Genomic DNA, 72,089 nt, shown 5'->3' with positions numbered 1-72,089 from the left:
AGACAGTGTGGTGAAGAAGGTGTAATAGCACCTCTTCAACGTCAGGAGGCTGAAGAAATTCAGCTTGGCCACTAAGACCCTCACAAACATTTACAGATGCAGAATTGAGAGCATCCTGTCGGAATGTATCACCACCTGGTATGGGAACTGCATTGGTTTCCAAGCCTAAGATCACCATGGGCAATGCCAAGCATCGGCAGGAATGGTGTAAAGCTCACCGCCATTGGACACTGGAGTGGAAACACGTTCTCTGGAGTGAGGAATCATGCTTCACAATCTGGCAGTCTGACGAACAAATCTGGGTTTGGCGGATGCTAGGAGAATGCTACCTGCCAACATTCTTTCTGATAGTCTTTAATAAATAAATGTTTTGGCTATACTGACCCGACCGGTCACGTTGTACAGCGCCATTATTCGCGGGACAATAGATTCTTGCCAAGAGGGAGGGTAGGGGGAGAATTGTATGGTCAAATATATATTTTTAGTTAGGTTGGCCGTATCACATCCGGCAGTGATTGGGAGTCCCATAGGGCAGCGCACAATTGACCCAGCGTCATCCAGTTTTGGCCGGTGTAGGCCATCATTGTAAATAATAATTTGTTCTTAACTGACTTGCCTAGTTAAATAAAGGTTACGTTGAACAGCACCATATTTCCCTGAGGGTTTCGCTTTTCATTTTTCTTGGAATAGAAACACAATAATATTAATCAAATGAATTAAGCTACATTTCTAAAAATCAATCCCATGTACTATATTCTTACAAAAAAAGGTTTTGAATTCTCTAGTACAGCCAATAACTTTCGGTTATTTGAAAACGAAATAATCTCCAAAATTTCATTATTTTCATTAAATACAAACACAGAATATCTAAGGAGCTTCTATATAACTTTAATGCAGGGTTAATAATAATAATATTACCTTTCCACATCTACCTACACACATGGTTAATGTTCTGAAGAAATACAATTATATATATATATATAATATATATATATATATTGGTCCTATTGTGTGTTGGAGCGGTCTAAGGCACTGCATTTCAATGCAAGAGGCATCACTACAGTCCCTGGTTCGAATCCAGGCTGTATCACATCCAGCAGTGATTTGGAGTCCCATAGGGCGGCGCACAATTGGCCCAGAGTCATCTGGGTTTTGCCGGGGTAGGGCGTCATTGTAAATAAGACTTTGTTCTTAACTGACTTGCCTTGTTAAATAAAGGGGGATTTTTTTTTTTTATTGTTGCAATTTTGTGATGTGTTTTGTAAATATTAATTCACATTTGTGGTGCCATTAAATAAATCAATTATTTAAATCAATATTGTCAATATTGTTATTGACAATAATATAATAATATAATAATATTGTTATTATTATTATTGAAATGTTTTTTTTGTAATGGAGGGAGGGTGGACAGGGAGTTTAAAAAATGAATCCCAAAAGGTTCTTCGAGGAACCATTATAAGGGGCGCTTTGAATAACCTTTTTCAATGGTTCCACGTAGAACTTATAGAGGTTCCCCCAGAGTTTCAATTTGAAGAACCTCTAAAGGATACTCCAGGAACCTTTTCTTTTTAGAGTGTAGTTGTACATTTCAGTTGGCTTTTCGTAACCAAGCATTCAGAGGTCAAGACAGCAAGTGTGTGAGAGACAGAATATCGAAACACATGGCGGGAGTATCTATGCCTCTCTGAGGACTGGGTGAGGTAGGGGGCCCACGCCCTCCGCTTCTCCCTTCCCACGGTGCGGGGTTCTGGGCCGGGAGGGTCTGGAGGGTGGCTTCGGCTCTCGCTCGAGCTCGGATCCCCGGATCTCCATGTCGCCTGGGCTGCGCCCGACATGCTCCATCCCCCCTTTCCCCATTATGCACGGCCACATGGCACACCCCCTTTCGCCGTTAGGCACGGCCACATGGCACGGCCGCATGGCACACCCCCAATATCAAGGTGCACATGGGCCTATTTACATAATGAATATGAATTTGGAGGGAAGAAATTATTAAATGTTAAAGCATTAGAGTTAATCATTGTGTGTGTTCAGTTATTTGTGACATTGTGGCATTTAAAGCATATTGAAGTTAGAAGCAATAGCCTACCTGCATGTGGTCAACTATTTCAATACTGTTTCGCGCTGCTCTGAGACAAGCATGGGGACTGGTCTTGATAAATCAATGAGATTTTTATTTCACTGAATCTCCGTTTGGGTATTGGTTAGACTATAATTAGGGTGTAGAAATGTTATGCTCTTTGTACTGTAGCCTACTACTGACCGGTCACGTTGTACAGCGCCATATTTTCCTAACGGAAACCATGAGGGTTTCATTTTTCTTGGAATAGAAACACCATAATATTAATCAAATTAATTAAATTACATTTCTTAAAATCAATTCCATATCTGCAATCCTCATGCCTCCTTGCAGCATGCCTAAGGCACGTTCACGTAGACGAGCAGGGACCCTGGGAATCTTTCTTTTGGTGTTTTTCAGAGTCAGTAGAAAGGCCTCTTTAGTGTCCTAAGTTTTCATGACTGTGACCTTAATTGCCTACCGTCTGTAAGCTGTTAGTGCCTTAATGACCGTTCCACAGGTGCATGTCCATTAATTTTTTATGGTTCATTGAACAAGCATGGGAAACAGTGTTTAAACCCTTTACAATGAAGAGCTGTGAAGTTATTTAGATTTTTACGAATTATCGTTGAAAGACAGGGTCCTGAAAAAGGGACGTTTCTTTGTTTTCTGAGTTTATCACTCGAGATGGAAAAACTTCAATTTATTTGGAGTGAATGTCATCCATTACCAACATCTTTTTTTTCCTTTTACAGGCAGGCATGTGAAGAAAATCTATTTGCATATTTACCAAAGTGACTGGTAATTCCCCCTTTGGACACAAGACTCACATCGTGATTCATGCATCCAAAAAAAACAACAACAATGCCTGTTACATTTAAAATAAACAAATTAGGATTACAAATTGAAATATCTCTTGATAATTCCATAAGGAAATAATTATATCCCATAAGGTAATGGTTAAATAGACTAGAGACAGCTCTCTCTGTCCTTCTTGTGGTCCGAATCACACATAGGACTATTGATAAATTATAAACTTCTTCTTAATTATTTGTTTTTACATAGCCCATAAAAAAAAACAATGTCTGCTGTCTTTCTAGTGAGAGTGACCATGCCTCACCAGGAAGTCAGAACAGATGTCAGAGGTCAGTCAGCCCTATTAAGTGAGTGTTTGTTTTCCTGTACCTCAGACATTATTTAAAGATATTTCAAACATTTTGTGTATCAGGTTTATATTGGGTTTTTCAGTACATTTCTTCTAATCAAGAGAATTTACATGTGTGCAATCAAAACTCTGACAATAGAAACGTTCATTTTTGTACAGCATCCTTTCTAACTCGTGAAGAACCCACTAAAACCAAATTAAAAGACCCCACACTTCTAAATCAAACAGAGTATTAACCACTAACAAATATTCATTAATCGGTGGGTTGTGTGTGGGTGCTGGCATGTGCGTACCAAAACTCGTAGGGTAAACACAAACATAATGGCCAGGCCTTGCTTAATTGGCCTTGGTTACTGGCCCAAAAGGTTGGGCCTTGCCACCCAGAGTTCACTGCACCTTGGGCAGGAAGTCTCAATAAACCCATGTGTATACAGAATTATACTTCAGACACATTTATACTTCAGACACATCAGATGATACGGTGTCCCGTAAAGCTGAATCAGGCACCTTCTAAAGTACACAATTCTCTAGTAATCTTAATCTTTTTGACCTGTTGCATTGACATACAATTCTGTACAAACTGTCCCAAATTTCCCCACTGTGTTTCTCACAGCCTGTTTGAGTTCTGTGTGTACTTGCGGCTATCTAATGTTTCACAGGAAGGTTATCTCTAACCCAAACAACAGATGACTTAAACATGAGAGCAGTGGACCAGGCCTTGAAGAGTGAGCAGCCTCTGATTTAATATCAGTCCCAATGCTCAATCCCTCTGTTTTACTCCTTCAAATTACTAAAGTACTGCATTATTGGATGCCATCTGAAAGCCAATTACCATTCACTTTCTTACTTTGTTACTTTCACTAGTCTCAATCTGTTTCCTTCAACTAGTACTCCTATCTTCCCAATAGGAAGACCTCAATCTACTACTTATACAAATGGATCACTCTCAAACAGCATTCTGCTTTTCCCCCTATTGCAAGGTTTAAAACAAAACAAAACAACTTTTTCCATATTGGAAGGCATTGTTTTCATTTTAGTATACCTTCAAAAAGTTACTCTATATTCGTATTATCAATCTCCGTTGGATATTCACTTTCTGCTTCAATATTTATTAAATGTCTATTATTTTAAGATTCATATGTAAAGCTTTGGAGGGATCAATATACATTAACCTGTCTAGGACTGGGGTTCCGCTAGCGGAACGTTTCACAAAAATTGGCGAAATTACATTATTATAAATATTTAACTTCAATTAAATCAGAAGTGTTATACACCAAATCAAAGCTATACCTCTTGTTAATCTAGCCACCATGTCCGATTTCGAAAAGCTTCACTGCAAAAGCGATTATCGATCAGTAAACAACACATTAGGTACAGTTACAGCAAAGTAGATTAGTCACGAAAGTCAGAAATTGCAATAAAATTCATCAATTACCTTAGAAAATTTTCTTCTTTTGGCAATCCTAAAGGTCACGACGAAACAATGAAGTGGCGTTTTGTTCGATATAATCCATTTTTATAGCCTAACACGAAACATTTTGTAAACGGCTTGTGTGGAAAATTCAGCGTCCTTCAACTTTGGACGTAACATTCAATGTAATTACTCACTCTAAACGGACGTTTATCCAGTCATGTTCGGTTTCATTGCAATCCTCTGTTTGTTAGTAAAACAACCAAACTTCATGGTTCTTTTCCCGGGACATATTGACCGAAAGGAACTGATTTGAACACACCAAACAACGACCTCATTACGCACCAATGACATGACCTGTTCTTCGTTGATTGACTGTATTTCGGACCAATGACCACTGATCTTCTTGAAATCTAGCTGGGTAGATAGCCAATGAACTGAGGTAAATGGGAACATGTAATGGTTCGACCCGGGAAGAATAGCCTTTGTTGGAAACTCATGCGTACACACAGCTATTCTCCATTGAAAATTCTACAAGAAGCACCCACGCAGGTTACGCGCAGCATTTCAGTTTTTTTAGAGCATTTTCAGAGCGGAATAATGGCAAATAAATCAGTCAAATCGAAGACGAAGACCAAATACACGGACCTACACGATATAATTGACGAAATAGATAGAGATAGTGAAAGTGAACACCAAAATGAATCGGAAAGTGAGAATAAATCCTTTGATTCTGAATTTGAGGAAATGTTCCTCTACGGGGAAGACGCTGTTTTGGATCGGTGAGTAACGTTGTTTGAAATTAATAATATCAAATATTATTCATTTGAGTTGTTTGAGATATTTGTATTTTATTTGCCTTATATAAAAATATGACTAGGACATGAAATATAAAGTACACATAAGTATATTGAAATGTAGAAAGTACATATTGCTCTTGTGGGTGTATGTCTGTGTCTGTGTGTCTGTATAATTATTACCTAATTGTTTACATGTATTTTATATCTAAAATGGAATGGACAACACCTCACCATAGTCACTTACTGTATATATATATAATCTGTGTCTGTGTGTCTGTATAATTATTACCTAATTGTTTACATGTCCATTCCATTTTAGATATAAAATACAACACCTCACCATAGTCACTTACTGTATATATATAATCTGTGTCTGTGTGTCTGTATAATTATTACCTAATTGTTTACATGTCCATTCCATTTTAGATATAAAATACAACACCTCACCATAGTCACTTACTGTATATATATAATCTGTGTCTGTGTGTCTGTTTAATTATTACCTAATTGTTTACATGTCCATTCCATTTTAGATATAAAATACAACACTTCACCATAGTCACTTACTGTATATATAATCTGTGTCTGTGTGTCTGTGTCTTTATTTCACAGTCCCAGCGATTCTGATTGGGAGCCAAGGTGCAAATCCCCCACTGAAGCTGGTCCATCCAGCTGGACCCCTGCTGTTTCCGACACCACACCTACCCCCGCCCAGCCATCAAGGGGTGGTAAGCCGGCGGCAAAGAAGCGGAGGAAGGGCAGCGTGGAACCGTCCAGAGCGTCCAGCGTGGAACCTGCCAGAGCGGAGGAGGACCGTTGGCACTCTGTTCTGGAGGAGGATGTGGCCCCACCACCTCCAGTTTTCCGACCAAAATGCCCAGTAGGCCCTCAATTGGACCTAACTTCCAAGTACAGCCCCATGCAACTTTTCCAGTTGTTTTTCACCTCGGCAGTTGTTGATACCCTGGTGATGAATGCGAATAGGTACGGCGCTAAGAAGCAGGAAGGCAAGACAGAGACATGGAAGGCCATTTCCATGTCAGATCTGTTTTGCTACCTTTCTATGGTCATCTACATGGGGCTGGTGAAGTTGAAAACCCTGAAAGACTACTGGAAAACTGCACCCCTCTATCAACTGCCTTTCCCCTCAACGGTCATGTCTTGCAAAAGGTTTCTGACAATTTCACGGGCGCTTCACATCAGTGACCCAGAAGTTGATAAGGACAACGAGACGAAACGAGGCACGGCAGGGTTTGATAAGCTCTGCAAAATTAAACCTCTCTACCACGATATCATTGAGGCATGCAAGACTTATTTTCAGCCCGCCCAGAACCTTTCCATAGATGAGAGAATGGTAGCCTCAAAGGCCAGAATTGGCCTAAAACAGTACATGCGTAACAAACCGACAAAATGGGGTTACAAACTGTTTGTTTTGGCCGATTCTGCTTGTGCATACACGTGCAATTTTTTTGTCTATGAGGGGAAGAACAGTTGCGCGAGCAGTAAGGGACTTAGCTATGACTCTGTGATGCAGTTATTAGATTTTCAGCTGCCAGGGAAGGGCTACAAACTATTTGTAGACAACTTCTACACAAACCCTACCCTGTTCACAGACCTGAGGAAGCTGGAGATGTGGGCCTGTGGCACCATTTGGACCAACAGAGTGGGCTTTCCAAAAACCAGGGTGAACGACATGCCTAAGCGGGCTGAGCGGGGTACCATGAGATGGATCCGTGAAGATGGCCTGCTCTTTGTGAAGTGGATGGACACCAGAGAGGTAGTCATGTGCTCCACTATTCACAAGTCCTTCGGTGGGGATCACGTTGTTCGACGTTTGAAAGGTCCTACAGGCGCTTGGACCACCAAAAATTTCCCCATTCCAGCTGCTGTGAAGGATTACAACAAGAGCATGGGAGGTGTAGACCTATCGGATGCGCTGATAGGCTACTATAATGTTCTTCACAAGACCATGAAATGGTACAAGACTTTGTTTTATCATTTTATTGACATTGCTGTGGTGAATTCCTTCATCCTCCAGAAGGAAATGGCCAAGAACTGTGGACAGCCCCCCATCTCACAGCTAGCCTTCAGGGAGCTGCTTATCCAGGAGCTTGCTAACTACAGCAAGAACACTGTAGCACCTTCTGTCCCCTCTACCTCTGTCCCTTCTGCTCCAACCAGTGGTACGCACATGCTGAAATTCATCATTGCAGGCAGGAATGTGCCTCAGGGAAAAAAGGGCTCAGTAGGGCAGCTTCGTTGTGCCCTGTGCCATAAGAAGTCCCCTGTCACCTGCACCACCTGTTCTGTGACCCTCTGTTTCCCACCAGAGAGAGACTGCTATGGGCTATGGCATCAGGAGCGCAACATTGTGTAGAGGATTGAGAGTCTTCACATGATTGAACATTGAAGTGTAAATAGTTACCCTTGTTATTTTTTTTGTTGTTGAAATATTCATTTTTTTTCTTCTTGAATTTTCCAAATATATATGTTTTGGGGTATGTTAGAATAATTGTTTTGTATTTTGTATATAGTTATTTGTATCAATGTACCAATTCGGCCACTTGGGTACATTTGGGAAACTTGTGAGGGACACCTGGGTGACTTCATGCTCAATGGCATGTACCTCACTCATTCCTGAAGGTATCTATCTGAAACTTTGGTCAAATACTGTTGCCTACTTATGTTCTGATTTGAAATGATCCCCAGTATCATAACTGAATGTTTGGCCTTTCTGTTGATTTTAAAGATGCAACAACAGTAAAAGAACACATGCACATTTGTGGCCTGCTGGAGGTCATTTTGCAGGGCTCTGGCAGTGCTCCTCCTGCTCAAAGGCGGAGGTAGCGGTACTGCTGTTGGGTTGTTGCCCTCCTACGGCCTCCTCCACGTCTCCTGATGTACTGGCCTGTCTCCTGGTAGCGCCTCCATGCTCTGGTTACTACGCTGACAGACACAGCAAACCTTCTTGCCACAGCTCGCATTGATGTGCCATCCTGGATGAGCTGCACTACCTGAGCCACTTGTGTGGGTTGTAGACTCCGTCTCATGCTACCACTAGAGTGAGAGCACCGCCAGCATTCAAAAGTGACCAAAACATCGCCAGGAAGCATAGGAACTGAGAAGTGGTCTGTGGTCACCACCTGCAGAATCACTCCTTTATTGGGGGTTTCTTGCTAATTGCCTATAATTTCCACCTTTTGTCTATTCCATTTGCACAACAGCATGTGAAATTTATTGTCAATCAGTGTTGCTTCCTAAGTGGACCGTTTGATTTCACAGAAGTGTGATTGACTTGGAGTTACATTGTGTTGTTTAAGTGTTCCCTTTATTTTTTTGAGCAGTGTATTCTCCTACATTCAATTCACATTTACACAAACTTCAGAGTGTTTCCTTTCAAATGATACCAAGCATATGCATATCCTTCCTTCTAGGCCTGAGCTACAAGCAGTTAGATTAGGGTATGTCTTCAGGCGGAAATTGAGAAAATGGGGAGGGCTATCCCTAATTAACTGGGTTGGCACCGTCTCAGTCCCCAGTAGATGTCATGCTCTGTTTGTGATAAGTCTCTACCTAACACTTTAAACGGTTGGGTAGGTGAATACAGAAAATCATTGCTTCTATTTAACAGGGTATAGAATTATTTCAAAATGTATTTCCAGGTTGGAGGAAATCTCATAAGCATGTATAGTTTTATTGGTTAGTGGTAAATCAAGTCCCGTACAATGCTTTAACCTCATCTTTATCAAATGATCCATAAAGGGACCATTCTGAACATAATTATTTTTACTCCACTTACATATGTCTACATGTGGGTATGCAGGTTGTATATTATTACTATTTTTCTATTCTTACTTCATCAGATCATCATAATAACCCATTACACAAATGTTATGTTACTTTATATCTAGTAGGCCATTATGCATTTGTGCTTCATCACAAATTCCTCCTCTACACCAGTGTTCTATTCATACAGGGGTTTACATTTTCACAGGTGTTCTATTTAATAGCATATTCATAAATAGTACTTATCATATCTCCATACAGAATCCATTTATAACGTTATAAATCTTTAGGTTTTCACTTCCACACCGCAGCAACAATCACAGCGCAGCAGCCCGAGAGGTACACATATCTTTCAATGGCTTCTCCTGTCAGTGCTCACTACCTGTAGATCGATGGGCAGTGGTGTACAGAACCCCTAGATAATATTATAGATCTAAAAATTCAGCTCACACAGAAGTGGTTGGGGTATCCATTCTTTCACACACTCAGCAATCCTCTTTCACACTGGAGTTAGTCCCTTGACAGCTTTCATTCACTTTGTACACCTTTCCACACTCACACAGCCATATACAACTTTCACATCCATATTCACTTAGTACTATTCCCAAACACACTCTGTAATCTCCCTTATTACCGCATGTGCATCTTCAACAATTCTCTGTCGTTACCTCCTATGCACCATATGTATCTTCACTATACATATAAAATAGCACAGAGAGCACCTTATTCTATTCTCTACCAGTGGCTGCAGACCACGTAGACATTTCTCTTATAAATGCCTACAGACAACTGTCAGCGGGGCATGGTACCTTTACTTGCCCTCACTCTAGTCTTCTCTCTAAGTCTAGCTCTAGCCTTTTTCCACTTCATATGTATCTTCATCGGTTCCTCTAATCTTTACAGTATCCATGGTCCTTGAGTATCTGTAGTCCCTGAGCATCCATTGTCTCTATAGTTATAGCATCTATGGTCCCTACAGCATCTATAGTCCCTCAGCATCTGTAGTCCCTCAGTATCCATAGTATCAATAGTTTATATAGTCATAAATGCTATGGTCTATGTAGGCTCTATGGTCTTGCCGCTTCCCATACATGTATAACACCCAGTATTCAAAAATGCCTAGTGTTATTTTCTAGGCTAGTGGTACTCTCCTTCTACGTCTTTATGTTTATTTTTATTGGTTTTATAATTTTTATTTAAAAAAATTACAAATTCATTTAAATTGACTTACTGAAATCAGTTGCCGTCCCTCAATTGTTCGCAGATGATGTGTCTCCTCCTGGGCAGCTCACAGTAAGGGTCTGGTCTGGGCGGGGCCTCGTCCTCTTTTGGTCAGATGAGAATTTCCCTCACGCTTCATAAAATGCGCCACCGGTTTTCCTTGCAGACCCCCACTGGAAAGCTCCGCAGGCAGAATCAATCATGCTGTTTGTTGATGCCAAATTGTTGTGTAAATTCTTACAAGGGGCACTTTTATCTTCTCTGGGATATGTGGGACGCTAACGTCCCACTTGGCCAAAAGCCAGTAAAAATGCAGAGCGCCAAATTCAAATAAATTACTATAAAAATCAAACGTTCATGAAATCACACATGAAAGACACCAAATTAAAGCTACACTTGTTGTGAATCCAGCCAACATGTCTGATTTCAAAATGGATTTACGGCAAAAGCACACCAAACGATTATGTTAGGTCAGTACATAGCCACAGAAAACACAGCCATTTTCCAGCCAAAGAGAGGAGTAACAAAAAGCAGAAATAGAGATAACATTAATCACTAATCTTTGATGATCTTCATCAGATGACACTCATAGGACTTCATGTTACACAATACATGTATGTTTTGTTCGGTAAAGTTCATATTTATATCCAAAAATCGGAGTTTAGGCGGGACGTTACTGTCTCACTTGGCCAAAAGCCAGAGAAAATGCAAAGCGCCAAATTCAAATAAATTACTCTAAAAATCAAACTTTCATTAACTTCTCTAGGATAGGGGGCAGCAAATTCACTATTGGATAAATAGCGTGTCCAATTTCAACTTCCTTCTACTCATCCCCAGAATATAAGATATGCATAGTATTAGTAGATTTGGATAGAAAACACTCTAAAGTTTCTAAATCATGTCTGTAAGTATAACAGAACTTATGTAGCAGGCAAAACCCCGAGAACTAACCATTTTTTAAAAGTTTTTTTTTAAGTCACTGTCTGTTCAATGAGTTTTCATTGGAATACTTGATTTCTAATCACCCTGTTTTCAGTCCCTACCGCTTCCACTGGATGTCACCACTCTTTGGAAATAGGTTGAGGTTATTCCTTTGTGCAATGAAGAAGTGAAGCCACCTGGAAACAGTGTAACGTCATGTATACTGTTTGAGAGTTGCGCAAGACTAGAAAAGTAGCGTTAGTTTGTTGATCTCCTGTATTGAAAACAGATAGACCCGTCTTCAATTTGATCGATTATTAATGTTTACAAATACCTTAAGTTGTATTACAAAAGTAGTTTGAAATGTTTTGGCAAAGTTTAGAGGTAATTTTTGAGATATTTTGTAGTGACTTTGCGCAAATTGGAAGCTGTTTTTTTCTGGATCAACCGCACCAAATATATGGACGGAATTAATCGAACAAAAGGACCATTTGTGTAATGGTTTTCTTCATGGGATGAAGGAGAGGACCAAAACGCAGCGCGGCTAGTGTTCAACATAATTTAATAAAGAATATGAGAACACTACAAACAACAAAACAGTAAATGTGAAAACCGAAAACAGTCCTATCTGGTGCAGAACACAAAGACAGAAGACAACCACCCACAATCCCCAACACAAAACAAGCCACCTATATATGATTCTCAATCAGGGACAACGATTGACAGCTGCCTCTGATTGAGAACCATCAGGCTGAACACAGAAACAGACAAACTAGACACATAACATAGAATGCCCACCCAGCTCACGTCCTGACCAACTCTAAAACAAGCAACACACATAAGAACTATGGTCAGGACGTGACAATTTGTGATGTTTATGGGACATATTGGAGTGCCAACAAAAGAATCTCGTCAAAGGTAAGGCATGATTTATATTTTATTTCTGCGTTTTGTGTCGTGCCTGCAGTGTTGAAATATGCTACACTCTCTTTGTTTACTGTTGTGCTATCATCAGATAATAGCATCTTATGCTTTCGCCGAAAAGCCTTTTTGAAAACTGACATGGTGGCTGGATTCACAACGAGTGTAGCTTTAATTTGGTATCTTACATCTTACAATTTGGTATCTAGACCTGCACCAGGCTGGGAAGACTGAATCTGCAATAGGTAAGCAGCTTGGTTTGAAGAAATCAACTGTGGGAGCAATTATTAGGAAATGGAAGACATACAAGACCACTGATAATCTCCCTCGATCTGGGGCTCCACGCAAGATCTCGCCCCGTGGGGTCAAAATGATCACAAGAACGGTGAGCAAAAATCCCAGAACCACACGGGGGGACCTAGTGAATGACCTGCAGAGAGCTGGGACCAAAGTAACAAAGCCTACCATCAGTAACACACTACGCCGCCAGGGACTCAAATCCTGCAGTGCCAGACGTGTCCCCCTGCTTAACTTTTTATGGCTGCAGGGGCAGTATTGAGTAGCTCTGATTAAAGGTGCCCATTTCAAACGGCCTCGTACTCAATTCTTGCTCGTACAATATGCATATTATTATTACTATTGGATAGAAAACACTCTCTAGTTTCTAAAACCGTTTGAATTATATCTGTGAGTCAAACAGAACTCATTTGGCACAAACTTCCTGACCAGGAAGTGGAAAGTCTGAAATCGAGGCTCTGTTCTTCTTCCTGCCTATACATGGGCATGATACGTAAGAGTCTACGTGCACTTCATAGACCTTCCCCTGGATGTCAAGAGGCTGTGAGAGAAGAAATTTAGTGTTTATCTTGGTCTGAATTGGAATACAAGCTCTTTGTATGACGTGTCCCTCATTTCCGGTACTCTTGGGAGCGCGAGGTGGACAGTGGGATTGCCTTCTGTTTAGCTGCCGTTATGGATGACTACTATCTCCGGCTCTGATTTTATTTGATACATGTGACCATATCATCGTAAAGTATGTTTTTTCAATATAGTTTAATCAGATTATTGAAATTTTTTCGGGAGTTTTGCCATGTTCCGTTCTCTGACTTTGTTGACGATGGAGAGATCCGTGCCACTTGGCTAGTGCGCGTGCTAAATGAAGAGGGAAAGTTGCCGTTCTAAATCCAAACAACGACTGTTCTGGACAAAGGACACCTTGTCCAACATTCTGATGGAAGATCAGCAAAAGTAAGAAACATTTTATGATGCTATTTCATATATCTGTCGTAGATGTGAACTAGTCGTCGGCGCCCAAGTGTTTCTGGCTATTGTGCTAAGCTAATATAACGCTACATTTTGTTTTCGCTGTAAAACACTTAATAAATCGGAAATATTGGCTGGAATCACAAGATGCCTGTCTTTCATTTGCTGTACACTATGTATTTTTCAGAAATGTTTTATGATGAGTAATTAGGTATTTGACGTTGGTGTCTGTAAGTTTTATGGCTGCTTTCGGTGCAATTTCTCATTGTAGCTGCAATGTAAACTATGATTTATACCTGAAATATGCACATTTTTCTAACAAAACATATGCTATACAATAAATATGTTATCAGACTGTCATCTGATGAAGTTGTTTCTTGGTTAGTGGCTATTTATATCTTTATTTGGTCGAATTTGTGATAGCTACTGATGGAGTAAAAAACTGGTGGAGTAAAAAAAGTGGTGTCTTTTGCTAACGTGGTTAGCTAATAGATTTACATATTGTGTCTTCCCTGTAAAACATTTAAAAAATCGGACATGTTGGCTGGATTCACAAGATGTGTACCTTTCATATGCTGTATTGGACTTGTTAATGTGTGAAAGTTAAATATTTAAAAAATATATATTTTGAATTTCGCGCCCTGCACTTGAGCTGGCTGTTGTCATAAGTGTACCGACTCCGGGCTGCAGCCATAAGAAGTTAAGCCAGTACATGTCCAGGCCCGTCTGAAGTTTGCTAGAGAGCATTTGGATGATCCAGAAGAAGATTGGGAGAATGTCATATGGTCAGATGAAACCAAAATAGAACTTTTTGGTAAAAACTCAACTCGTCGTGTTTGGAGGACAAAGAATGCTGAGTTGCATCCAAAGAACACCATACCTACTGTGAAGCATGGGGGTGGAAACATCATGCTTTGGGGCTGTTTTTCTGCAAAGGGACCAGGACGACTGATCCGTGTAAAGGAAAGAATGAATGGGGCCATGTATCGTGAGATTTTGAGTGAAAACCTCCTTCCATCAGCAAGGGCATTGAAGATGAAACGTGGCTGGGTCTTTCAGCATGACAATGATCCCAAACACACCGCCCGGGCAACGAAGGAGTGCCTTCGTAAGAAGAATTTCAAGGTCCTGGAGTGGCCTAGCCAGTCTCCAGATCTCAACCCCATAGAAAATCTTTGGAGGGAGTTGAAAGTCCGTGTTGCCCAGCAACAGCCCCAAAACATCACTGCTCTAGAGGAGATCTGCATGGAGGAATGGGCCAAAATACCAGCAACAGTGTGTGAAAACCTTGTGAAGACTTACAGAAAACGTTTGACCTCTGTCATTGCCAACAAAGGGTATATAACAAAGTATTGAGATAAACTTTTGTTATTGACCAAATACTTATTTTCCACCATAATTTGCAAATAAATTCATAAATAATCCTACAATGTGATTTTCTGGATTTTTTTTTCTCATTTTGTCTGTCATAGTTGAAGTGTACCTATGATGAAAATTACAGGCCTCTCTCATCTTTTTAAGTGGGAGAACTTGCACAATTGGTGGCTGACTAAATACTTTTTTGCCCCACTGTACCTCATTGCATTACTGTGTAAAAATAATAGGAGGGATTTATGAAAGAAGGATGCTGAGGAAATACTGTTCTTGCTTAAATAACAGCCTTTGTCAGTTTGGTCTGAATGTGAATGTGTTTGATAAGAAATTTAAATTTGCCATGATAAACTGGCATCTCTATTTGCTGAGCCTTGCTGTGTGTTTAGATTGTGGTAACTTTTAGGGGAAGTTAACCTGTCTGGCACCGGGGTTCCGCTAGCGGAACTCCTCCCACATTCCACTGAAAAGGCAGAGCGCGAAATTCAAAAAATATTTTTGAGAAATATTTAACTTTCACACATTAACAAGTCCAATACAGCAAATGAAAGACACACATCTTGTGAATCCAGTCAACATGTCCGATCTTTAAAATGTTTTACAGCGAAAACACCACATATATTTATGTTAGCTCACCACCAAATACAAAAAAGGACAGACATTTTTCACAGCACAGGTAACATGCACAAAGCCAACCTAACTAACCAAGAACCAACCAAACTAACCAAGAAACAACTTCATCAGATGACAGTCTTATAACATGTTATACAATAAATCTATGTTTTGTTCGAAAAATGTGCATATTTGAGGTATAAATCAGTTTTACATTGCAGCTACCATCACAGCTACCGTCAGAAATAGCACCGAAGCAGCCAGAGTAATTACAGACACCTAAATCAAAATACCTAAATACTCATCATAAAACATTTCTGAAAAATCGATGGTGTACAGCAAATTAAAGACAAACATCTTGTGAATCCAGCCAATATTTCCGATTTTTTAAGTGTTTTACAGCGAAAACACAATATAGCATTATATTAGCTTACTACAATAGCCTACCACACTACCGCATTCATTCATCAAGGCACGTTAGCGATAGCAATAGGCACGTTAGCGATAGCGAATAAACCAGCAAAATATATTAATTTTCACTAACCTTCATAAACCTTCATCAGATGACAGTCCTATAACATCAGGTTATACATACACTTATGTTTTGTTCGAAAATGTGCATATTTAGAGCTGAAATCAGTGGTTATACATTGTGCTAACGTAGCATATTTTTCCCAGAATGTGCGGATATTTTTATGACACTCAACTATTCTGACCAAATAACTATTCATAAACATTACTAGAAAATACATGTTGTATAGGAAATGATAGATACACTAGTTCTTAATGCAATCGCCGTGTTAGAATTCTAAAAATAACTTCATTACGACATCCAGCTTAGTTATAGCGAGAGCGTGCCCAAAATCTGGGCGCAAACTACTATTTCACATGTTCGACAGATATATGAAATAGCATCATAAAATGGGTCCTACTTTTGATGATCTTCCATCAGAATGTTGTACAAGGGGTCCTTTGTCCAGAACAATCGTTGTTTGGTTTTAGAATGTCCTCTTCTCCAGTCAATTAGCACGGAAAGCTAGCAAAGTAGCGCAAAGCTCTCCTTCCTGAACAAAGGCACACAACGCAATGCCTAACGTCCCGAATAAATTTCAATAATCTAATAAAACTATATTGAAAGAACATACTTTACGATGATATTGTCACATTTATCAAATAAAATCAAAGCCGGAGATATTAGTCGTCTATAACGACAGCTTTTCAGAAGGCAATACCAGGTCCCTTCTCGCGCTCTCCAGAAAACAGGAAACTGGTGACACGTCATGCCGAGAGCTTTTATTCGACCCCAGATCAAGTTATACACTCCATTTCTTCTCTCACTGCCTGTCGACATCTAGTGGAAGACGTATGAAGTGCATGTATACTAATAAATATCAAGGACATTTATAGGCAGGCCCTAGAACAGAGCATCGATTTCAGATTTTCCACTTCCTGTCAGGAAGTTTGCTGCAAAATGAGTTCTGTTTTACTCACAGATATAATTCAAACGGTTTTAGAAACTAGAGAGTGTTTTCTATCCAATAGTAATAATAATATGCATATTGTACGAGCAAGAATTGAGTACGAGGCCGTTTAAATTGGGCACGATTTTCCCCCAAAGTGAAAACAGCGCCCTCTGTCCTCAACAGGTTAAGCAGCTTTAGAGGATGTTCTTGATGGGCAGGGTATGGTGAGAGGAAATAACAGTGAACTATAGGCTACCAACTTAATTCAAAACTGTTTTGAGAACACCAATGAAAATATTCTGACCCACTTTATTTACTGGAACCACTAATATGGATGAATGTTCATTGTTGTAGTTTTGTGAAATATACAAGCAACATAATGTGTGGTATGAGTGTCGTGACTTTACTTTCATTAATCTGAAGACTGTTATTTATCTAATCAACTAACTGTTTAATTGTTACCCGATTAAATTAATACACTACCAGTCAAAAGTTTTAGAACACCTCATTCAAGGGTTTTTCTTTATTTTTACTATTTCTACATTGGAAAATAATAGTGAAGACATCTACACTATGAAATAACACATATGGAATCATGTAGTAACCAAAAAATTGTTAAACATATCAAAATACATTTTATATTTGAGATTCTTCAAATAGCCACCCTTTGCCTTGACAGCTTTGCACACTCTTGGCATTCTCTCAACCAGCTTCATGAGGTAATCACCTGGAATGCATTTAAATTAAAAACTTATTCGGGATTGGTGTCCCGTCCACAGGATGGTTCAGCTAACATAGGCTAATGCGATTAGCATGAGGTTGCAAGTAACAAGAAAATGTCCAAGGACATAGACATATCTGATATTGGCAGAAAGATTAAATTATTGTTAATCTAACTGCACTGTCCCATTTCCAGTAGCTATTACAGTGAAAGAATACCATGCTATTGTTTGAGGAGAGTTTTGAACATGAAAAGTTATTAACATTTGGACAGTCTTGATACAACATTTTGAACAGAAATGCAATGGTTCATTGGATCAGTCTAAAACTTTGCACATACACTGCTGCCATCTAGTGTCCAAAATTTAAATTGCACCTGGGCCGGAATAATACATTATGGCCTTTCTCTTGCATTTCAAAGATGATGGTACAAAAAAAATACGGTTGGGTTTTTCTTCGTATTATCTTTTACTAGATCTATTATGTGTTATATTCTCCTACATTCCTTTCACATTTCAACAGACTTCAAAGTGTTTCATTTCATATGATACCAAGAATATGCATATCCTAGCTTCAGGGCCTGAGCTACAGGCAGTTAGATTTGCGTATGTCATTTTAGGCAAACAAAATTTGAATAGGGTCGGATCCTTAAGTTATCCGCCCCCTTGAGTAAGGTCAGAGAGCGTGTCAGCCTGACAGAAACACCCCTTTTTAACGAACTGTATAAATTGATGGGTTAACTTCTTGACGCTAGGGGTCAGATTTTTATTTATTTTTTAAAATAACGTTCCCAAGGTAAACGGACTATTTCTCAGGTCCAGATCGTAGAATATGCATATAATTTACAGATTAGGATAGAAAACACTCCAAAATTTCCAAAACTGTCGGAATATTGTCTGTGAGTATAACAAAATTGATTTTGCAGGCGAAAACCTGAGGAAATCTAACCCGGAAGTGATTTTTTTATTTGTATATGTGTTTCATTGCCCGTCTTTCTTCCATTTAAAGGGGTATCAACCAGATTCCTTTTCCAATGGCTTCCTCAGGCTGTGACCAGGCTTTAGACATAGTTTCAGGCTTTTATTTTGAAAAATGAGCGAGATTTTTCTAAACTAGTCAGGTGTCCTTTGATTAGTTCCTGCGCGCGAGAGGGGTAGCTCTCCATTTTCTTTCTCTCTTTTATTGAATAGGTTACGGTCCGGTTGAAATATTATCGATTATGTATGTTAAAAACAACCTGAGGATTGATTATAAAAAACATTATAATGTTTCTACGAACATTACGGATACTTTTTGGAATTTTTGTCGAACGGAACGAGGCTGTGGTTTTCTGAACATAACGCGCAATCCAAATGGCGTTTTTTTGTTATAAAAGTAATATTTATCGAACAAAAATAACATTTATTGTGTAACTGGAAGTCTCGTGAGTGCAAAAATCCGAAGATTATCAAAGGTAAGCGATTAATTTTATTGCTTTTCTGACTTTCGTGACCATGCTAATTTGGGGCTAGCTGTTCTAGCATTGATTGATACACTCACAAAAGCTTGGATTGCTTTCGCTGTAAAGCATATTTTAAAAATCTGACACAATAGGTGGATTAACAACAAGCTAAGCTGTGTTTTGGTATATTTCACTTGTGATTGCATGATTATAAATATTTTTAGTAATATTTGGCGCCCTGCAATTCAGCGGTTGTTTAGGAAAATGATCCCGCTAAAGGGATCCGTAGCGCAGAGAGGTTAACCTGATGAGGATAGAGGGCGCTATTTACACTTTGGGGGAAAAACGTGCCCAATTTAAACGGCCTCGTACTCTATTCTTGCTCGTACAATATGCATATTATTATTACTATTGGATAGAAAACACTCTCTAGTTTCTAAAACCGTTTGAATTTTGTCTGTGAGTAAAACAGAACTCATTTGGCAGCACACTTTCTGACCAGGAAGTGGAAAGTCTGAAAATTATGCTCTGTTCAAGGGCCTGCCTATAAATGGGCATGACACGTATGAGTATACATGCACGTCATACACCTTCCCCAGGATGTCAAGATGCAGTGAGAGAAGAAATGGAGTGATTATCTTGGTCTGAGATGGAATACGTCCTCTTGGAATGACGTGTCACCCATTTTATGTTTTCAGGAAGGCGCGAAGTTGGTCCTGGATTTGCCATCTGAATAGCTGTCGTTATAGGCGATTACTATCTCCGGCTTTGATTTTATTTGATACATGTGACCATATCATCTTAAAGTATGTTTTTTCAATATAGTTTTATTAGATTTTTGAAATTTATTCGGGACGTTAGGCGTGTTGCGTTGTGTGCCTTTGTTCAGAAAGGAGAGCTTCGAGCCACTTGGCCAGTGTGCTTGCTAAATCAGGAGGGAAAAACGATGTTCTAAATCCAAACAACGACTGTTCTGGACAAAGGACCCCTTGTCCAACATTCTGATGGAAGATCACCAAAAGTAGGACCCATTTTGTGATGCTATTTCATATATCTGTCGAACTGTATACTAGTAGTTTTGCGCCCAGATTTTGGGCACTCTCTCGCTATAACGTAAGGTGGATGTCGTAATGAAGATATTTTTAGAATTCTAACACTGCGATTGCATTAAGAACTAGTGTTACTATCATTTCCTATACAACATGTATTTTTTTGTAATGTTTATGAATAGCTATTTGGTCAGAATAGGTGAGAGTCTAATAGAAATATCCGCACATTCTGGGAAAAATAAGCTACATTAGCATAATGGATAACCACTGATTTCAGCTCTAAATATGCAAATTATCGAACAAAACATAAGTGTATGTATAACCTGATGTTATAGGACTGTCATCTGAGGAAGGTTTATGAAGGTTAGTGAAAATTGATATCTTTTGCTGGTTTATTCGCTAACGCTAACGTGCCTATTGCTATCGCTAACGTGCCTTGATGAATGAATGCGGTTGTGTGTAGGCTATTGTAGTAAGCTAATATAATGCTATATTGTGTTTTCGCTGTAAAACACTTAAAAAATCTGAAATATTGGCTGGATTCACAAGATGCTTGTCTTTCATTTGCTGTACACGATGCATTTTTCAGAAATGTTTTATGATGAGTATTTAGGTATTCCACGTTGGTCTCTATAATTACTCTGGCTGCTTCGGTGCTATTTTTGACGGTAGCTGTGATGGTAGCTGCAATGTACAACTGATTTATACCTCAAATATGCACATTTTTCGAACAAAACATAGATTTATTGTGTAACATGTTATAAGACTGTCATCTGATGAAGTTGTTTCTTGGTTAGTTTGGTTGGTTCTTGGTTAGTTAGGTTGGCTTTGTGCATGCTACCTGTGCTGTGAAAAATGTCTGTCCTTCTTTGTATTTGGTGGTGAGCTAACATAAATATACGTGCTGTTTTTGCTGTAAAACATTTAAAAAATCGGACATGTTGACTGGATTCACAAGATGTGTATCTTTCATTTGCTGTATTGGACTTGTTAATGTGGGAAAGTTAAATATTTCTAAAAAATATTTTTTGAATTTCGCGCTCTGCCTTTTCAGTGGAATGTGGGAGGAGTTCCGCTAGTGGAACGCCTGGGCGAGACAGGTTAACATTGCCAGTCTGCTGCTGGGCATGTAAAAGTGGTCCTAGAACTTTGACTAAAGACACAAGGTGGGAAGGAGAAAATCCCATCTCAGACAATCACCAAGTATCTGTTATATTGGAACACAAGACCAAGACAATTAAGAAGAAGGCCATTGTGACCTCTGGTGGACAATCAGGGCCTTACACGGAAGCAGGACACTACAACTTCCCCATTTAAGGATTTATTGGTTTCAACAGAGACGACGAACAAAGCCATCTACGTGCAAATACATTCATGATCTCTTACCCGAATGGGTGATGGTTCTTGTGCAGAGTAAATTATTACTTTGAGGGTAGTTTCCAAATTATTCAACGATAAGTTTGGCTCGCTTTTTCTCTTCCTCTCCCTATCTACCCCTCCCTCTTGTGGTAACTAATCAATCATGCTGTTGTTTTTCTCATGTGTTAAGTGTTTATGTTTTTCTGTGTTATTATTTAGTGAACTAGTAAATAAATATTTAAACACATTTTGTGTAGTGCTGAGTTATAAGTAAAGCTGGGGGTTCTTACGGATCCAAGGAGTATGCGATGTTCAGAATGAGACTGATATGAGGTAATGATTAAGTGACTGTATTGATATATAACTTATATCTTTTAGAGTTTACAACAGGATATGGTAACTCTATAAACAACTTATTCCGTGGTGCCCCAAATTCATAATGAGTTAACTGTTACATTATTAATTTAATCGGGTAACAATTAAAGATAGTAAGGTTGATTCTATAAATAATAGTCATCACATTAAGGTCTAGTCTTTATCTTCTCCACCTCGTGTGGAGATTTAAAGCTCTAACCATTTCAGCCGTGTAGCCACATCTACACATTTTCTGGTCTAAAGGAATTATTCGGTGTTCAGCTCCCGACCACTTTACACGCCAGTAGTAACCCGGCAATGTTTTGATCTGGTGGCTGAGGTTATCTTCTCATCTAGTGTTGAGAGTTTCCAACCATTGCAATATGTGGACCACTGTCTCATGTCTTCTGGTATGAAGGAAGGTTTCGTTACCAAGGCTTTTTATGCACTCTGATGGCACAATCGCTGACCTCACTCAGGGCGTGACATTCATATCTTAACAAAAATACTATCATTCTTAATCATATATTTTATACAACATATGGATGTAAACTTGACAGATAGAATGTCTACACTGTCATGATGTTGCCCTGTTGGGTGAGGTTTATGACCCCCCCATAAATACCTTTCTCCCTTTTTTCTCCACTCTACAGAATGGACTCTTGGAAAGCCCTTTGTTAAAATAGAGAAAGTATGGTAACATCAAAAGGTTGGGGAATGGAACAATATTTCCCTTTCTCAACCAGTTTAAAGTGTCTGTTGTTACGTTAAGAATATGATGTCAGATCAGTTGGTGTCTGGGACAATATATCTGATGATAGGACGACATAAATTGTATCTTGGAAAGTCTACACATTCTAGTTATCAGATTCACATGGAGTTGTTGTGCAATTTAAATGTTTAAATATAAAGCTATTTGTGAAAAGATTAAATGTAATTTTAGCCTCCTAAAAAAGAGAATTGTTTCATAGTAAAACGTAGGCCCAATCAGTGGCCACACCCAAGTGAACAGACATTGGTTGAGACCTATGAAACACGCCCTTCTCTCCCACCGTACAAAAGCCCGTTGAAGGAAGTCAACCTCAGTTCCATGTCGTGAGGACTGGTGTCCGTACATTTAAAAGGGCTAATTTCAACTACAACCTAACGAAATAAACATTTAGTTCCAGAAAGGTTAGGACTGCTGTCCTAACGTTTATAAAGACGAATTTCAATGTGGAGGTGACGATGGAATGGTAAATTTCGACTAAACCAGCCAGAATACAGCACGAGCTGATTATGGTAACTTGGTATGGACTTTGAACTATTATTCACTAAAGAAGAAGGATGCATCCTAGAAGTTGAGTTATCAGCTGCAGCTGTAACCGTACGTGGCCTAGGAAAGGACAGACAATCTCCTAAGAACGACAGGGTACTTTAACATATCCGCTCTACAATACTACGACCAGAAAGATTCTTCAAAGGACAATGGCGATCTCTGCTGGGCAAACCGGTCTTCCATCTTCGACCCGCAGCTCAGCTCAGAGTAAATATATATCTTGCATTTTCCTTTTCCAAATGGGAGATTATTATAATGCATAAGATTCTTATTTACGGTAGCATAGCTTCTCAAGGTCCGATAGAGACCCAATCCCTTTGTCCCTCAGTCTTCCCGCTCTTTCATTTAAACCCAACCCCCTTCTTTTGTGTAACCAGCCGTCATATCGGGTTAGTCCACTTGGGCTTTTCATGACATGATTAGTAATCGATGTATGATCTATCCTGTGTATATATATATGTAATTCTGTGTGATTATTTAGGTATTTAGTAAATAAATAATTAAGCCAATTTGTGTATTGCTGATTGAACTTATTAGCTAGGGCTCGTGCAAATAACCAAGTACTTACGACAATGAGAATGAGACCGATCGAGGTGACGACTAATAATTGACTGCTATTGATATAAAAGATCTTCAGATCTTTAAGAGAGTGGATTCGGGAGATAACTGCTCTATATAAATGAATGCTTCCATGGTGCCCCAGGTTATTAATGGTTTAATTGTGGCATGGTTTAATTCATTCACGTAATCGATTAAATGTTAGGCCATCGATTTGATATAATAGCATTTCATATAATTTAATCATAGTCAGAGACACGACAATACTTCCAAGTTACAGTATTTTCTTCATACCATTCTTAATGACATCACAAAGTAATAAACAATGTGACACGATTATTCTTTAGACCCACACTGACCATTCTTAACATTCCTATCGTAGAAATATTGTTCCAATATTGGACGTTATAGTTTTGGCGGCAAAAGTTTTCTGTAGACAAAGGGACATTCCTTTACCTGTACTGAAGAGCAAGAGGGAGATTCCCCTCCTGCCTAATTTCTGATGGAGTGTTAAGGTGTCAAAACAAACAAAAGCAGATATCAACTTTTGAATATTTCTCCTTACTTTAGATGCACCAAGGAACACCTTGGTGTCAGTAAGTCCCTCTGGTCCAGTGGTAGAGGGAAGCTCTGTGACCCTGACCTGCAGCAGTCATGCCAACCCAGCAGTGGAGAACTACAACTGGTTTAAGAAGGATGGAACAGACACCTCACAGACAGGTTCAGGAGAGGTGTTGAGATTGACCTCTCTAACCTCCTCTGACAGTGGACAGTACTTCTGTGAGGCCAGGAACAGAGAAGGGGCTCACAAGTCTACTGTGGTGTCTCTGACCATACAGGGTGCCAATCATGGTGAGTGTAGAGGGAAATGTCCTGTTCTCCTGAATCATTATGTTCTAAATGGGAATTCCCTTTGCTTGAATGTATTTTTTTATGTACTGTGTCTTTTTCAGGTACAAATACTGTCCAAATGCTAGTTTACATCAGTTCCGCGGCCACAGGTTTCATGGTGATCATACTTTTTGTGTCCCTATGGATGTGGTAAGTCTAGAAACATCATAATGCAGAGTATGATGGCCTTGTGGTACCTATTTGTGCCCCCAAAGAAGTTTGTTTTCCTTGAGAGGAAAAGCCCGTTCAAATTATGTCAAAAGACTGCTGTGGACAAAGAGGTGAGTGGAACACGGCATGTCAGCGCAATAGTGTTATGTGAAGGTTTGAACGCAGTAAGTATTCATGGGTTTTGAACAACATTTAAGCACAAGCTTCCATTCTTCCCCAGTAACAAGATATTTTGTTTAACCAATAGATGAAGGATGTCAATATATCACACATTTTGTATTGTTTTTGACTGATTCCATCTTTCAGGACGATCAAAACTCAGTCTTATCCAGAAGAAGGACCAGTAATGACCCAGCCACACAGGAAACTAGAACGGAGGAACAGGAAAATGCCCTCTATGCCAACGTTCAACTGCCTCCCTCTCACACCCACCACCAAGACAGTTTTCTGTACTCTGTGGTCGAGCCACCAGCTCTGCAGAACCCTCCTGACCCTCATTACGCTACCTTTGACTTCCAGCAGTTCCAAAGCTCCATTGACGGGGCCCAACTCTCCAGACCCCATGGTGGGGATGATGTTGTATACTCCACAGTGAAAGCCATAAAGGCCAACGTGACAGACAACCTCCAGTACGCCAGCATCCCGTTCCCCCTCCCCAGTCCTACTGCCAGGTAAGAGTGCACTCACTATCAGTTCAGTCCTTTTCCATATAACCTATTTCTGGAAGTCTGTTTATTTGAAATGTTTGAATATACTCATACAAAAACTCCATTTGCTTTTTGCAGGCTGGAAGAAAGTTTAGAGGTGGATCATTCTGTTATCTACTCCACTGTTGCCAAACCTGAAGCCTGAACATATCCTTTCATAATGTTGAATAAACTAAGCTGCTGTCACGTTCTGACCTTTATTTTCCTTTGTTTTGTCTTTAGTTAGTATGGTCAGGGCGTGAGTTGGGGTGGGCAGTCTATGTTATGTGTTTCTCTGTTTAGGTTTGTCAATTGGCCTGATATGGTTCTCAATCAGAGACAGGTGTTTTTCATTGTCTCTGATTGGGAACCATATTTAGGATGCGCGCATGCACTGTTGGTTTGTGGGTGTTTGTTTCCTGTGTCTGTGTTTATGCCACATGGGACTATTTCAGTTAGGTTACTTTGTTATTTTGTATTTTTTGTCGTGTTCAGTGGATTATATTAAAACATGGACACTTACCACTCTGCGTCTTGGTCCGATCCCTGCTACACCTCTTCAGACGAAGAGGAGGAAATCAGCCGTTACAGCTGCATTGCAACGCAATTAAGATATGTAAAGTGTGCAATTAATAAGTAGTTATGGTAATAGATCTACAGTGCCTTCGGAAAGAATTCAGACCCCTTGACTTTTTCCACATTTTGTTACGTTGTAGACGTTTTTCTAAAATGGACTAAATACACACAAATCCTCAGCAATCTACACACAATACCCCATAATGACAAAGCAAAAACTGGTTTTTAGAAATGTCTGCAAATGTATTAAATATAAAAAACAGAATGCCTTATTTACATAAGTATTCAAACCCTTTGCTATGAGACTCGAATTTGAGCTCAGGTGCATCCTGTTTCCATTGATCATCCTTGAGAGGTTTCTACAACTTGATTTCTACAACTTCACCTGGGGTAAATTCAATTGATTGGACATGATTTGGAAAGGCACACGCCTGTCTATATAAAATCCCACAGTTGACAGTGCATGTCAGAGCAAAAACCAAGCCATGAGATTGAAGGAATTGTTTGTAGAGCTCCAAGACAGGATTGTGTCGAAGCACAGATCTGAGGAAGGGTACCAAAACCTTTCTGCAGCATTGAAGGTCCCCAAGAGCACAGTGGCCTCCATCATTCTTAAATTGAAGAAGTTTGGAACCACCAAGACTCGTCCTAGAGCTGGCCAAACTAAGAAATCGGGGGAGAAGGGCCTTGGTCAGTGAGGTGACCAACAACCCGATGGTCACTCTGACAGAGCTCCAGAGTTCCTCTGTGGCATATGGAGAACCTTCCAGAAGGACAACCATCTCTGCAGCACTCCACCAATCAGGTCTTTATGGTAGAGGCCAGACGGAAGCTACTCCTCAGTAAAAGGTGCATGACAACCCGCCTGGAGCTTGCCAAAAGCCACCTAAAGGACTCTCAGACAATGAGAAACAATATTCTCTGGTCTGATGAAACCAAGATTGAACTCTTTGGCTGAATGCCAAGAGTAAAATCTGGAGGAAACCTGGCACCATCCATACGGTGAAGCATGGTAGTGGCAGCATCACATGGTGATGTCTTTGAGCGCCAGGACTGGGAGACTAGTCAGGATCGAGGCAAAGTTGAACGGAGCAAAGTACAGAGAGATCCTTGATGAAAACCTGCTCCAGAACACTCAGAAACTCAGACTGGGGTGAAGGTTCACATTCCAATAGGATAATGATCCTAAGCACACAGCCAAGACAATGCAGGAGTGGCTTCGGGACAAGTCTCTGTATGTCCTTGAGTGGCCCAGCCAGAGCCCGGACTTGAACCCGATCTAACATCTCTGGAGATACCTGAAAATAGCGACGCTCCCCATCCAACCTGACAGATCGTCAGAGGATCTGCAGAGAAGAATGGGAGAAACTCCCCAAATACAGGTGTGCCAAGCTTGTAGCGTCATACCCAAGAAGACTTGAGGCTGTAATCGCTGCCAATGGTGCTTCAACAAAGTAATTATGTAAATGTGATATTCCAGGTCTTTATTTTTTATAAATTTGCTAAAAAATATAAAAAACTGTTTTTGCTTTGTCATTATGGTATATTGTATGTAGATTGGAGAGGGAAAAAAATATTTTATCCATTTCAGAATAAGGCTGTAACGTAACAAAATGTGGAAAATATTTTACGAAGGCACTGTATATGTCTTGTACGGTACTTGGCATGTACAGTATGTGTCTCAGGTGTGTCCATTGCTTGTTAAGACCTCTTAATGATCGGACCCTTTTTTTTCAATTTTCATCTGAAATGACATACACAAATCTAACTGCCTGTAGCTCAGGACCTGAAGCAAGGATATGCATATTCTTGATACCATTTGAAAGGAAACACTTTGCAGTTTGTGGAAATGTGAAATTAAAGTAGGAGAATATAACACTTTAGAAAGGCCATTATCTGACTTAGGACTCTAGGCGCAATTAAGATTTTGGCCACTAGATGGCAGAAGTGTATGTGCAAAGTTTTAGACTGATTCAATGAATCATTGCATTCCTGTTCAAAATGTTCAAATGTCTTCCCAAATATGACTAATTGGTCAATATATACATGTTAAGGTACATAGCTGTGCACTCTCTTCAAACAATAGCATGGGATGTTTTCACTGTAATAGCTACTGTAAATTGGACAGTGCAGTTAGATTAACAATAATTTAAGCTTTCTGCCCATATAAGATATGTCTGGGAAATTTTCTTGTTACTTACAAAGTCATGCTAATCACATTAGCGCACATTAGCTCAACCATCCCAAGGGTGGGACACCGATCTGTAGAGATCTTTATCCTGAAATTTCATTGGATGACAGTTTCTTTTTTTGTTTGAGGTGCAGCCGCTGGGGGAAGGTGCTTGTAAAAGAGAAGTGGCCATGTGACTGGTTTAGTTTGTAACTATCTGACTAAGTTTGAGAGAACATTGTTTATTTATCTTGAATTGAAGTTGAATTAATATTTTGTTAGATCTTCCCTCGACTGCACCAGAACCTGTATTTTTGATGTTGTTTAGTTTGTTGGTTTTATTAATTATGTACTGTTATGACCTCCTTTTTGACCAGGCTGAGAGGGTCTCAGTAATCCAGTTTGTATTCACTAATGAAGGGGAATACTATTTTTTGAACTTGCAACCTGTTGTTGACTTCTTTATTTTGCCACTCAACCCAAACTTGAAGAACCTGTGTATAATTTGTGATAGGCTTCCGAGTGGCGCAGCGGTCTAAGGTACTGCATCTCAGTGCAAAAGGTGTCACTACAGTCTCTGGTTCAAATCCAGGCTGTATTACATCAGGCTGTGATTGTGAGTCCCATAGGGTGGCGCACAGTTGGCAGTTGGCATCGTCTGAGTTTGGCTGGGGTAGGCCGTCATTGTAAATAAGAATTTGTTCTTAACTGACTTGCCTGGTTAAAGAAATTGCTTACACATCTCTTGTCTACTTTCAGATAATTCCAGTGAAGTAGCAGAGTCCTGCTGGTGATGTTGTTGAGGGCAGCTCAGTGATGTTATCCTGCTGTAGTACTGCCCACACTCCAGCGGAAAGCCCAATAAGACATACCAGACAGATAACAGGCCAGGGCACATCATATTATTTCTCTATTCCTATTTTAAATTGAAATACACTGGAATGTCTATCCATATGTTGTTGTTGTGTTTGTAGTGGTGGTTGTCTGGGCATTGATGTTGTTGGGTTCGACATTTTGAACATTGAGATATTAAATAAATGATAGAGAAGAAGCTTAGAATCAAAGGAGAAAGTGAAGGGTTTTCTGTAGAAAGCCAGAAGGCTTTGGAATGTGTTTGATGGAGGAGAGGAGAGGAGAGCGACGTGTTGATACAGGAAAGACAGATGGACATCTTTGTATTAGATGAAAGAGGGGTTGAGGTCAGGAGGTGAGGAGGTGAGGATAGATTCTCTTAAACCTGTCTAGCGGAACCCCCCACATTCCACTGAAAAGGCAGCGGGCGAAATTCAAAAATATTTTTTAGAAATATTTAACTTTCACACATTAACAAGTCCAATACAGCAAATGAAAGATAAACATCTTGTGAATCCAGCCAACATGTCCGATTTATAAAATGTTTTACAGCGAAAACACCACGTATATTTATATTAGCTCACCACCAAATCCAAAAAAGCACAGACATTTCTTTCACAGCACAGGTACTTTCACAAAACTCCCAAATAGAGATAGAATTAATCACTAACCTTTGAAATTCTTCATCAGATGAGTCATATAACATCATGTTACACAATACATTTATGTTTTGTTCGATAATGTGCATATATATAAAACAAATCTCAGTTTACATTGGCGCGTTATGTGCAGTAATGTTTTGATTCCAAAACATCTGGTGATTTTGCAGAAATACTCATAATAAACATTGATAAAAGATGCAAGTGTTATTCACATAATTAAAGATAAACTTATCCTCTATGCAACCGATGTGTCAGATTTCAAAATAAACTTTACGGAAAAAGATTAATCTGAGAACGGCGTTTAGAGCACAATCCAGCCAAAGAAATAGTCACCATTTTGGCGTCAACAAAAGCTACAAAAACACTATAAATATGCACTTACCTTCGAGTAACTTCATCAGAAGGCACTCCCAGGATTCCCAGATCGACAGAAATGACTGAAAAGTTCCATAAAGCCCATCATTTAGCCACTTGTTGTTAGCATGTTCAGCCCAGGAATCCATTTTCATGACGCAGAGAAATCCCTCCAGACAAAAACTCAAAAAGTTCCGTTACAGGTCGTAGAAACAGGTCAAATGATGTTTGCAATCCATATGTAGTATGTGTTTTACATTAATCATCAATAAGGATCCAACCAGAGAATTTCATTGTCTGAAGAAAGAGCATTGGAACGAGAGCTCTCTCCCTCGCGCGCAAATCCAGACTGAAATTTCTGACGACCACTCACTAAAACAGCTCATATGAGCCCCTCCTTTATAGTAGAATAATAAGACTAAAATCTAAAGACGGCGACATATAGTGGAAGCCCTAGGCAGTGTTTGTTCAGCCATATCTACAAGGGGTACCATTTGACACTGTTTTGAAAATCGAGTTCTCATTTCCTGTTTTGACCTCTTCTCAGGTTTCTGTCTGCCAAATGAGTTCTGTTATACTTACATAAATAATTCAAACAGTTTTAGAAACTTCAGAGTGTTTTCTATACAATAGTAATAATAATATGCATGTATTACCTTCTGGGACAGAGTAGGAGGAAATTTCGTTTGGGCACGCAATTTGTTCAAAGTGGAAACACTGCCCCCTATCCCGATGAAGTGTTAAGAGAGTAATAAATGTTTGGGGTCCTGTTACCCTCTTTATTAGCTTCCTATAGAGCCATAAAATGTAAGGAATGGAGAGAAGGAGAAGTGTCTTAAGTGGGATATAAATATCTGTATGGGACAAATGTTGGGTTGGCTGATTACAGCTGTACAGAACCTTTGGGAAGAATTCAACTTGGTTAAAGCTTCTCTAGTGTCCGTGGGTTATTTACTCTGAAAAATAAGAACCTAACAATGTGAATCAGAGGTGGTGGGTGGTCACCCAAAGGACGATTCCATACTGACAGTCAAGACCATGTGACTTCCTGCTACATTCCGCAATTTTTGCATACAGTCATTGTGGTCGTAGGACATGCCACCATACCATCAGGATTTAAAGTACAATAACTTCTTAGTTACAAGAGAGCTCTCAATGTTGTTGTCAACAGCTGGTACTGTACATACAGATATCAATATCACTGTCACTATTACTCAGAGAGTCTTTCAGTAAGTTAATGAGAAAATTAGTAAATATTAAAACATTGACAAACTTTCTGAGGAAGTGTAAGAACACTATGAGAGTCTCTCTGAATCATGTGATAATACTGAAATGAGGAAGCAATGGCTCCTATCAGAGTGACTCAGAAATTATGATGACATTCATTTCATTGGAACCTCTGAGGCTTGTGGTCAGACTTGATCTCTGTGAAGATAAGCTGGAAGCTGACCACAACTTCAACAGCTCTCCTATTCTCATAGGTCAAATAGTTACACACTAAATGTACAGTACCAGTCAAAAGTTTGGACACACCTATTCATTCAAGGGTTTTTCTTTATGTTTACTATTTTCTACATTATAGAATAATAGTGAAAACATCAAAACTATGAAATAACACATATGGAATCATGTTAAACATAAACATATATTTTATATTTGAGATTCTTCAAAGTAGCCAGCCTTGATGACAGCTTTGCACACTCTTGGCATTTTCTCAACCAGCTTCATCGAGGTAGTCACCTGGAATGCATTTCAATTAACAGGTGTGCATTGTTAAAAGTTAATTTGGGGAATTTATTTCCTTCTTAATGCGTTTGAGCCAATCAGTTGTGTTGTGACAAGGTAGGGGTGATACAGAAGATAGCCCTATTTGGTAAAAGACCAAGTCCATATTATGGCAAGAACAGCTGAAATAAGCAAAGAGAAATGACAGTCCATCATTACTTTAAGACATGAAGGTCAGTCAATGTGGAACATTTAATGAACTTTGAAAGTTTCTTCAAGTGCAGTCGCAAAAACCATCAAGCGCTAGCTGGCTCTCATGAGGACCGCCACAGGGAAGGAAGACCCAGAGTTACCTCTTCTGCAGAGGACAAGTTAATTAGAGTTACCAGCCTCAGAAATTGCAGTCCAAATGAATGCTTCACGGAGGTGAAGTAACAGACACATCTCAACATCAACTGTTAATGAGCGAGCTAGGACAGACGTAGTCAATATAACTATTTGTTCAGCACTTTTTAAATGTACAGCGACAGAATTCAGAACATTGGCAGTATACATATCTCCCTGGCATATTACATAATTTATGCAGCAGCATACAATACATTTTTGGACTTACCTTGTTGTGCAGTGCTCACTTGAACAGGAACATGGCACGGCGGTCCTTCGTGGGCAAATTTTGTCACCAAACTTTGTCATCAAAGTCTGACATTCTCTGGATTTATGGTGCTTTCAAGACAACTGTGTATGTAGTTCTGTCCTTGAGCTGTTCTTGTCTAATCATGTTAATGTATTATGTCATGTTTCAGGTTTTTTGTGGACCCCAGGAAGAGTAGCAGCTGCTTTTGCAACAGCTAATGGAGATCCTAATAAAATACCAAAACTTCCAACTGGGAACTTAACAACAACAAAAAAGTTGAATCATGATGATGTCAGTGATCTTCAGGTCGTAGCTCTAAAAAGAGGCCTGAGTTCCGGATTTACAATTCCGAGTTGGATGAAAGTTCAAAACGTATTTTCCCAGTCGTAGCTCGTTTCCCCCTGAGTTCCGAGTTGTCTTGAACTCACTAAAGTCAGATTTTGCAGTTCCGAGTTAACAGTTGTTTTGAGCGCGGCAAAAAATCATGCTTCATTGACAGCATGGCCAATGTTGAAAGTTATTATTTTAAACTAGGAAAAGAGAGCCGTAATCTTAGACTTGGGACCACACAGCCACTTCATTGAATAGCAGACTAATTATTGCTTTGCAATGCTTGCAGTTAGCCACTGATTGCTTCCAAACCACTCATTGTTGAATTGGTCAATGAGCACTGATACGTTTTATCTATAATTTATCTTCATAAGACAAGGATTGAAAAGGATTTGCCAGTAGATTGTTGACTTGAGTGATGATGATGACTGCTTATCTAGCTTGCTCGCTAAGATTTTGAAAGTATAATGTTGACATGGTCAGTCCAATCAAAGCTACGGTTGATATTACGTGATTTAAAGTCATTTTATCTGTGGCCAATGTTTTTTTTTTTATTGAATTTTACCGTTATTTTACCAGGTAAGTTGACTGAGAACACATTCTCATTTACAGCAACGACCTGGGGAATAGTTGCAGGGGAGAGGAGGGGGATGAATGAGCCAATTGTAAGCTGGAGATGATTAGATGACCGTGATGGTATGAGGGACAGCTTGGGAATTTAGCCAGGACACAGGGGTTAACACCCCTACTCTTACAATAAGTGCCATGGGATCTTTAGTGAACACAGAGTCAGGACACCCGTTTAACATCCCATCTGAAAGACGGCACCCTGCACAATGACCTTGAGCCTTCTTGGATGGGCACGTCTAATGTAAATCTATGGCAGCACCCAAGGAGCATGAATTTTCGAGCTCTCCCCTGTAGATTTTGTGGTGACATAGTGTCCCCATGAGTGACAGAACACTGAGCCATTCACTGCGCAACTAGAGAACATTACCAACCCCTATGCTCTGTATTTTCTGCTGCCTGTCCCACCACCACAGAAAGCACAGAGCTAGGCCGAAAAACACCTGCATTTTGGAGCTGCCTTACTCAAGAAAGCCAAAAAGAGACCATGTTTGTATGAGGCTTTATTAACTCAATGCGGATTTATTAACTCGCCACTGGTCAGTTGCTATCGACATATAATCACTGACCACAAGGCATATTTACACAAAATACTTATAATATAAGTATACTTATAATATAAGTATATAATATTATATAACATATAATAAGCACTGTGGTCTTACCTGCCACTAGCAGGGTTACTCCAGGCTGTCCAGGAGGCTTCTCCACTGGGTGGTTGGTGATAAAATAGAAGACGTATGTCCCGCTATCAGACCTCCTCAGATCAGAGATCCTCAGGGAGCAGTCAGTTTCTGGTTCTTTCCTTCCCCAGGTACTCCACTCTGCCCTGGGAGGCTGGCACAGAGAAGATGCCCTGGCTATGGTACACATACCTGGGGGTGATGCAGCGGCTCTGGTCCCGGCACCACATCTCAGACAGCACCCTGTAGGGTTGAGGGTAGCCGTAGGAGCAGAGAAGAACCACAGACGAGACGGCCACGGCATACAGTAGAGCGGAGGGAACACACACAGCCCAGTCACTACAGAGGACACCCACACAGCAGCCTGGGATACAAGGAATTAATGAATATGATTTACAATACAATACTTTGTATGTCTATTCACATACCATACTAAAAGTGTGTTCCGTATGATAATGATGAATATGATGTCAGTCTTACCTTGCAGGATAAGTGAGAGCAGCCTCCTCCATCTCTGACGCTCCCCCACTCTATTACTCACTGTCCTTCTTTACATTAGCAGCGAAGACCTCGACAGTGTCTGTCTTTCCGTCTGTCACTCACTTCTCTTTTTCCTAACTAGGAACTGGTCAAGTATATTGAGAAACAAAAATAGATGTATAGAAAAGCATTGGCATTATAAGCCTGCAACAAAAAGCCAAGGCACTGTTGCTGGCTTATTATGTCACTGTCCCTAAACAAGCCAGAGCCTGTTTTTGGTTCTGTCTATTGAGACCTTGTTTACAATGAGCATCCATTATATGCAGATTTATGCCTTTACCTCTGACCGTTCTGCCTACAGACCTGTCTAGTTCCAATCTTATCCCAACCCCCTGTTTGCACCCTATTGTTTAGACAATAATGTTGCACGATCCATTAATAATGTTGCAAGGTCCGTTAAGCTCCTGTGGCATGGTTTAAGCCTAGGACTGGCCTACTCATGCCTCAACTTCAATGCACTTTGGTCTATTGCACCTGGAACATTACCTGAACTTAACACATAAATGTAGAACTAGGAAACGGTAAATCAGTTGAAGGGGTTGTTAACAGTTACACTTGATTAACCATGGTCTTTAAAAACAAAAGGGCTTTAAGCCTGTGCTCTGCTCTGCAGGTGCCATTTGACTGATATCTCATGACGTCACCTGTGCACTACCTTGACCGTTTCTAAAAGGCTATGAGCGCAGAACCGGGAGTTGAACAAGTTGAACTGCTGAGCAGTCTTGTTTTTACAGAAAAAACAACTGTGTAAATACTTTGGTAGCTACACGTTTTATCTATAGGAAATTGTATTTTATTTTCAGTTTTGAACGGAAAACTGTTTTCTTTCGCAGAAGGGGAGAAAGTGGGGAACGTTTTCTTTTCGTACTCTTCGTAGCCATACAACCACTTGTCGAAGAATTGGGAATATCCATGGTGGAGTTTACAGCCTATTCGTACTGCTACCCCGGAGGGAACAGCGAGCCTCGAGAGTAATCGCCGAGATTGTAACTTCATTTTTTTTACGCTTGACTTGACAAGCAGTCATACACCTGTTGCAAAAGAGAGGTGAGTGCTCTGAGAATGGTGTGGATTTTGAGTAACCTACTACTCTGTAATTTTAAAGCATCGAGTTGTTTTTGATCATGAACATAGCTATGGAAAAGTAACAGTTACATTCTGTCCAGTGTTCACGTCTAAGGGTGATTGTTATGAGTTTCTCGATATAAAAGGTATGTAGGCCTAATCATTCTATGCTGGATGGTAGGCCTATTGGTAGCTAGCTAGTATGCATACTGGGGAGAAACAGCATATCCTAAATCTGTGGTAAATTACAATATAGCTACCACTCATCAGTAGAGACATGTTTATTACACATTTATTCCATAGAAAAATAACAATTCCCCTTCAGCCTAGTCTATTAGTCAAATCTGCTAAAAACAACTCACTTTGCCCTTTGGTTTATTTAACTTGTTTAACCCACCTCTCTCCAGGCAAAAAGTGTATTAACGTTTATGTTCTGTGCTATCTATTTATACAGGCTGGGAATAAGACTGGGTGGCAAGTTGACCATCACAGGAGCTGTGAAGCAGGGCCACCCTGAACTTCAGCTAACTCTTTTCATTTTCTACTTTTGAGCGAGAAAAAATGACTGAGAAAAAGAACGGTGAGTGTTCCACACACATCCAGACATTGTGCTTGCCACATTTTCCCTCTATATTTGACATCAGAAGAACTCAGTGTTAAAGATTAATAGAACTGGCCACTGCTTGATGTTTGATGGGGTAAGCTACCTTTTGTGGTGTCGAGTTTGTGATCGAGATTAGGAACCTTTAAAAAAAAAAAAAAATCTTTGTACAGTCTGTTTTTGACGAAGATCTTGTAAAGAATTTTGGTTTTATTAAAGTACACACACTCTTAGAAAAAAAGGTGCTGTCCCCATAGGAGAACCCTTTGAAGAACACTTTTTTGTTCCAGGTAGAACCCTAGGGGTTCTATGTGCCCAGATGATTCTACATGGAACCCAAAGGTGTTCTACCTGGAACCAAAAAGGGTTCTACCTGGAACCTACATTAAAAGGGTTATCGTATGGGGACAGCCAAAGAACCCTTTAGGAACCCATTTTTCTAAGAGTTCAGTGATACTTTATCCATGCGTCTTTGATTCTGTTTAGAATTGTTTTGAGTATTTACAGTTGAAGTCGGAAGTTTACATACACTTAGGTTGGAGTCATTAAAAATAGTTTTTCAACCATGCCACACATTTCTTGTTAACAAACTATAGTTTTGGCAAGTCGGTTAGTTCATCTACTTTGTTCATGACACAAGTCATTTTTCCAACAATTGTTTACAGACAGATTATTTCACTTATAATTCATTGTATCGCAATTCCAGTGGGTCAGAAGTTTACATACACTAAGTTGACTGTGCCTTTAAACAGCTTGGAAAATTCCGGAAAATTATGTCATGGCTTTAGAAGCTTCTGATTGGCTAATTGACATCATTTGAGTCAATTGGAGGTGTACCTGTGGATGTATTTCAAGGCCTACCTTTAAACTCAGTGCCTCTTTGCTTGACATCATGGGAAAATCAAAAGAAAACAGCCAAGACCTCGGAAAAAAAAATATAGACCTCCACAAGTCTGGTTCATCCTTGGGAGCAATTTCCAAATGCTTGAAGGTACCACGTTCATCTGTACAAACAATAGTGTGCAAGTATAAACACCATGAGACCACGCAGCCTGTCACGCCCTGGCCATAGAGAGTTTTTTTTCTCTATTTTGGTTAGGCCAGGGTGTGATTAGGGTGGGCATTCTATGTGGTCTATTTCTTTGTTTTTGGCCGAGTGTGGTTCCCAATCAGAGGCAGCTGTCTATTGTTGTCTCTGATTGGGAATCATAATTAGGCTGCCTTTTTCCCACCTGTGTTTGTGGGTAGTTATTTTCTGTTTAGTGTCTGCACCTGACACAACTGTTCCGTTTTTTCACTTTGTTATTTTGTTTGAGTGTTTTTGAGTAATAAAGAATCATGAACACTTACAACGCTGCGTTTTGGTCCATGCCTTCCGACGAGAGACATAACAGAACTACCCACCACCAAAGGACCAAGCAGCGTGGTAAAAAGGACGAGTGGACATGGGAGGAGATCCTGGACGGAAAAGGACCCTGGACGCAGGTCGGGGAGTATCGCAGTCCGAAGGAGGAGATAGAAGCAGCAAAAGCGGAACGGCAACGTTACGAGGAGTTGGAGCAACGAGGCAAGAACGAGAGGCAGCCCCCAAAATTATCAAGAGTCAGGGTTCAGACCTGAGCCAACTCCTTGTGCTTACCGTGGGGAGCGAGTGACCGGTCAAGCACCGTGTTATCCGGTTCTGCGCACTATGCCTTCAGTGCGCATCCACAGCCCGGTGCGCTCTGTGCAAACTCCCCGCAGTGGCCATGCTAGAGTGGGTATTCAGCCAGGACGGATTGTGCCGGCTCAGCGTTCCTGGCCTCCGGTGCGTCTCTTCGGGCCAGGTTATCCTACGCCAGCTCTATGCACGGTGTCCCCGGTTCGCCAGCACAGCCAAGTGCGGCCTGTTCCAGCTCCCCGCACTTGCCGGGCTACAGGGGGTATCCAGCCAGGACGAGTTGTGCCAGCTCTGTGCTCCAGACCTCCGGTGCGCCTCCACGGTCCAGTGTGTCCTGCGCTGGCTCTACGCACTATGCCTCCAGTGCGCCGTCATAGCCCAGTGTGTCCTGTGCCAGCTCTCCACACTCACCGAGCTGAAGTAGGTATCCAGCCAGGACGCGTTGTGGTAGCTCCACGTTTCAGGCTTCCAGTACGTCTCCTCAGTCCGGTGAGACCTGTTCCAGCTCCCCGCACTTGCCGGGCTACAGGGGGTATCCAGCCAGGACGAGTTGTGCCAGCTCTGTGCTCCAGACCTCCGGTGCGCCTCTACGGTCCAGTGTGTCCTGCGCTGGCTCTACGCACTATGCCTCCAGTGCGCCGTCATAGCCCAGTGTGTCCTGTGCCAGCTCTCCACACTCACCGAGCTGAAGTAGGTATCCAGCCAGGACGCGTTGTGGTAGCTCCACGTTTCAGGCTTCCAGTACGTCTCCTCAGTCCGGTGAGACATGTTCCGGCTCCACGTACAAAGCCTCCAGTGATGATCCATGGCACGAAGCCTCCAGTGATGATCCATGGCCCGGAGCCTGTAGTGATGATCCATGGCACAAAGCCTCCAGTGATAATCCATGGCCCGGAGCCTCTAGTGATAATCCATGGCCCGGAGCCTCTAGTGATAATCCATGGCACGAAGCCTCCAGTGATGATCCATGGCCCGGAGCCTGTAGTGGTAATCCATGGCACGAAGCCTCCAGTGATGATCCATAGCCCGGAGCCTGTAGTGATGATCCATGGCAAGGAGCATGCAGCGACGGTCCCCAGTCTGGAGCCTCCAGCGACGGTCCCCAATCCGGAGCCTCCAGCGATGGTCCCCAGTCCGGAACCTCCAGCGACGGTCCCCAGTCCGGAGCCTCCAGCGACGGTCCCCAGTCCGGAGCCTCCAGTGACGGTTCCCAGTCCGGAGCCTCCGGCGATAATCGGTGGTCTGGTTCCTCCGGCGATGATCTGCGGCCCGGTTCCTCCAGTGAAGGTCCATGCACCAGGGCCGCAACCAAAGCAGAGGGATCTGCGGGCGGAGGGGGGTCGACATCCCGCACCGGCGCCACCGCCGTGAATGGATGCCCACCCGGACCCTCCCCTTTAGAGTCAGGTTTTGCGTCCGGAGTCAGCCGTCATACCGCTCAGGAAGGAGACACGTTCTGTCTCCTAGAGATGAACGTACTTTGGTGCGAAAAGTGCAAAATAATCCCAGAAGAACAGCAAAGGACCTTGTGAAGATGCTGGAGGAAACGGGTACAAAAATATCTATATCCACAGTAAAACGAGTCCTATATCGACATAACCTGAAAGGCCGCTCAGCAAGGAAGAAGCCACTGCTCAAAAACCGCCATAAAAAAGCCAGACTACAGTTTGCAACTGCACATGGGGACAAAGATCGTACTTTTTGGAGAAATGTCCTCTGGTCTGATGAAACAAAAATAGAACATTTTGGCCATAATGACCATTGTTGTGTTTGGAGGAAAAAGGGGGAGGCTTGCAAGCCGAAGAACACCATCCCAACCGTGAAGCACAGGGGTGGCAGCATCATGTTGTGGTGGTGCTTTGCTGCAGGAGGGACTGGTGCACTTCACAAAATAGATGGTATCATGAGGCAGGAAAATGATGTGGATATATTGAAGCAACATCTCAAGTCATCAGTCAGGAAGCTAAAGCTTGGTCGCAAATGGGTCTTCCAAAGGGACAATGACCACAAGCATACTTCCAAAGCTTAAGGACAACAAAGTCAAGGTATTGGAGTGGCCATCACAAAGCCCTGACCTCAATCCTATAGAAAATGTGTGGGCAGAACTGAAAAAGCATGTGCGACCAAGGAGGCCTACAAACCTGACTCAGGAGGAATGTGGCTTGTGGAAGGCTACCCAAATCGTTTGACCCAAGATATACAATTTAAAGGCAATGCTACCAAATACTAATTGAGTGTATGTAAACTTCTGACCCACTGGGAATGTGATGAAAGAAATAAAAGCTGAAACAAATCATTCTCTCCACTATTATTCTGACATTTCACATTCTTCATCCTAACTGACCTAAGACGGGGAATTTTTACTAGGATTAAATGTCAGGAATTGTGAAAAACTGAGTTTAAATGTATTTAGCTAAGGTGTATGTAAACTTCCGACTTCAACTATATTGTTATCTATAACACAAGGAACCTCTTTTACTATCTAATTGGGGCGTCTAGAGTTCTTTCTGAACGGAGAACATTATCCTTCACCATTATCACTCATTTAACAATGTTTACTAAATCCATTGGGTTCTTGCATTCACTTCTCAGCTGTCTCTTCAGTTGAAGTAGCAGACCATACACCTTATTTTTATTTATTTATTTATTTAACCTTTATTTAACCAGGTAGGCTAGTTGAGAACAAGTTCTCATTTGCAACTGCGACCTGGCCAAGATAAAGCAAAGCAATTCGACACATACAACAACACAGAGTTACACATGGAATAAACAAAACATCCAGTCAATAATACAGTAGAACAAAGAAAACAAAAAGTCTATATACAGTGAGTGCAAATGAGGTAAGATAAGGGAGTTAAGGCAATAAATAGGCCATGGTGGCAAAGTAATTACAATATAGCAATTAAACACTGGAATGGTAGATGTGCAGAAGATGAGTGTACAAGTAGAGATACTGGGGTCTAAAGGAGCAAAAATAAATAAAATAGATAACAGTATGGGGATGAGGTAGTTGGATGGGCTAATTACAGATGGGCTATGTACAGGTGCAGTGATCTGTGAGCTGCTCTGACAGCTGGTGCTTAAAGCTAGTGAGGGAGATGTGAGTCTCCAGCTTCAGAGATTTTTGCAGTTCGTTCCAGTCATTGGCAGCAGAGAACTGGAAGGAAAGACGACCAAAGGAGGAATTGGCTTTGGGGGTGACCAGTGAGATATACCTGCTGGAGCGCGTGCTACGAGTGGGTGCTGCTATGGTGACCAGTGAGCTGAGATAAGGCGAAGCTTTACCTAGCAGAGACTTGTAGATAACCTGTAGCCAGTGGGTTTGGCGACGAGTATGAAGCGAGGGCCAGCCAAAGAGAGCGTACAGTTCACAATGGTGGGTAGTGTATGGGGCTTTGGTGACAAAACGGATGGCACTGTGATAGACTGCATCTAGTTTGTTGAGTAGAGGGTTGGAGTCTATTTTATAGCGGTAGGATGGTTAGTTTTACAAGGGTATGTTTGGCAGCATGAGTGAAGGATGCTTTGTTGCGATATAGGAAGCCGATTCTAGATTTCATTTTGCATTGGAGATGCTTAATGTGAGTCTGGAAGGAGAGTTTACAATCTAACCAGACACCTAGGTATTTGTAGTTGTCCACGTATTCTAAGTCAGAGCCGTCCAGAGTAGTGATGCTGGACGGGCGAGCAGGTGCGGACAGTGATCGGTTGAATAGCATGCATTTAGTTTTACTTGCGTTTAAAAGCAGTTGGAGGCCACGGAAGGAGAGTTGTATGGCATTGAAGCTCATCTGGAGGTTAGTTAACACAGTGTCCAAGAGGGGCCAGAAGTATACAGAATGGTGTCATCTGCGTAGAGGTGTATCAGAGAATCACCAGCAGCAAGAGCAACATCATTGATGTATACAGAGAAGAGAGTCGGCCCAAGGATTGAACCCTGTGGCACCCCCATAGTGACTGCCAGAGTTCTGGACAACAGGCCCTCCGATTTGACACACTGAACTCTATCAGAGAAGTAGTTGGTAAACCAGGCGAGGCAATCATTTGAGAAACCAAGGCTGTCAAGTCTGCCAATAAGAATGTGGTGATTGACTGAGTCGAAAGCCTTGGCCAGGTCGATGAATACGGCTGCACAGTAATGTCTCTTATCAATGGCGGCTATGATGTCGTTTAGGACCTTGAGCGTGGCTGAGGTGCACCCATGACCAGCTGTGTAACCAGATTGCATAGCGGAGAAGGTACGGTGGGATTCTAAATGGTCGGTAATCTGTTTGTTAACTTGGCCTTTGAAGACCTTAGAAAGACAGGGTAGGATAGATATAGGTCTGTAGCAGTTTGGGTCTAGAGTGTCACCCCCTTTGAAGAGTGGGATGACCGCGGCAGCTTTCCAATCTTTGGGAATCTCAGACAATACGAAAGAGAGGTTGAACAGGCTAGTAATAGGGGTTGCAACAATTTCGGCAGATCATTTTAGAAAGAGAGGTTCCAGATTGACTAGCCCGGCTGATTTGTAGGGGTCCAGATTTTGCAGCTCTTTCAGATCTGGATTGGGTGAAGGAGAAATGGTGGGGGCTTTGGCGGGTTGCTTTGGCGGGTTGCTGTGGAGGGTGCCGGGCAGTTGACCGGGGTAGGGGTAGCCAGGTGGAAAGCATGGCCAGCCGTAGAGAAATGCTTATTGAAATTCTCAATTACAGTGGATTTATCGGTGGTGACAGTATTTCCTAGCCTCAGAGCAGTGGGCAGCTGGGAGGAGGTGCTCTTATTCTCCATGGACATTACAGTGTCCCAGAACTTTTTTGAGTTAGTACTATAGGATGCAAATTTCTGTTTGAAAAAGCTAGCCTTAGCTTTCCTAACTGCCTGTGTATATTTGTTCCTAACATCCCTGAAAAGTTGCATATCACGGAGGCTATTCGATGCTAATGCAGAACGCCACAGGATGTTTTTGTGCTGGTCAAGGGTAGACAGGTCTGGAGTGAACCAAGGACTATATCTATTCCTAGTTCTATATTTTTGGAATGGGGCATGCTTATTTAAGATGGTGAGGAAGGCACTTTTAATGAATAGCCAGGCATCATCTACTGACGGGATGAGGTCAATGTCATTCCAGGATACCCCGGCCAGGTCGATTAGAAAGGCCTGCTCGCAGAAGTGTTTTAGGGAGCGTTTGACAGTGATGAGGGGTGGTCGTTTGGTCGCAGACCCATTACGGATGCAGGCAATGAGGCAGTGATCGCTGAGATCTTGATTGTAAACAGCAGAAGTGTATTTGGAGGGCGAGTTAGTTAGGATGACATCTATGAGGGTGCCCGTGTTTACGGATTTGGAGTTGTACCTGGTAGGTTCATTGATAATTTGTGTGAGATTGAGGGCATCAAGCTTAGATTGTAGGATGGCCGGGGTGTTAAGCATGTCCCAGTTTAGGTCACCTAGTAGCACGAGCTCAGAAGATAGATGGGGGGCAATCAATTCACATATGGTATTGAGGGCACAGCTGGGGGCAGAGGGAGGTTTATAGCAAGCGGCAACAGTGAGAGACTTGTTTCTGGAAAGGTGAATTTTTAGAAGTAGAAGCTTGAATTGTTTGGGTACAGACTTGGATAGTAATACAGAACTCTGCCAGCTATCTTTGCAGTAGATTGCAACACCGCCCCCTTTGGCAGTTCTACCTTGGCGGAAAATGTTATTGTTAGCGATGGAGATTTCAGGGTTTTTGGTGGTTTTCCTAAGCCAGGATTCAGACATGGCTAAGACATCCGGGTTGGCAGAGTGTGCTAAAGCAGTGAGTAAAACAAACTTAGGGAGTAAGCTTCTATGTTAACATGCATGAAACCAAGGTTTTTACGGTTACAGAAGTCAACAAATGAGAGCACCTGGGAAGTGGGAGTGGAGCTAGGCACTGCAGGACCTGGATTAACCTCTACATCACCAGAGGAACAGAGGAGAAGTAGGATAAGGGTACGGCTAAATGCTATACGAACTGGTCGTCTAGCACATTCGGAACAGAGAGTAAAAGGAGCAGGTTTCTGGGCACGATAGCATAGATTCAAGGCATAGTGTACAGACAAAGGTAAGGTAGGATGTGAGTACATTGGAGGTAAACCTAGGCATTGAGTAATGATGAGAGAGATATAGTCTCTAGAGATGTTTAAACCAGGTGATGTCATCGCATATGTAGGAGGTGGAACAACATGGTCGGTTAAGGCATATTGAGCAGGGCTAGAGGCTCTACAGTGAAATAAGACAGTAATCACTAACCAGGACAGTAATGGACGAGGCATATTGATATTAGAGAGAGGCATGCGTAGCCAAGTGAACATATGGGTCCAGTGAGTGGTTGGGCTGACTGGGGACACGGCGACAGTTAGCAGGCCGATGCTAACAAGCTAACAGTTAGTAAGCCGGGGCTAAACAAGCAAGCAGTTAGCAGGGGCTAGCAGTTAGCAGACCGGGGCAGGCAAGCTAACGTTAGCAGCTAGCAGACCGGGGCACGCAAGCTAGCAGTTAGCAGATGGGGGTACGTCTGTTTTTGCCTTTTCGTGCGGTGACGTCGATAGACCAGTCGTGGAATTAGTAGGGTTCCAAGTAGCTCTAGGTAGCTAGCAGGCCTAGCATGTTAGCAGAATGGGCCTTCAGCGTGCGTCGCGCCTGAGGGGCCTGTTGGAATCGTCAGGCAGATTATGTCGGTATTCCAGTCGTAGAGGATCGGCGGGGTTCCGTGCCCCGTACCGGCAGTAGAAGGGGTCCGGATATTGTAGCCCAGGAGTGGGCTTCGGTGATAGCACAGGAGCCCTGGCCGGGCTAGGTTCAGGCTAATTGCTGCTTGCTCCGGGATGGAAACGCTAGCCAGGAGTGGTCACCCGGGATTGCGGTTAGCAAGTTGCGAAGATCCAGATGAAAATGTTCAGAGTTTGCAGTAGGAATCTGGGGATATGGAGAGAAATAGGTCCGTTATGGTCTGGTTTGAGTCACGTTGTTCGAACTGGCGAGAGCTTTCCGAGCTAAAGGTTACCTGATGACCGCTAGCAATGGTTTGCTGACTGATAGCTGGTAGGTAGTTAGCTAGCTTCAGTTGAGGGATTCCAGATCCGAAGTAAATAGAAATACTTTAGAAAAAAGCAGGACCACGCCACATTGGGTGAGGCGGGTTGCAGGAGAGTTTTCAGAAGTTGAGGTTAATGAAAATATTTTAAAAGATATGCAAAGAAAAAGATGTAAAAAGATATATACAAGGGACAACTCAGGACAAAGACGTCTGACTGCTACGCCATCTTGGCTACTCTCTTTCTATCTTTATGACACTGTAATGTCTTGTGTGATTATGTTTATGGAATGACAGATAAGATAAAGGGCCAAGTGTACCTGGCTTGGAACCTCATCATCCTTGTGAAATGTTTTTTGACTGCTCATATCAGTATTTCTTTGTTATCTAATTATCACTAGTAGTAGGTGATCCTAATCATGAGCTTTACTCAGTATTTCGAAAGCTATACCTGTATGTACTGACAAATAATCATAACGGTGGTAATAACAAGGGTACAGTAATCTTGAGTTTCACATATTTTTCAGACCACAATTATACTGTTTGCTTTTTACCAGACATAGCATCATTTATTGTGTGGCTTTTAATTTGGAGAATTAAAAATGCTCCTAAGTTCTCAAGCATGGACACTTCCGTGAGTCTTGTAGAGAGATGCTCACCAGGACTCTGACAGATTCTATGTTTCAATGTAAAGCCATTGTCAAACCCGAGTCACCATCCAATGAACAACATCTCATCTTGATCCTGTACAGTGTAGCTGAAACAGTTACAGCATGACTGGTGATTGTTGTGTTGTCTGGTTTCGTTTTGGTCTGGGTTGAGGTGTGGGCTGAGGTGTACAACACTGTGGTCTCTATCTGTGGTTTAGTTGCTGAAACTGCTAATTTGTGACATTCCATGACTTATTGATTGTTGTGTGAGACATTTTAGTCACAGTTCTGAAACAGATGTATCTTTATGAAATTATCTTTCTATTGTGAAATGAGGCAGAATACAATCTTCCTGAGAGAGACACAAGGTAACTCGGCCTTTCACCTTATTGAAGCAAAGGAGATGTGTATTTCTCACACACCGGATGTACTCAGGTAGAGGCTAAAACAATAGCAGGGCTTGTTCTCCAGCTCCAGGCCTGTGACTCCAGGATCCACTGGAGTGGGTTTAGGAAATGTGGGGCTTTCTTGGAACCAGCAGCTGGAATACTGGAAGGGAGACTGGCCTGAGATAAAGTCAGCCCTTAGACAAGATCTGGTTATGTCAATAGGATCTGTGGTTCCTTCCTCACCCCTGTCATTACAGAGAGTCCTGGGCAGGAACACTAACACATTAATCTACTGATACGGCCTCATAGGACATAGGTGGATGGGTTAGGGATGGGTTTTGTGGTTGCAGAACATTTTTGTTCGAAGTAGAATGTCTCCTGAAAGTCAACTAGGTTGAGAATCGCTTTTGTACAGAGAAGGAATGTTCTAATTTAAATCTGTAGTGCAGGGTTCTGCAATGCGACTGGGTATGAAGGGTTCTGCTCTCTAGACCGTACCTGTTTCAAACAATCAACTAATCATGGTCTTCATGCGTGTTAGTGCTGGGTTGGAACAAAAGCAAGCACACCCACGAGCCAGTGTATCATGGCTCCAGACTGATATCTGGAAAAGCCCTTGAATCAGCAGCCTATAACATGCGCTGAGTAAGGGTTCTCTGGTGTTGCCATAGGTGACTGCACCAAAACATCTGTTATTGTTTGAAAATAGTCCATTTTATTATATAATGTACAGTCATCACACTAACAGAGCTTCACTGTATGTTATGCAGGTCAACTGTGTGTTTTAAAAACCGTGCAGTATACAAAAGCCTTCAAATACATTTGTACATCTTAATTTTCACTGTGTTAAAGAGCAACAGTACTTGATGTTATTCTTTTAATGCCCTCTCAGTAGAAACCCATGTATCTTATTGTTGATGCATGGTCCACACTGATTGAAAGTGGTGAGTAAGGGAGAAAAAAGTGGAGGATTTCCCCATCACTTAAGGAAGAGCCATCAGCTGCCTGTAAACTGTGCCCATATCCTGTGGTAGTGAGTACAGACGGCGACCCCATGGCCTTACAGGACCCCCAGTGTTTTCTCACTGAATTCCAGTCTCCCTCCTTTGTGTGCGATGTTGATTTTCCTCTCTTTTAATTGGCAGAGTATCAGGTTGATGCTCGTTTCCCTGCATAAGGCACAATGGGAAACAGTGTTATGTTGTTGATAAGCGACATGCTCATCCGGCAGACTCTACTTGTACAGGCAGCTAGGGTGATCCAGGTAGTGGGTGGCAGGTAGCCTAGCTGTTAAGAGCGTTGGTAACTAAAAGGTCGCTAGTTCGAATCCCCGGGCCGACTAAGTAAAACATCTGTCTGTGCCTTTGAGCAAGGCATTTAACCCTAATTGCTCCTGTAAGTCGCTCAGGATAAGAGTGTCTGCTAAATGACTAAAATGTGAAATATGGTGCAACTGTTTGTGTTGTTGGTGTCGAATGGTTGAATGATGTCCTCACTATCGGGCATATATTGATGCCCAATAGGCGATTAGGAGATTGTTCCTAAGCGTCCGTCAGACTGGTGTATTGCCCACATAGCTAGGGCCACATGACCAGATCAGTAAAATGTCTTGGCCCTATAGCATACATAAAGACTTGTGAATACCTACACAGTAATAACAGACTTATAGACCTGTGTATTACCTACAGAGAATTCTTATAGACCTGTGTTAGGCCTGAGTTGGATCCACACGCAGACAGTGTGTTTGTTTGCACTCAGTCAGGAGCTTATCATGCCTTGCAGTCAGTCAGTGTCTCTGCTGGTCTGCTCTGCTGGTTTGGTCTGGTGTGTGGCATGTCTCCACACAGGCTGAAGCTGGCTGGCCAGCCTGCAAGGTTAATGATCACTCCAGAACTCCACTCTCTGCGCCTCAGATACCTGTCTGCAAACACAGCAGATTTATGCGTGTGTGTGTGTGTGTGTGTGTGTGTGTGTGTGTGTGTGTGTGTGTGTGTGTGTGTGTGTGTGTGTGTGTGTGTGTGTGTGTGTGTGTGTGTGTGTGTGGTTTGGTTTGGTTTTGCTATCCTTGTGGGGACCAGAAGTCCTCACAAGGATAGTATAACAAGTGTGTGTTTGTGTGTGTGTGCGGCGCATATGTGTGTCTCACACGTGTGACTTAAGTTGTAAACAGTGCTTGAATAATCAAGTGTGGCTTTGTTTTGGTTCAACCAAACTTTAACAGTTAGTGACTGGTCAGTTCATGGACCTTTCATCATCATCAGCAATTTAATGTAATGAAATGACCTCTCATTCTGCCCAACCTTGTGTTCTAGCTAGGGACACAGTGACAATTTGTTGGGGCTTGAGATGGCACTGAAATCAAGCTTGCAGTTTGTTTTAGCTCTATGGAAATGGAGCAGACTTTGGACTATTGATCCTATTCATTTGTACTTTTGCAATGTGCCAATTTGCCAGTGTGTTATTATGACACTCTTCCTTTTTACCTATCTGATTAAAACACTTTCACTTCTTCAAGATGTTCAAATGTTCATAGATGACCAGCAGGGTCAAATAATAATCACAGTGGTTTTAGAGGCTGCAACAGGTCAGCACATCAGGAGTAAATGTCAATCGATCAATCACATTTATTTATAAAGCCCTTTTTACATCAGCAGTCACAAATTGCTTATACAGAAACCCAGCCTAAAACCCCAGAGAGCAAGCAATGCAGATGTAATAGATGTAAAAGCGTGGTGGCTAGGAAAACCTCCCTAGAAAGGCAGGAACCTAGTAAGAAACCTAGAAAGGAACTAGGCTGTGAGGGGTGGCCTGTCCTCTTCTCGCTGTGCCTGGTGGAGATTATAAGAGTACATGGCCATTAAGGCCAGATCGTTCTTCAAGATGTTTAAACGTTCATAGATGACCAGCATGGTCAGTTGTCTTTTCATAGCCGAGCATTGTCGAGACAGCAGGTGTGGTAGAGAGAGAGAGAGAGAGAGAGCAAGAAGGGGAGAGAGAGAGAGGGAGAGCGAGAGCGAGGGTCGAAACAGCAGGTCTGGGACAAGTTAGCACGACCAGTGAACAGATCAGGGTTCTATAACCGCAGGCAGAACAGCAGAAACTGGATCAGTAGCACAATCAGGTGGACTGGGGACGAGGAAAGCCAGGAGTCATCAGGCCTGGTAGTCCTGAGGCATGGGGCTCAGGTCCTCTGGATGGGTAGAGAGAGAGATTGAAGAATTAGAAGAAGCGTACTTAAAACCTCTACCACTTCTCTCTCCCGGATCCGGGATCCTCCTCATCAAAAAAGCTGACTAGCATAGCCTAGCCTAACGGGACAGGGATATCATATAATATAATTTTCATGAAATCACAAGTCCAATACAGCAAATGAAAGATAAACAGCTTGTGAATCCAGCCACCATTTCCGATTTTTAAAATGTTTTACAGCGAAAACACAATATGTATTTCTATTAGCTATCCACAATAGCTAAACACACAACCGCATATTTTCACCATGTTTCTACCGCATAGGTAGCTTTCACAAAACTGACAAAATAGAGATAAAATTAGTCACTAACCAAGAAACAACTTCATCAGATGACAGTCTTATAACATGTTATACAATAAATGTATGTTTTGTTCGAAAATGTGCATATTTGAGGTATAAATCATAGTTTTACATTGCAGCTACCATCAAAAATATCCCCAAAGCAGCCAGAATAATTACAGAGAGCAACGTGAAATACATAAATACTCATCATAAAACATTTATGAAAAATACATGGTGTACAGCAAATGAAAGATAAACATCTTGTGAATCCAGCCAATATTTCCGATTTTTTAAGTGTTTTACAGCGAAAACACAATATAGAATTATATTAGCTTACCACAATAGCCAAACACACAAACGCATTTATTCACCGCAAAGATAGCTTTCGCAAAAACCAGCAAAAGATATAAAATTAATCACTAACCTTGAACAACTTCATCAGATGACAGTCTTATAACATCAGGTTATACAATACACTTATGTTTTGTTCGAAAATGTGCATATTTAGAGCTGCAAACCGTGGTTATACATTGTGAATATGTAGCAACATTTCCCCAGAATGTCCGGAGCTATTTTGGACACTCACCTAATCTGACCAAAGAACTCATCATAAACTTTACTAAAAAATACATGTTGTACAGCAAATGAAAGATACACTGGTTCTTAATGCAACCGCCATGTTAGATTTTTTTTAATAACTTTACCAAAACATACAGCTTGCGTTATTGCGAGACAGCGCTCGCCAAAACGGCGGAGAATAGGAATCAACATTTTCCACAGAAATACGAAATAACATCATAAATTGTTCTTCCATCAGAATGTTGTACAAGGAGTCCTTGGTCCAGAATAAATCGTTGTTTGGTTTTACAATGTCCTTTTCTTCTGTCGAATTCGCGCCACAATGCTAGCCAAGGTTAATAACGCTCCCATCTTCTCTCGACGCAAAGAACGGAAAACTCCAAAAGTCCCAATAAACGTTGAATAAACTGATAAAACTCGGTTGAAAAAACCTACTTTACGATGTTATTATCACATGTATCAAATAAAATCAGAGCTGGAGATTTTCGCCGTGTAAACCGAACGCTTATCAGAAGACAATATCGAGGTACTTCGCGCGCCTTGGTAGACAAAGGAAATTCCTGACCTGCCACTCCAAAAGCTCTTGTTCGACCTCAGATCAAGCTAGACACCCCATTCCACCTTCCACTGCCTGTTGATATCTAGTGGAAGGTGTATGAAGTTCATGCATATCGATAAATATAAGGCAATTGAATAGGCAGGCCCTGAAACAGAGCCTCGTTTTCAGATTTTTCACTTCCTACATGGAAGTTTGCTGCAAAATGAGTTCTGTTTTACTCACAGACATAATTCAAACAGTTTTAGAAACTTCTGAGTGTTTTCTATCCAATAGTAATAATAATATGCATATTGTATGATCTAGAAAAGAGTATGAGGCCGTTTCATTTGGGCACGATTTTTTCCAAAGTGAAAACAGCGCCCCCCTATTGACAAGTAGTTGTTTAAGATCACACAGGACACTAGATAAGACAGGAGAATTACACCAGATAGGACAGATAGACCATCGAAAAAAGCCTGGCACAACGTGATGCACCCCACCTAGGGACGGAATGGGAGAGCGCGTTCAAGCCAATGACTCAGCCACCTTAATAGAGTCAGAGGTAGAGAATCCCAGTGAAGAGAGGGGAGCCCGCAAGGCAGAGACAGCAAGGGTGGTTTGTCATTCCAGTGCCTTGCCGTTCAACTTCACACTCCTGGGCCAGACTACCTTCAGTGTGACGTTGAACGTAATGGTATGTTTTTGTTGTGTGTATTGTCTTTTACAGGAGGCGCGGGGGTGACCTTCCTGACCCCATGTCGCGTGGCGGGCATGTGTCTGACCGTGGTGCTACTGGGGGGGATTGGAGCTACTGTCTGGGCTGTAGGTGAGAGACCTCTGCATCTGCTCTCACATAGTAGTGATGTGTACCTTTTGGCAATGAGCAGTGCTTTGTGGGCAATGTAGTTTTTGTTTTTTCATAGTACAGACAGAGACAAAAGAGGAAGCGAAACATCCCACTCCCTCATTTTTTTCTGTTTGAATGGAAGTCAATTAACTAAGTACACCAGAACCAGTTTCTATCACATTGGTGTCTATGGGAGAGCCACCCCCTTAAGTAGACAGGAACTGACCATTTTTTTCAATGGTAAACGGCCTGAGTGAACTATCTTAATTCATCCTCCCATCTTTGGTATAGATATTACCAACATTGTTTGATTGCAGTCAGTGGATTTGTTTGCAGGCTCTGTGAGGTTTGCTGTTTCATCAACAGTGTGTATGCACTTTACAGTTTTATATTACATGTTGTTGACTTTTGTTTGTTTGTTTGTTTGTTTTTCAAATCCTAGTAACGTTTTGTATCAGAGAAGAAGACACAGGATTATATGATGGTAAGTGAGAGGGAAACCACTCCACCAAAGCCAACCTCATATCGTATCTGAATCGATAGAATGGTTTGTTTGATCCAGTATTTCATCGCTCCAACCCAGTCCAGGTGAACTCCAATCCAAGCTCGGACCTACGTCTCCGGGTGTTTGACTCGGCCGAGCGACGGTGGAGACACCTCTGTTCCTCAGAGGCCAACCAGCTCCTGGCCAACATCAGCTGTGAGGAAATGGGCTTTGTCAGGTGAGGAGATTGATGGATTGTGATATGAAAGGCTTTAGATTAAATCCAAAAGTGGGAGTCACTATCTACAGCATCATAAAAGGAAAGGGAAAGGGGGATACCTAGTCAGTTGTACAACTGAATGCATTCAACTGAAATGTGTCTTCCGCATTTAACCCAACCCCTCTGAATCAGAGAGGTGCGGGGGGCTGATACCCCTATGCCATGCAAGAAGGCTGCACAGAAATTGCTCCACCCTTGCCTGGTTGCTAAAATTCTAATGGTTTGCCTAATTTCAGTTTATGGCCACAAAGCAAGCAATGTATAATTTAGAGAATCTAACAGCTGTGAAATATATTTTCAAAAACAAAAAAGATTGTATTTTCAGCTGGTGTACAAAGCTGAAAATAAAAAGAGGCGAAAACTAAACTTAAGGACATGAAGCATAAAAATAGTGCATATAGAATGGATCTACCGCTTCTCAGACTTCCTTTCAATGAGAGATCTTTACCTCACATTGCTATGTGAATTTGGTCGGGTCGCCCAAAAAGTTATACAACTTCATCTGGTTTAGGCCAGGGATCTTTCAACTGATCTGTCAGTGATAGAAGTCTCTGTAATAAAGAGATGCATGCCTTATGTCTCCTCCAGCATGGTGAATTACTCCGTGTCCAGTATCCCTGAAGGCAGTAACGACCGTGAGGAGTTTTTCTGTGTCAAAGAGAAGGAGCTGACCTATGGCAAGAAGATCAAAGAGTCTCTATATCCCTGGTAAGACATTCTTATAACACTCTTATATCTCATAGATGAAGGATGTGTTTATTAAAGCAGCAGCCGGCTGAAAAGTAGAGAAGAGCAGGAATGTTGTGTTCCAGCCTGCTGTGTCTGACTGTTGTTGTTTTGTTTTTCAGTGACTGTGAAACTCGCCAGGTCCTAAGTCTGCTTTGTCAAGGTAGCTTCTGCTGAGAGCTTTGGTTTGGTCCTGACACCGTGATAAACTTTTTACTCAAAGTGATGAAAAACAACCTGAGAGTTGTATAGGATGGCTTAACTCTCTCTCTCCTGCATCCCCCGTTACCTCTCTCTTTACTCCTCCCTATCTCTCTTTCTCCTCCTGTACCTCTCCCTCTCTTACCTCTCACTTTACTCCTCCCTATCTCTCTTTCTCCTCCTGTACCTCTCCCTCTCTTACCTCTCACTTTACTCCTCCCTATCTCTCTTTCTCCTCCTGTACCTCTCCCTCTCTTACCTCTCACTTTACTCCTCCCTATCTCTCTTTCTCCTCCTGTACCTCTCCCTCTCTTACCTCTCTCTTTACTCCTCCCTATCTCTCTTTCTCTCCTCCGTACCTCTCTCTCTCTTACCTCTCTCTTTACTCCTCCCTATCTCTCTTTCTCCTCCTGTACCTCTCCCTCTCTTACCTCTCTCTTTACTCCTCCCTATCTCTCTTTCTCCTCCTGTACCTCTCCCTCTCTTACCTCTCTCTTTACTCCTCCCTATCTCTCTTTCTCTCCTCCTGTACCTCTCTCTCTTTCCTCTCTCTTTACTCCTCCCTATCTCTCTTTCTCTCCTCCTGTACCTCTCCCTCTCTTACCTCTCTCTTTACTCCTCCCTATCTCTCTTTCTCCTCCTGTACCTCTCTCTCTCTTACCTCTCTCTTTACTCCTCCCTATCTCTCTTTCTCTCCTCCTGTACCTCTCTCTCTCTTACCTCTCTCTTTACTCCTCCCTATCTCTCTTTCTCTTCCTGTGCCTCTCTCTCTCTTACCTCTCTCTTTACTCCTCCCTATCTCTCTTTCTCTCCTCCTGTACCTCTCTCTCTCTTACCTCTCTCTTTACTCCTCTCTATCTCTCTTTCTCCTCCTGTACCTCTCTCTCTCTTACCTCTCTCTTTACTCCTCCCTATCTCTCTTTCTCTCCTCCTGTACCTCTCTCTCTCTTACCTCTCTCTTTACTCCTCCCTATCTCTCTTTCTCTCCTCCTGTACCTCTCTCTCTCTTACCTCTCTCTTTACTCCTCCCTATCTCTCTTTCTCTCCTCCTGTACCTCTCTCTCTCTTACCTCTCTCTTTACTCCTCCCTATCTCTCTTTCTCTCCTCCTGTACCTCTCTCTCTCTTACCTCTCTCTTTACTCCTCCCTCCCTATCTCTCTCTGTCTCCTCCTTCTCCATATCTCTTTCTCCTCCCTATCCCTCCCTCCCCTCTCTTTCTGTCTGTCTAGACTGTGGCAGGCGTAGTCTGACAGAGGACCGTATAGTGGGTGGTGTAGATGCTAGGCAGGGTAGCTGGCCGTGGCAGGTCAGTCTGCAGTATGACGGGGTGCACCAGTGTGGAGGCTCCATCATCTCAGACCGCTGGATCGTCAGCGCAGCCCACTGCTTCCCAGAGTAAGTCCTGAATCTTTCTCTCCATCTCCATCTCTCTCTCTCTCTCTCTCTCTCTCTCTCTCTCTCTCTCTCTCTCTCTCTCTCTCTCTCTCTCTCTCACACACACACACACACACACACTGTCTCTCTTGCTCTCTCTCTATCTCTCTCTCTCTCGCTTACACACACTTCTCATGGATTCTGTTTGCCCTCTCAGGAGGAACCGTCAGGTGTCTCGATGGAGGGTGTTACTGGGCTCCATCTACAACAAGCTCACCCATAAGAATGTTAGAGTTCTTGAGGTAAAGACTGTGGTGTACCACAGCAGCTACCTGCCCTTCGTAGACCCCAACATAGACGACAACAGCAGAGACATCGCTGTCCTGGCTCTGGCCCAGCCTCTGCACTTCACAGGTAAACACATCCGGGCCCATATTGTTATATTCTTATTATACTGTGATGATTTGTTGTTCTTTTTCAAGGCACATCAGACGAAGCCACATTGTGCTTAGAGGTAGAATAGGGAGAGAGAGAGGAAGGGAGAGAGGGAGAGAAAGAGCGAGTGAGAGAGAGAGAGAAGGGGAGTAGAGAGAAGTGATAAAGCGAGATAGAGATGAGGGACGAGTCACTATGGTAATTCCCTTCCTCAGTGTTCAGGTTTCCAGTCAGACTACCAAACAAAGGCCCTCTTTACTGCCTGCCTGCTGTCGCCTGGACAAAAGACAATGATATCAGAACCGGACAGAATAGTTTGCCCTCTGTTTTACTGTAATTTTTCCTGGAATCGCTGGACGTACATAGAAAAACATTACATTGTTATAATGTGAGAGAAAAAAGTCTCTAGGACAGCGTTTCCCAAACTTGATCCTCGGGACCCCAAGGGGTGCACGTTTTGGCTTTTGTCTTAACACTATACAGCTGATTCAAATTATGAAAGCTTGATGATTAGTTGAATATTTGAATCAGCTGTGTAGTGCTAGGGCATTAAACAAAACGTGCATCCCCGATTTTGGGAAACTGATCTAGGATGTAGTTGTTATGCAGTGAACTTCCTGTTGTTTATCAAGGACAGATGTATTGGGCCTTGTCTGACATCTAGTGGTTGGACTCAGATGTGCAGCTATTCTCATGATATAATAACTCACTGGTGGGGAAATTGAGAACATGCAACATTAGCCGACAAGATGAACATTGTCCACAGTGAATACAACACACAAGCCAGCAAGTAAACTATCAACATTTTTGTGCAAGTATACATTTAAGTACAATTCAATCTCATCTCTCTCTCCCTCCTCTTCACCTTATCATAACCGCCATCGATAAGAGACAATACTGTGCAGCTGTATTCATCGACCTGGCCAATGCTTTCGACTCTGTCAATCACCACATTATTATCGGCAGACTCAACAGCCTTGGTTTCTCAAATGACTGCCTCGCCTGGTTCACCAACTACTTCTCAGACGGAGTTCAGTGTGTCAAATCGGAGAGCCTGTTGTCCGGACCACTGGCAGTCTCTATGGGGGTGCCACAGGGTTCAATCCTCGGGCCGACTCTTTTCTCTGTATACATCAATGATGTCGTTCTTGCTGCTGGTGAGTCTCTAATCCACCTCTACGCAGACGACACCATTCTGTATATTTTTGGCCCTTCTTTGGACACTGTGTTAACAACCCTCCAGACGAGCTTCAATGCCATACAACTCTCTTTCCGTGGCCTCCAACTGATCTTAAATGCAAGTAAAACTAAATGCATGCTCTTCAACCGATCGCTGCCCACACCTGCCCGCCTGCCCAGCATCACTACTCTGGACGGTTCTGACTTAGAATATGTGGACAACTACAAATACCTAGGTGTCTGGTTAGACTGTAAACTCTCCTTCCAGACTCACATTAAGCATCTCAAATCCCAAATTAAATCTAGAATCAGCTTCCTAATTCGCAACAAAGCATCCTTCACTCATGCTGCCAAACATACCCTCGTAAAACTGACTATCCTACCGATCCTTGACTTCGGTTATGTCATTTACAAAATAGCCTCCAACACTTTACTCAGCTAATTGGATGCAGTCTATCACAGTGCCATCCGTTTCGTTACCAAAGCCCCATATACTACCCACCATTGCGACCTGTATGCTCTCGTTGGCTGGCCCTCGCTTCATATTCGTCGCCAAACCCACTGGCTCCAGGTCACTTATAAGCCTTTGCTCGGTAAAGCCCCGGTGTCACGCCCTGGCCTTAGTTATCTTTGTTTTCTTTATTATTTTAGTTAGGTCAGGGTGTGACATGGGGGATGTTTGTGTGTTTTTGTCTCGTTTAGGGTGTTTGTATTTTCTAGGGGGTGTTTGTAGAGTTCATGGGGTTGTGTTCATTGTAGGTGTTTATGTAAGTCTATGGTTGCCTAGATTGGTTCTCAATTAGAGACAGCTGTCTATCGTTGTCTCTGATTGGGAGCCATATTTAGGCAGCCATAGTCATTAGGTAGGTTGTGGGTGATTGTCTATGTGTAGTGTTTAGTGTCAGCACTATTTGTTTATATAGCTTCACGGTCGTTTGTTGTCTTGTTAGTTTGTAAAAGTGTTTGTTTTCGTCTTCATTAAAAAAAAGAAGATGTATAGTTATCACGCTGCGCCTTGGTCCTCCTCTCTTCTTCCACAATACGACGATCGTGACAGAATCACCCACCAACCAAGGACCATAGCAGCGTGGTAAGCGGCAGCAACAGCAGGAGCAGCGATGTCAGGAGAAATGGACTTGGGAAGAAATATTGGACGGTAAGGGACCTTGGGCACAACCGGGAGAATATCGCCGCCCTCGTGAAGAGCTGGAGGCAGCTAAAGCCGAGAGGCGGTGGTATGAGGAGGCAGCACGGAAGCGAGGCTGGAAGCCTGAGAGTCAGCCCCAAAAATTTCTTGGGGGGGGGGCTAAAAGGGAGTGTGGCGAAGTCAGGTAGGAGACCTGCGCCAACTCCTCGTGCTTACCGTGGAGAGCGAGAGTACGGGCAGACACCGTGTTATGCGGAAAAGCGCACGGTGTCTCCTGTACGTGTGCTTAGCCCGGTGCGGTACATTCCAGCTCCACGTATCGGCCGGGCTAGAGTGGGAATCGAGCCAGGTGCCATGAAGCCGGCTCAACGTATCTGGCCTCCAGTACGTCTCCTCGGGCCGGTGTACATGGCACCAGCCTTACGCATGGTGTTCCCGGTTCGCCAGCACAGCCCAGTGCGGGCTATTCCACCTCGCCGCACTGGCCTGGCTACGGGGAACATTAAACCAGGTAAGGTTGGGCAGGCTCGGTGGTTAAGAGCTCCTGTACGCCTTCACGGTCCGGTATATCCGGCGCCACCTCCTCGCCCCAGCCCAGTACCACCAGTGCCTACACCACGCACCAGGCTTCCAGTGCATCTCCAGAGCCCTGTTCCTCCTCCACGCACTCGCCCTGTGGTGCGTGTCTCCAGCCCGGTACCACCAGTTCCGGCACCACGCACCAAGCCTCCTGTGCGTCTCCAGAGCCCTGTGCGCCCTGTTGCTGCTCCCCGCACTAGCCTTAAGGTGCGTGTCCTTAGCCCGGTACCACCAGTTCCGGCACCACGCACCAGGCCTACTGTGCGCCTCAGCCGGCCAGAGTCTGCCGTCTGCCCAGCGCCGTCTGAGCTACCCGTCTGCCCAGCGCCGTCTGAGCTGCCTGCCTGCCCAGCGCCATCTGAGCTGCCTGCCTGCCCAGCGCCATCTGAGCTGCCCGTCTACCCAGCGCCATCTGAGCTACCTGCCTGCCCAGCGCCATCTGAGCTGCCTGCCTGCCCAGCGCCATCTGAGCTGCCTGCCTGCCCAGGGCCATCTGAGCTGCCTGCCTGCCCAGGGCCATCTGAGCTGCCTGCCTGCCCAGGGCCATCTGAGCTGCCTGCCTGCCCAGGGCCATCTGAGCTGCCTGCCTGCCCAGCGCCGTCAGAGCCGTCCGTCTGTCCCGAGCCGTCAGAGCCGTCCGTCTGTCCCGAGCCGTCAGAGCCGCCCGTCTGTCCCGAGCCGTCAGAGCCGCCCGTCTGTCCCGAGCCGTCAGAGCCGCCCGTCTGTCCCGAGCCGTCAGAGCCGCCCGTCTGTCCCGAGCCGTCAGAGCCGCCCGTCTGTCCCGAGCCGTCAGAGCCGCCCGTCTGTCCCGAGCCGTCAGAGCCGTCTGTCAGTCAGGAGCCGCTAGAGCCGTCCGTCAGTCAGGAGCTGCCAGAGCCACCCGCCAGACAGGAGCTGCCAGAGCCACCCGCCAGACAGGAGCTGCCAGAGCCGCCCGCCAGTCAGGAGCTGCCAGAGCCGCCCGCCAGTCAGGAGCTGCCAGAGCCGCCCGCCAGTCAGGAGCTGCCAGAGCCGCCCGCCAGTCAGGAGCCGCCCGCCAGTCAGGAGCCGCCCGCCAGTCAGGAGCCGCCCGCCAGTCAGGAGCCGCCCGCCAGTCATGAGCCGCCCGCCAGTCATGAGCCGCCCTCCAGTCATGAGCCGCCCTCCAGTCATGAGCCGCCCTCCAGTCATGAGCCGCCCTCCAGTCATGAGCCGCCCTTCAGTCCGGAGCTGCCCCTCAGTCCGGAGCTGCCCCTCAGTCCGGAGCTGCCACTCAGTTTGGAGCTGCCCCTCAGTCCGGAGCTGCCCCTCAGTCCGGAGCTGCCCCTCAGTCCGGAGTTGCCCCTCAGTCCGGAGCTACCACTCCGTCCAGAGGCGCACTCTACGATGGTCTTCAGTCCGGGACTCGCTGCAAGGGTCCTCGTTCCTGGGAGGCCACCTAAGCGGGTATTGACTATGGTGGAGTGGGGTCCACGTCCCGCACCCGAGCCACCGCCATAGGAAGGCCCACCCGGACCCTCCCCTTCTGTGTCAGGTTTTGTGGCCGGAGTCCGCACCTTTGGGGGGGGGGGGGGGGGGGGGTACTGTCACGCCCTGGCCTTAGTTATCTTTGTTTTCTTTATTATTTTAGTGAGGTCAGGGTGTGACATGGGGGATGTTTGTGTGTTTTTGTCTCGTCTAGGGTGTTTGTATTGTCAAGGGGGTGTTTGTAGAGTTCATGGGGTTGTGTTCATTGTAGGTGTTTATGTAAGTCTATGGTTGCCTAGATTGGTTCTCAATTAGAGACAGCTGTCTATCGTTGTCGCTGATTGGGAGCCATATTTAGGCAGCCATAGTCATTAGGTAGGTTGTGGGTGATTGTCTATGTGTAGTGTTTAGTGTCAGCACTATTTGTTTATATAGCTTCACGGTCGTTTGTTGTCTTGTTAGTTTGTAAAAGTGTTTGTTTTCGTCTTCATTAAAAAAAAGAAGATGTATAGTTATCACGCTGCGCCTTGGTCCTCCTCTCTTCTTCCACAATACGACAATCGTGACACCCGGCTTATCTCAGCTCACTAGTCACCATAGCAGCACCCACCCGTAGCACGCGCTCCAGCAGGTATATTTCACTGGTCACCCCCAAAGCCAATTCCTCTTTGGCCGCCTTTCCTTCCAGTTCTCTGCTGCCAATGACTGGAACGAACTGCAAAAATCACTGAAGCTGGAGACTCCTATCTCCCTCACTAGCTTTAAGCACCAGCTGTCAGAGCAGCTCATAGATCACTGCACCTGTACATAGCCCATCTGTAATTAGCCCATCCAACTACCTCATCCCCATACTGTTATCTATTTTATTTATTTTTGCTCCTTTAGACCCCAGTATCTCTATTTGTACACTCATCTTCTGCACATCTATCACTCCAGTGTATATAAAATGTCAGCAGTTTTACGGGTGCCCAACCAATTGTGCTATTATGTGGGGGGAGTTTTGCGTTATTTGTAACTTATTTTGTACATAATGTTTCTGCAACCGTATCTTACGGCAAAAAAAGAGCTTCTGGATATCAGGACAGCGATCACTACCTCGTATTAGACAAAGATTTTTTGCTACAACAAGCAGGACACACAGAACATTCTCCAAACACCCGACAGGGCCAACATTCCCGTTATTTGGAAGAGGAAGCGATGCAAGTGCAGAGGACAAAGAGCCGGATGCCTCGTGAGGACCCAGAGAAGGCGAGTGGGAAAGCTGCCATTACCGTCAATACTACTCGCCAAAATGCAATCATTGGACAATAAATTAGATGAGGTACGATCACGAATATCCTACGAACGGGACATCAAAAACTGTAATATCCTATGTTTCACGGAATCGTGGCTGAATGACGACATGGATATTCAGCTAGCGGGATATACGCTGCACCGGCAAGATAGAACAGCACACTACGGTAGACGAGGGGGGGGGGGGGGGGTCTGTGCATATTTGTTAACAACAGCTGGTGCACGAAATCTAAGGAAGTCTCTAGATTTTGCTCGCCTGAAGTAGAGTATATTGTGAAAATTTGCAGGCCACACTACTTGCCTAGAGAGTTTTCAGCTATACTTTTCGTGGCTGTTTATTTACCACCACAGACAGATGCTGGCACTAAGATCGCGCTCAGTCAGCTGTATAAGCAAATAAGCAAACAACTCACCCAGAGGCGGCGCTCCTAGTGGCCGGAGACTTTAATGCAGGGAAACTTAAATCAGTTCCACCATATTTCTATCAACATGTTAAATATGCAACCAGGGGGAAAAGAATTCTAGATCACCTGTACTCCACACACAGAGATGCGTACAAAGCTCTCCCTCGCCCTCCATTTGGTAAATCCGACCACACCTCTATCCTCCTGATTCCTGCTTACAAGCAAAAATTAAAGCAGGAAGCACCAGTGACTCGGTCTACAAAAAAGTGGTCAGATGAAGCAGATGCTAAACTACAGGACTGTTTTGCTATCACAGACTGGAACATGTTCCGGGATTCTTCCGATGGCATTGAGGAGTACACCACATCAGTCACTGGCTTTATCAATAAGTGCATCGAGGATGCCGTCTCCAAAGTGACTGTACATACATACCCCAACCAAAAGACATGGATTACAGGCAACATTCGCACTGAGCTAAAGGGTAGAGCTGCCGCTTTCAAGGTACGGGACTCTAACCCGGAAGCTTACAAGAAATCCTGTTATGCCCTGCGACGAACCATCAAACAGGCAAAGCATCAATAGAGGGCTAAGATTGAATCATACTACACCGGCTCCGACACTCGTCTTATGTGGCAGGGCTTGCAAACTATTAAAGACTACAAAGGGAAGCACAGCTGCAAGCTCCCCAGTGACACGAGCTTACCAGACGAGCTAAATCACTTCTGTGCTCGCTTCGAGGCAAGCAACACTGAGGCATGCATGAGAGCATCAGCTGTTCCGGACGACTGTGCGATCACACTCTCCGTAGCCAACGTGAGTAAGACCTTTAAACAGGTCAACATACACAAGGCTGCGGAGCCAGATGGATTACCAGGCAGTGTGCTCCGGGCATGTGCTGACCAATTGGCAGGTGTCTTCACTGACATTTTCAACATGTCCCTGATTGAGTCTGTAATACCAACATGTTTCAAGCAGACCACCATAGTCCCTGTGCCCAAGAACACAAAGGCAACCTGCCTAAATTACTACAGACACATAGCACTCACGTCCATAGCCATGAAGTGCTTTGAAAGGTTGGTAATGGCTCACATCAACACCATTTTCCCAGAAACCCTAGACACACTCCAATTTGCATACCGCCCAAACAGATCCACAGATGATGCCATCTCTATTGCACTCCACATGACTAAGCTAAGGATCCTGGGACTAAACACCTCCCTCTGCAACTGGATCCTGGACTTACTGACGGGCTGCCCCCAGGTGGTGAGGGTAGGTAGCGAAACATCGGCCACGCTGATCCTCAACACTGGAGCTCCACAGGGGTGCGTGCTCAGTCCCCTCCTGTACTTCCTGTTCACCCACGACTGCATGGCCAGGCACGACTCCAACACCATCATTAAGTTTGCAGACGACACAACAGTGGTAGGCCTGATCACAGACAACGACAAGACAGCCTATAGGGAGGAGTTCAGAGACCTGGCCGTGTGGTGCCAGAATAACAACCTATCCCTCAACATAACCAAGACTAAGGAGATGGTTATGGACTACAGGAAAAGGAGGCCTGAGCACGCCCCCATTCTCATCGACGGGGCTGTAATGGAGCAGGTTAAGAGCTTCAAGTTCCTCGGTGTCCACATCAACAACAAACTAGAATGGTAGAAACACACCAAGACAGTCGTGAAGAGGGCACGACAAAGCCTATTCCCCCTCAGGGGAATGGCATGGGTCCTAAGATTTGGCATGGGTCCTAAGATCTTCAAAAGGTTTTACAGCTGCAACATCGGGAGCATCCTGACTGGTTGCATCACTGCCTGGTACGGCAATTGCTCGGCCTCTGACCGCAAGGCACTACAGTGGGTAGTGCGTACGGCCCAGTACATCACTGGGGCTAAGCTGCCTGCCATCCAGGACCTCTACACCAGGCGGTGTCAGAGGAAGGCCCTAAAAATTGTCAAAGACCCCAGCCACCCCAGTCATAGACTGTTCTCTCTACTACCGCATGGCAAGCGGTACCGGAGTGCCAAGTCTAGGACAAAACAGTTTTTACCCCCAAGCAATAAGACTCCTGAACAGGTAACCAAATGGCTACCCGGACTATTTGCATTGTGTGCCCCCCCAACCCCCCCCAAACCCTCTTTTTACGCAGCTGCTACTCTCTGTTTATCATATATGCATAGTCACTTTAACTATACATTCATGTACATACTACCTCAATTGGGCCGACCAACCAGTGCTCCCGCCTATTGGCTAACCGGGCTATCTGCATTGTGTCCCGCCACCCACCACCCACCACCCGCCAACCCCTCTTTTACGCTACTGCTAATCTCTGTTCATCATATATGCATAGTCACTTTATCCATATCTACATGTACATACTACCTCAATCAGCCTGACTAACCGGTGTCTGTATGTAGCCTCGCTACTTTTATAGCCTCGCTATTGTATATCGCCTTTCTTTTTACTATTGTTTTATTTCTTTACTTACCTATTGTTCACCTAATACCTTTATTGCACTATTGGTTAGAGCCTGTAAGTAAGCATTTCACTGTAAGGTCTACACCTGTTGTATTCCGCGCACGTGACAAATAAACTTTGATTTGATTTGAGTGTTTAATTGCTATATTGCAATTATTTCGCTACTATGGCTATTTATTACCAATTGACCGTATGTTTGTTTATTCCATGTGTTGTTGTTTGTGCTGCACTGCTTTATCTTGGCCAGGTCGCAGTTGTAAATGAGAACTTGTTTTCAACTAGCCTACCTGGTTAAATAAAGGTGAAAAAATATATATATAAACCTTCTGTTTTCTGCAGACTACATTCAGCCGGTGTGCTTACCCCACTACGGCCAGCGCCTGATTGACGGCCAGATGGGGACAGTGACAGGCTGGGGAAATGTAGGTTACTATGGTGAGTGACTGTGTAGGCTTCTACATCCTTAAACTTACATCTGGTCCCAGAGCCAGATACTGTAGGAGTTGGGTTTAAAACATAATCTGGTCCCATAGACAGATATTGTAGGAGCTGGATTTAAAACATAATCTGGTCCCAGAGACCGATACTGTAGGAGTTGGGTTTAAAACATAATCTGGTCCCATAGACAGATATTGTAGGAGCTGGGTTTAAAACATAATCTGGTCCCAGAGACCGATACTGTAGGAGTTGGGTTTAAAACATAATCTGGTCCCATAGACAGATATTGTAGGAGCTGGATTTAAAACATAATCTGGTCCCAGAGACCGATACTGTAGGAGTTGGGTTTAAACCATAATCTGGTCCCATAGACAGATACTGTAGGAGCTGGATTTAAAACATAATCTGGTCCCCGAGACTAATACTTTAGGAGCTGGGTTTAAATCATAATCTGGTCCCAGAGACAGATACTGTAGGAGCTAGCGTTAAAACATAATCTGGTCCCCGAGACTAATACTGTAGGAGCTGGATTTAAAACATAATCTGGCCCCCGAGACTAATACTGTAGGAGCTGGGTTTAAAACATAATCTGGTTTCAGAGGCAGATACTGTAGGAGCTGGATTTAAAACATAATCTGGTCCCCGAGACTAATACTGTAGGAGCTGGGTTTAAAACATAATCTGGTCTCAGAGACAGATACTGTAGGAGTTGGGTTTAAAACATAATCTGGTCCCATAGACAGATACTGTAGGAGTTGGGTTTAAAACATAATCTGGTCCCAGAGACCGATACTGTAGAAACTGACCTTAAAACATAATCTGGTCCCAGAGACAGATACTGTAGGAGTTGGGTTTAAAACATAATCTGGTCCCAGAGACAGACACTGTAGAAGCTGGCCTTAAAACATAATCTGGTCCCAGAGACAGATACTGTAGGAGTTGGGTTTAAAACATAATCTGTTCCCATAGACAGATACTGTAGGAGTTGGGTTTAAAACATAATCTGGTCCCATAGACAGATACTGTAGAAGCTGGCCTTAAAACATAATCTGGTCCCAGAGACAGATACTGTAGGAGTTGGGTTTAAAACATAATCTGGTCCCATAGACAGATACTGTAGGAGTTGGGTTTAAAACATAATCTGGTCCCAGAGACCGATACTGTAGGAGCTGACCTTTAAACATCATCTGGTCTCATAGACAGATACTGTAGGAGCTGGGTTTAAAACATAATCTGGTCCCAGAGACAGATACTGTAGGAGTTGGGTTTAAAACATAATCTGGTCCCAGAGACAGATACTGTAGGAGTTGGGTTTAAAACATAATCTGGTCCCATAGACAGATACTGTAGAAGCTGGATTTAAAACATAATCTGGTCCCAGAGACAGATACTGTAGGAGTTGGGTTTAAAACATAATCTGGTCCCATAGACAGATACTGTAGAAGCTGGCCTTAAAACATAATCTGGTCCCAGAGACAGATACTGTAGGAGCTGGGTTTAAAACATAATCTGTTCCCAGAGACAGATACTGTAGGAGTTGGGTTTAAAACATAATCTGGTCCCAGAGACAGATACTGTAGGAGTTGGGTTTAAAACATAATCTGGTCCCAGAGACAGATACTGTAGGAGCTGGCCTTAAAACATAATCTGGTCCCATAGACAGATACTGTAGGAGCTGGCCTTAAAACATAATCTGGTCCCATAGACAGATACTGTAGGAGTTGGGTTTAAAACATAATCTGGTCCCAGAGACAGATACTGTAGAAGCTGGCCTTAAAACATAATCTGGTCCCAGAGACAGATACTGTAGGAGTTGGGTTTAAAACATAATCTGTTCCCATAGACAGATACTGTAGGAGTTGGGTTTAAAACATAATCTGGTCCCAGAGACAGATACTGTGGGAGCTGGGTTTAAACCATTATCTGGAACCATGGAGAGACAGAGTAGGTGTATCATTGTTATCATTGGACAAGACAGCCTCACCCTATTTCTTTCTTCCTCTCCCTCCTCTCTCTCTCTCTGTATGACCTTTGAGTATGTAAACAGGGACAGTGTCATAGTGTGCAGATGTGCCAAGCACTATTGACCAGGAATCAACAATCTTTTGGTCAGATATGGTTGTCGGATCACGCCATCATTAATGTGAATAGAGGGATTAATAGCTTCTCTCTATCTCTCTCGCTTTCTCTCTCTCTCTCTCTCTCTCTCTCTCTCTCTCTCTCTCTCTCTCTCTCGCTTTCTCTCTCTTTCTATCCCTCTCTCTCTCGTTCTCTCTCTATATCTCTCACTCTCTTTCTCTCTTAGGTACTCTTGCTGACGTTCTTCAGGAGGCTAACGTGCCGATCATCAACGACGCTGTCTGTAATGCCCCTGATTACTATGACAACCAGATCACCACCAGCATGTTCTGTGCTGGCTTTGAGAAGGGTGGTACCGATGCCTGTCAGGTAACCAGCTATAGTGACATCTAATTTCCCTGCCCTGACAGTCAATTAATAAACTTGAACAAAAAATGTCACCTTCCATCCATATTCTGTCTTCCACTTACAAACATGTTAATTATTTACGTCATCTATTGACATCTGAATGTGCCGGATATGAGCAAGGTTGCTCTCTATCCAGATTCTAGCTTTTACATGAGAAAATGTTCATATTTATATAATCCATTCACCCAAGTGATACTGATTTTATAATGTACTGTATGTGAGTGGTTGACTTTTTTATTTCAGGGAGACAGCGGGGGCCCGTTTGTGGCTGAGGACTCCCTGTCCAAGGCCAGCCGCTACCGCCTGCTGGGGGTGGTGAGCTGGGGAACAGGCTGTGCCATGGCCAAGAAGCCTGGCGTCTACACCAGAGTGTCCCGCTTCCTACCCTGGATCTCCTCAGCCATGAGGGTGAGTACAGTACACAGACATATACACATGTACGCATGCACACACACACATGTACACTGATGCACACAGGTGGAAGTATAATCTTCTTTTCCTGTCTTATCTTCACAGACGTATCACAATTCACCAGGAGTGCACAAAATGGCGCGTACATGGGAGCACTGACCATACTTTTAAGGGATCAGAAATGACCAAAATATTATCCATTCAGACTTACTGCACTTCACCTGTTCAAAACCCCCATCCTATTAGGGGAACCTTGTGCAAAAATCGGATGTATAGGTAAATTCAGCTAGATTACCTGAGGAAACCCTTTGAAGTGGTAGCTTGACCAAATAATAATCAATAGGTGTATGGTCTTGTGAAATGAGAAAGCGTCAAATGAAAATACTTATGGGACATGCATGACAAAGTCATAGAAAATCACCACTCTGCCAGCCAATGTGCAGATTGTACTGTCGTATGGGGATTATTTGTATGTCATTAAAGGGTTAATTTTTGTATTCAGGGTTTCCTTAGAGTTTGACTCTTTTCAGGTGCAACCAACTTATGACACACAACAAGCCTGTGTATCAAAATGTATTGCTCAAACAGATGTTAAAAAACATTCTGGATGGTTTTGCCATGAAGTTTCTCCTTTATATTATTCCCTTGAACAAATAATGCCAAAGTTACTGAAGAGATTTTAACATAGACAACATGTAGCTGAAATTCCCTAAGACATAAAACGTTTGTAACAAATAAAAACATTAGTGTCAGATATTCAGCTCTTGAATTGTCTCTCTATCCTTTGTTTGTATCACAGATTGCAGTTCAGAGTGACTGTTACCTTCTATAATGATACATGATGTTTCTTAGTTTTGTTTTTGGTGGGGACATGAATTTAGGGACAAGTGAACAGGTGAAATGTAAACGATATTTCTATAGCCTGTGTAGATTAGAAATTGAGCTGTAGAACGTATGAGATATGCATAGTTAAATCAGTGTTGTATTTGTTTGGCTTTATTGTAAATATTAGTAACAGATTTTTTTGAAAATGGATGTTTATTTGAAAGTGATCCATGGATTTCAATCTCAAATGTGCAATAACAACCAGAATGAAGTTTTTATTAGCCATTTCAGCTTCACAAGTTACTAAGGAATTACGGTTAACAACACCATGTCATATAACATATTCATCACAAGATGATGCACTACACTACAGAGATCATACTCAGTTGTGTGTTGTCAGTTACCTGCTGAGAACCACAACTACCTTATTGGTAGAGAATTAGCTACACAGCAACACGAGAAAAACTCTGTATTGTCTGTTGATCCTCATGACTCAATTTGCTGTAGTTTATTGTGATGTAGTTTATCAAGCATATTTGACGGTCTTTATGCTTTCATTTCCTCATTTTATATTGTTTGAAGTCTAGTCTCTATGCAGATGACTTCAACAGATGTGAATGTGTATATATTTTCTGTGAAGAAATGATGAAATTCTTAGTAAGAATGTTATTGTTACTGATTTAAACTCTGTTCCTTCTGTAAATGTAAATTGTTCTATTGAATATTGTCTTGAAATAAAGATTTAATTTAACAAACTGGATGATGTATGTCAAATGTCATCTACAGATGTATGATCTTAATTTGAGCCAGTTTGCTACAGAAGGAAAATAATCCTGAAGCAACAGGAAATGTGAATTATTATGTGGATTATAATTAATGGATATTTTTGTAGTAGTAGATACATTTTCTGTAAGGGAAAATCAAGTCTGAAATTTCAAAGTGGAAAATTACAAACTCCAGAAGCCTTTTTAAAGTTGTACTTTTCCTTCAACAGGGTGATCAAATTAAGATCCTACATCTGTACCAGTATTATATTTTGCATCTAAAGCCACAGTAAAAAGCCTGTCATTTCCGCAACACATAGCACTTTGTATCTGGACACAGTTGTGGAACTGGTTTTATGGAATCTAAACATTCCTGGTTTACAGGAACTGAACTACTCAGACATCTGGAAGGTGATACTATAAACGGCTCACTATATGATCAGTTCTACAGTCAATGTGATCTAACGTAATCATTAAATCATTGGATAACTCTGCATGGCTGCCCTGCATGACCCCTGCCAGGCAACCCCATTAGCCTGTGTATTTTCCCAGACCCAAATGTGCTATAGACTTATGTCCACTGGCCATGCAAATACATCTGTTGATAGTAAACCTAAAGGGTACCTAAAGTACATAACAGCTTTTCAACCTAAAGGCTTTAGCATTACTTGAATGTGAACTTTATAGTGTGTGGTATAGTGAGACACAGTCTCCTTTTCCCTTGGAAAAAAAGAGGACAATATTGGGTGTCTGCTTTGGAAGTGAAATGTCTTTACTCAAATCATAGGTGTGCTCTGAGAAGAAATGAAAGAGAGAAAGAGAGAGAGAGAGAAAGGAAAGGAAAGAACCTCATCGCTTTCTATGCTAAATGCGGCCCAGCCCTGCTCAACCTGTTCTCTTTATTTTCATTCCCCGGAATCTTTCTTGCAAATCAGTCCAGGGAGTTCCTTCATTTGTTTTTCACCATAGATAAAGTTGTTTGTTCATTTGTTTAGGTCATAGCTCAAGGAGAGTTGTCTGTCCTCCCCCTTGTCTGCGTCTTCAGGCTGGAATCATTGGTAGCAGCTAGAGTCTCAGGACATGAATGTCCACTGAAGCAGATGTCTTGGAGGGGTTGGTAGAAAGTTATTTTGTTGATGAAGAGAAGAATAATGTCTGTATGTGGGATGACGGGACCAGGGCTTGGTCTGTCTGTGTTCCTGTTGGCTCTGCTTCATCTTCAATGCTCAGGTAGGACTGACTTGGTTGACCGTTGGTTCTGTCTTGTCAATCATACATGTAAAGGTAGCTACTGTAAAGCTACCATATTGTGTTTATTTTAGCCAAGATTGGTTGGGCTCAAGAGCAGCCATCCAGACCTAGAATGTAGACAGAGAGCAATATTTGCAGTGGTGCCTTGGTTTCACTGATGTCCCTTAAATCAGGAAAATACAATCTCAGACCAATTCACATTGGAATAGTCAAACAGTCAAACAACCCTTTCCATGAGAACTAGTGCACTTTGCCTCCTAGGCAAATGAGGATTAGGCTGTGTCACAAGCTATGACTGATTATGTTGCATTTCTCTCCTTGCTACCCGTTCTCCCCTCCCATTTCTCTCATTCACTGTACCCATCTCTTCCTAATACCCCCTCATCATCCATCCTCCAGCCCAGAACAACTACACTACGCTCCCAAAAAACGTATCAGTGGCTGTTGGCAAGCCTGCTACCTTCCAGTGTGGTGTGTCCCCTCCTCCTAGACAACTCAACTTCACTCTCTTTGGTAGCCATAGAAACATAACCCTCATCTGCCCGGGAGACCACACGGAGTATCTGGCTGCCCAGGTGAGTGGCACAGCCTTAGCTTATATTATACCAACCATCCAGGTTACAGGTATTTGCTCTGTACAGGCATGGATGACGCAGGTGACCTAATTAGCATGACCATTGGTACAGCTGAAATCACTGAGAAATCCCTACAGAAGCTCAATTCAGCAGGCCTGTTGGAGTGCAGAACAATTACTTTCATTGCCTCTTTAGCGCTTGCCAGTTGGAGTCTTAATGCATCACCAGATGAGATTAGATATAATCTCTCCCCCCTCCTCTCTCTCTCTCTCTCTCTCTCTCTCTCTCTCTCTCTCTCTCTCTCTCTCTCTCTCTCTCTCTCCTCTCAGTCAATAAAAGGGTACTGTGATAACACAGGTAAAGAGCTCTTTGCAATATGGCTTATCAGCGGGACGTCCCGCTCTGACAACAACACACGTGTGGTATGTGAGAGCTCAGGACGACCACTCGTGGATGGATACCTCTGGGTGTACGGTAAATACATCTCTCTAATATACCTTCCCTGAGCGTATGGTATTTGACGTTGTCATCATTAGCTAACCCTAATCTCTTTGTCTGTCTGTCTTTCCTGTCTATCCTGTCTGTCTCTCTATCCTGTTTGTCTGTCTGTCCTCTTTGGATACATTTTCAGAGGACGGCAGTTACTTTGCCATCCTCATTGGCTGTGTCATTGGTGGTTTCTTTGGTATCCTCATCGTCTTTGGTCTGTCGTACACTGTGCTTAGGAGATCTGAGAGGTTCCAGCTCTGTTTCAGTAAGTACCTCTCTCCTTCAGCCCTAACAGAGGATGGACCAGAGAATGATGCCCCGCGACGTTCATATGGTTCTCTTCTCATTTCTGTGTTTGTGTCAACAGGGGGAAAAGATTGTGAGGATGACGTCACCACAATGGTGACAAAGGATTAAACACACACCTTTCAAAACTGTTGGATTTACTTATTCAACTTCTTAAAGGTGGCACTTTGTGGGGGTGTTTTGCATATGCAGAATTTTGATTGTAATTTCTATTTTGTTTTACTGTTCTATTATTTGCTTATCTAGCAGTATGCAGTATCTGATACTGGCATCAGTTTCCTGTGTTTTTTATCTTATTAAATGTAGCTAAACATAGGAAGTTAAATTAAATGTTGCATTTTGAAAACTTCTTACCAAAGTCCCATATATCATATTCTCTCCCATAAGCTTTTAGATTTGTTTGCCTTGGTTTGTTCAGTCGCAGTTCTACTATTTGTCCAACAGAGAGCAGCCATGACAGTACAGAAACTGAAGTTCAATGATGCTGGGATACTACTAAAGCATTTGATCATGTACTATAATTGTGCGTCTCTGACTTTTCCTCTACTCCGGAATACTGAAGTTTATGTTCCTTTTTTATACTGCGTTTTATAGCTCCATTAATTGTTTTACAGTTATGCTGGCAGCCAGCTAACACCTGTTTTCACTGCATAAACAATAGAGAGCAGGACGTCTGAGTAACTGTCTAAAGTGTTCCCGTGGAGGATCAGTAGAGGTGATGCGATGTTGACTCAGCTGGCCTGCTATGCTCTGGTATGACTCTGACACGGACACAACTCACATCACTTCAAATCCCACAATATGCTAATTTGTTGAGAATTACATACATTCTTTGAGATGTATTTATATTTTTTATGCATGCTCCCCATCTTCAGAGTGGCTTGTCAGAGGGTATGGTCAAATGCTCAAAGACCCTTAGA

General features: G+C 42.8%; 1 protein-coding gene across 1 annotated transcript; it reads left to right on the top strand.

Annotated features, from left to right (window-relative positions):
• The first annotated feature begins 35,356 nt into the window (after positions 1-35,356).
• On the top strand, positions 35,357-68,542 carry LOC120048547 (serine protease hepsin-like). Its single transcript, XM_038994621.1, has 13 exons — positions 35,357-35,743; positions 36,216-36,341; positions 51,480-51,578; positions 52,042-52,083; positions 52,183-52,321; positions 52,952-53,071; positions 53,212-53,252; positions 54,521-54,686; positions 54,883-55,079; positions 63,963-64,058; positions 66,367-66,509; positions 66,792-66,956; positions 67,065-68,542. Exons 2-13 carry the CDS (start codon positions 36,323-36,325, stop codon positions 67,116-67,118), a joined length of 1,281 nt encoding a protein of 426 aa, XP_038850549.1. The 5' UTR covers positions 35,357-35,743; positions 36,216-36,322; the 3' UTR covers positions 67,119-68,542.
• Positions 68,543-72,089: the final 3,547 nt, after the last annotated feature.

Source organism: Salvelinus namaycush, chromosome 5, assembly GCF_016432855.1.
Source record: "Salvelinus namaycush isolate Seneca chromosome 5, SaNama_1.0, whole genome shotgun sequence".
Classification (NCBI taxonomy): Eukaryota; Metazoa; Chordata; class Actinopteri; order Salmoniformes; family Salmonidae; genus Salvelinus; species Salvelinus namaycush.
Note: the sequence above shows the minus strand (reverse complement) of the source record. Positions and strands in the feature narration are given on the sequence as shown.

Bases quoted from the DNA above. Each gene is read 5' to 3' on its own strand.
- LOC120048547 (XM_038994621.1), top strand. The intron at 52,084-52,182 runs GTAAGTGAGAGG...GCTCCAACCCAG, and splicing joins AGACACAGGATTATATGATG to TCCAGGTGAACTCCAATCCA. The intron at 54,687-54,882 runs GTAAGTCCTGAA...TTGCCCTCTCAG, and splicing joins GCAGCCCACTGCTTCCCAGA to GAGGAACCGTCAGGTGTCTC.